Source organism: Salvelinus alpinus, chromosome 22, assembly GCF_045679555.1.
Source record: "Salvelinus alpinus chromosome 22, SLU_Salpinus.1, whole genome shotgun sequence".
In the NCBI taxonomy this organism is placed as follows: domain Eukaryota; kingdom Metazoa; phylum Chordata; class Actinopteri; order Salmoniformes; family Salmonidae; genus Salvelinus; species Salvelinus alpinus.
This window is the reverse complement of record NC_092107.1, coordinates 18737408-18790551: the sequence shown is the minus strand read 5'-3', so window position 1 is coordinate 18790551 and position 53144 is coordinate 18737408. Positions and strand designations below refer to the sequence as shown.

Genomic DNA, 53144 nt, shown 5'->3' with positions numbered 1-53144 from the left:
ATGTCGATGCCTGCGTGAAGGCCACATGTGTTCTCCACAACTACCTGCGGAGGTCATTCCAGGATCCGCTCCGGAGATGGGCACGCCAAATGGTCACCTTCCTGATGTCACCAGGGCAGGTGCCAACAACGCCCCCAGACAGGCACTTCAGGTGAGGGAGAAGCTGACCACCTACTTCTCATCGCCAGCAGGTGAAGTCCCATGGCAGTATGCCGTGGAGTGAAACGGCTCTTTTAAGAGCCCCATAACACGAAGGTTATTTTAAGAACCATCCACCGTTGTCCATAAAATTGCATTTTTCCCCCCAGATTACTTTATGTATCATTGTCTCTCTTCATTTGGAAGCTATATTTAAGTGACATTTGGGAGTAAAGACCACACCTTAAACTACATATTTTTTTATAAAAGCTTTGCAATAGCCTTTTTGACTTTCAATGATGCGCTATCTCTAATGAACCATTGAAAAGTACCAACAGAAAAGTACAAAGATCTTTTATAGCCAAGATACACCCCTCTCAATTTACACTGACGAACCACAGTTCTTAGGAACTGTTCACAAAGGTTAAGATTTGTATGAAAGATATCTATAAAACATAGCAGACAACTACTGCTGTGTCAACAGTTTTCATTGTAAAGACCCGTGTCTGGCCCTCTTACTCCAAAAGGGAACCTTCTCTCCCTGGTACGGCATAGAACAGAACCATTAGCTCATGTTCTCTGGAATGCTCTTTAGGTTTTATCACCCAAAGACATCGTAAATCTCCTCTGTCAGTGTTATCTCATAGAGGCCCATCCTCAGTAGAACACACACACACACAATAGTTAACAGAATATTCTATTCTGTCGATAGAAACAACCATTATAATGCAATACAAGCATTATAACATAATCTTGCAATTTTCCACGACATTACCCAGACCTCTTATTCTCTTTCTCTGCCCTTCTCTCTCTCTCTGATACCTGTCCCTGAGTCCTCTCCACTTCCTCCTAAAATCTTATTCTACATAGACATGAACATGATAAGCCAAACCATCACCTAGCATAACTATAGTTATTAGATAGCTATCATGAACATGTCACCTACTGTACACTCAGACACACACACACACGGTTATCTGACCAAATTATCAGGGGTACAGTAGTATCTACCATTTCTATTGTTATTTATCTGACATACACACTCACACTCTTTCAAACATGATTATTTGGTAAAGTTATCAGGCGTAGTAACTAGAATAATTTATATTACTATTTCTTTCACACACCTCATTGGCTTTCACACACCTCATTGGCTAGCTACGTTAGCTAGCTAACGTTAACTAGCCACATCTACCACAAGCTCACTACTAAACTGACCTGCCAATCCTACTATCGTGGACACTTGTCTCCAAGCAGTATTTTTTGTGTGTATGTCCCTGTAGCTGTCAGCAGTTGTGTCAAAAAGACACGGTTTTGAGGATACTGCGAAAATGATTCTCTCCTCCATGTGTCCAACCGCATGCGACCATCTGCAAAAGATACCTGCATCAGTATAGTTGCCTAGCTGCGCAAAATGTTATGCAGCAGTGATGCAAAAACACAGTCGGTGTGTTCGAAGCGTTATGGTTCAAACACACCAACAGCTTTAACACCAGAATTACATTAATTTCCAATGAAACGCTGCGTTTGCCTTGCAGCATTGCGTTGCAGGGGCAGTTGCAGTGCGTTCGGTGTGGTGCATACATTGGATTTATCGAACATATGTGTCAAACTGTATGCGTAAACGGCTTGACAGAAATGGTAGCAGAAGGTGAATGTTGAACTTTTGTTGCGTACATAACATATCCAGATGATGCAGAGTATTATTTGCGCAAACACTGTCGGTGTGTTGGAAACGTTATGCTAACAACAACATTGATACTTGTAAAAATGTAAATTCTGAAAACGCTTACCTGTACATATGTTTGTCCTGTACAACTGGGGTGCTGAAATTCTAACGTTTAATAAAAACTTGTATCAAATACATCCGCAAGACGAATGGGTTTGTACCAATTGGGAAAGGGGGATACCTAAATCCAACTTCCTCTGCAACGCAATGCTGCAAGGCAAACGCAGCGTTTCATTGGAAATGAATGTAATTCTGATGTACCAAAATGCAAAATCACTGTCGGTGTGTGAAGCGTAAGAGAACGGAATCTCAGCTCAGCTACTTATTTGTATTGTAGGCCTACATCGTGTCTGGCAAACTGCAGAGGAGATGCGTATTGTGCAATTCCACGAACAACAACCTGGGGAGAGACTTTGTCTTTGTCCACGTTTGCTCCTTCAACCCGTGCACCCCCAGTCACCGACGGTCCGATCTGTAAAGTCACATTCTAACTAGCCAGACGGGGAAAATGTGTTTTTAACAGTCATCCAATTCGGAATTCCAAGTCGGAAACTCGGGCATCTTTCTGGCTCCGACTGAAGATAACCGTTATGACTTGACCTCAGTTATTCCCGAGTTCCCAGTTATCTTGAAAGCACCATTGATCTCAGTTTATGTATTATAGTGTAGCGACCCGCACAGACAGCGTATGTGTGATAACGTAATCTCAGCTCAGCTACTTAGCCTACTATACTGTTTGTATTGTAGGCCTACATCGTGTCTGGCAAATTGAAGATTAGATGCGTATTGTGCAATTCGACGAACAACAACCCGGAGAGAGGCGAGCGTCTTTGTCCATGTATGCTCCTTCAACCCATACACCTCCAGTTGCCGCCGGTCCAGTCTGTGACGTCACATTCTAAACACTGTGGTTGGTTGTGCGCTTGTAAACAAATAGGATACTGATTTCGTCCTGGGCACAAGGCAGGCAAGACACGCGGGAAAGAATAGAACTGGAAAGAGTGAACACTTTTTTTTTATGAGCGCAGTGCACACGAAGCGGCGATGCAACAGATGTGTGCAGGTTATTAGGTGGGATATTTTTGTCCTTTTATTGGAGAAAAAAATTCTAGGGGGAATGGAATGTGTTATGGCAGCCTTTTCTGTTAATAACGCCACTGTCACTAACTCCATCATAATGGTAAGAAAACTCTTATTCATTAAACATGAATAACGTGATTGTGACAATGTATTGTGATAATATTGATGGTATTTTCTTTAATGACATATTTTCATCCTTTTATTAAACCTTTATTTAACCAGGCAAGTTGATTATGAGCAAATGCTTATTTACAATGTTGGCCTGGCAAGTTGTGCATTTCTTTCAATGCATTTCTATAAATGAACATGTCTGATCAGCATTTTGCTATCAATCCAATTTAAATCAATCAAATGTATTTCTAAAGCCCTTCTTACATCAACTGATGTCACAAAGTGCTGTACAGAAACCCAGCCTAAAACCCCAAACAGCAAGCAATGCAGGTGTAGAAGCACGGTGGCTAGGAAGAACTCCCTAGAAAGGCCAGAACCTATGAAGAAACCTAGAGAGGAACCAGGCTATGAGGGGTGGCCAGTCCTCTTCTGGCTGTGCCGGGTGGAGATCATAACAGAACATGGCCAAGATGTTCAAGTGTTCATAGATGACCAGCAGGGTCAAATAATAATAATCACCGGGTGCAACAGGTCAGGACCTCAGGAGTAAATGACAGTTGGCTTTTCATAGCCGATCAGTTCTGTTCATCCCAAATTGTTCATCATAATAAGCAGCCTAGACGAGAAGATGAACTGTGATAACCCCTCTACAAATAATGGAAACGCATTATGATTGTGTCAATACTGTGGGAAATACTTTAATAGATGTTTTGCCTTTTCAAATCATGATAATGTCAACATTGATAACAATATTTGTTGATTATTAGGCAACATGACTATATCAGTGTGTGAGTTTCTCATGTAGGTTTTTTGTTTTAATTTATGGCCATAAAAAAAATGCTGGCTTAAAAAGAACCCAATTTGGGTTGTTTGGTAACCCAGGGCTGGGTAAATATTGGAAAGAGCATATGCTGTGTTATTTTGACCAAGACAGGTGGGGTGCGTGAATAACTCAACATGCTGGGTTGTTGGGATTACCCAAACATGTGTTAATTTAACCATCAATTTGGTATTTTTAATTTCATGCTGGGTTGACCTAGCAGCTGTGTTTTTTTTTATGTAACTAGGTTGTTTTCAGGAGGCGTGGCTTATTAGGGTGTGGCTTTCTGATAGATATTATTAATGAGAGTAAATGTCATTCCTTCTCACCATGTTAAGTTTAGATACTGCAAATAAAATGTTTCCTTCAAATCTTTATTATTTTCGCACATTCTTCTAGAATATTAAGATTATTTATTACATATTATAATAAGGTGGTATCTATCCCGACAATGGGATTTGTGTAGGCTTTAAGGGAACTTATACACTTCTGTAAAGCTCATTGAAGCTACAAAAATGTAAATGTTCTACCATAACATGTGATAACTATACAACAGAACAGATGAACAAGAATGACATTTACTCTTACAACAATCTGAAAGCCACACCCCTACTGAACTACATATAGTACATATCTACATGTCTCAATAACCCAGCACCAATAACCCAGCATCAACAAACCTACCTTGCTCTTTCTAAATGACAACAATCCAACTAAGTGACCCAGTGCCTCTAACCCAGCAGTTGGGTCAACCAAACAACCCAGCATTATTTTGTGTATGAACCATAGATAGAATGGCTGCCCTCATTCTTCAATAATCAATATTGAATTACTCAATTTGCATATGTAGTTAACACATACCATGTAGTTCATCAGTATCAGGCTAATTATTGCATGGCTGTTGTTTTTCTTTGCGCTCAGAGTAAGCTAAGCTTTGTCCGATTGTAACCCCGGCACACTGCATATAGATAGAAACAGATTAGGCGACTCTGCAGTAGCCTACAGTAGCCTATGCCAATATGCACTTTGCTTAAATCGTAATCTGAAAGGTGAAATGATCAGATATGTACATGTCGTATCAATTAATTGTTTTTTAAGATATCTTTATTGTATTCAAGTTTGATTGTTGTCTGGGATCTGTTCAGTGGTCAAATTACAATTATTGACATTGATTCTTGAAGAATATAACTTATAAATGCCTCTCAGGCTTAATAAAACTGTCTTGGTCTATAATAACCTAAAGTTTTTTTACTCAAGTTTTTTTTTATAAGAAGATCGTAAACAAACAATGTATAGCCTCAAATGTTTGAAACTATCATTTGGATGTCATGGACTATCATTCCTTGCATTACACAAATTGTCTTTGATTGTTATCAAAACAAGTGGTGAGGTGGCCAGTGTAACCTGCCACACTTTGTTTGCTAACTTTTTGATAATTCAATCATTTTATACCCCAAACCACCTATTTTACCTCTCTCTCCATCATCACCAGAACACCAATGGGCCTCCTGATCTGATGCTGGACCCCAGAACTGTATGTGTATCTATCGATGAGGTGGTATCCAATCATGTGAGAAGTCAACAGACTCCATTATTACATGGGCATCTCAAGAAAGTGGAGAACAGTCTAACTGAAGCCCAACGTTTTTCCTACCTGCCACGTCGACCAGCAGTTAACATTGAATTCAAAGATGTCTGCTACTCAGTTCCTGAGGGACCATGGTGGGGAAAGAAAGGTGGGTGCATTATTGATTATTATCAAACAACAGATGTAGACTAACAGTAAAATGGTTACGGGCCCTACCCAACAATGCAGAGAGAAAAATAGAAAAACAATAGAAAGATAATAACACAAGGAATAAATACACAATGAGTAATGATAACTTGGCTATATACACAGGGTACCAGTACCGAGTTGATTTGAAGGGGTACGAGGTAATCGAGGTACATATAGGTAGGGGTAAAGTGACTAGGCAACAGGATACATAATAAGCAGTAGCAGCAGCATATGTGATGAGTCAAAAGAGTGCAAATGGTAGTCAATGCAGATAGTCCGGGTAGCTATTTGGTAGCTAAGTTGCACTATGCAGAAATCCATCCGCCATTTCCTGGTTGCTAAAACTCTAATAGGTCGCCTAATTTCAGTTTATGTGACAAAATAAGCTAGTATAGTGTAGAGAATCATTGTACCATCTGAACCGCTGTGAAATATATTTCCCATAAACCAAAATATTGTTGTTTCAGTTGTTTGGAACTGGTGTACAAAATTGAAAGTAAAAGATGCAAAAACAAAACTTAAGAAAGGGAAGCATTGAAATAGTGCTCATAGAACTGATCTACTGCTTCTTAGAATGATATATCTATAATTCAAGTAGAATGATAGATCTATAATTCACATTTCTATGTGAATTTGGTCGGGTCGCCCAAAAAGTTACATATTGCCACTTTAACTATTTAGGCAGTCTTATAGCTTGGGGGTGTAGAAGTTGTTCAGGGTCCTGTTGGTTCCAGACTTTGTGTATCGGTACCACTTGCCATGCGGCAGCAGAGAGAACAGTCTATGACTTGGGTGGCTGGAGTCTTTGACAATATTTAGGGCCTAGAGGTCCTGGTATAGAGGTCCTGGATGGCAGGGAGCTCGCCCCCAGTGATGTACTGGGCCATACGCACTACCCTCTGTAGCGCGTTGCAGTCAGATGCCTAGCAGTTCTCATACCAAGAGGTGATGCAGCCAGTCAAAATGTGCAGCTTGTAACGCTCGTCATCGGTGAAAGGAAGAGTGGACCAAAGCGCAGCGCGGAAAGTGTTCATGATATTTATTACAAGAAACACTCAAACAAAAATAACAAATCCAAAAACGAAAGCGAACAGTTCCGTCAGGCACAGACACTAAACAGAAAATAACACCCCACAAAACCCAAACGGAAAATCACAACTTACATATGATCCCCAATCAGAGACAACGATAGACAGCTGCCTCTGATTGGGAACCACACTCGAGAAAAACAACAAAGAAATAGAAAACATAGATTTTCCCACGCGAGTCACACCCTGACCCAACCAAACATAGAGAATAAAAAGGATCTCTAAGGTCAGGGCGTGACACAGCTGTAGAACTTTTTGAGGATCTGAGGGCCCATGACAAATCTTTTCAGCCTCCTGAGGGGGAAGAGGTGTTGTTGTGTCTTCTTTACAACTGTGTTGGTGTGTGTTTGTGTGGGCCATGTCCTAATTGATGTGTACACCGAGGAACTTGAATCAAAACCCCCTCCACTATAGTCCTGTTGATGATGTGGATGGGGGCGTGCTCGGCCCTCCATTTTCTGTATTCCACGATCAGCTCCTTTGTCTTGCTGATGTTGAGGGAAAGGTTGTTGTCCTGGCACCACACTGCCAGGTCACTGACCTCCTCCCTATAGGCTGTCTCATTGTTGTCTGTGATCAGGCCTACTTACCACCGTCATGTTGTCAGCAAACTTAATGAGGTGTTGGAGTCGTGCACGGCCACGCAGTCGTGGGGCCCCCATGTTGAGGGTCAACATGGCGGATATATTGTTGCCTACCCTCACCACCTAGGGGCGGCCGGTCAAGAAGTCCAGGATCCAAATGCAGAGGGAGGTGTTCAGTCCCAGGGTCCTGAGCTTAGTGATGAGCTTGGAGGGCATTATGGGATTGAATGCTTAGCTGTAGTCAGTGACAACAATCTCACATAGGTGTTCCTCTTATCCAGGTGGGAGAGGGCAGTGTGGAGTGCAATAGAGATTGCGTCATCTGTTGATCTGTTGGGGCGGTATGCGAATTGGAGTGGGTCCAAGGTGTCTGGGATGATGGTGTTGATGTGAGTCATGACTAGCCTTTCAAAGCATTTCATCGCTACAGATGTGAGCGCTACTGGGCGATAGTCATTTAGATAGGTTACTTTGGCATTCTTGGGCACAGGGACTATGGTGGTCTGCTTGAAACATTACATATCGGGTCAGGTAGAGGTTGAAAATGTCCGTGAAGACACTTGCCAGCTGATCAGCGCAAACTCTCAGTATGCATCCTGGTAATCCATCTTGCCCTACGGCCTCGTGGATGTTAACCTGTTTAAGGTCTTATTCACATTGGCTACGGAGAGCGAGATCACACAGTAGTCTGGAACAGTTGATGCTGGTTCAGTGTTGCTTGCCTTGAAGCGAGCATCGAAGACATTTAGCTTGTCTGGTAGGCAGGCATCACTGGGCAGCTCGCAGCTGGGTTTCCCATTGTAATCCGTGATAGTTTGCAAGCCCTGCTACATCCTACGAGCGTCAGAGCCGGCGTAGTAAGATTTGATCTTAGTCCTGTATTGACGCTTTGCCTGTTTGATGGCTCGTCGGAGGTCGTAGCGGAATTTTGTATACGCATCCGGATTAGTGTCCCGCTCCTTGAAAATTCCAGCATCACCTTGTGGGCAGACTTGTTACCGAAAGAGACGGGGGAGTTTTTCAGGATCAAAATAAATATGAAAGGAGCAAAGCCTAGGTAAAAAGTTAGCACAAACCCTGCCTCATTCTTAGGAAAACTTAACCCTGGTATAGAGTTTAATTTTTCAGTGGGACAATTGCACAAATTTTAATACCAAAGACACACCAGAATAGCTTTCCAATGGGTGTCTGAGTGGTCCAGTCTCATTCCTGACTTAAATTTGCTTGAAATTTAGAGACAATGTTTAAATAATGCTGTCCATCAATAATTCCAGACTAAATTTACTGAGCTTGAGCAGTTTTGACAAAAACAATCAATAAATGTTGCCCTAAGAGTTGTGCAAAGTCGGTAGAATCTTATTTGAAATTATTCACAGCTGTAATGGCTGCCAAAGATGCATCCACCAAGTATTAACTGTGGGGTGTGAAGACATACGCAATCAAACATCTTAATATTACCTTTTATTCATTTGAAAAAAATTCTATATTTTCTCTTTCACTTTGAAAATCTGGAGTAGGTTGTGTAGATCGGTAGGATAAAAAAAAAAAGATATTGCCTCTTTAGATGTAATTTTAAGGCAGAAAAATATGAAGATTGTGCAAGGAGTGGGTAAACTTTTACTAGCGACTGTATATCTAGAGACATTTTTACATGGATTCGCAGAGCTGCATGATGTTACGCAATGATTGTTATGTCTAGTGGATTATCATATATAAATGTGGATTTGCATATTTGTAGGCAGAAATAGCCACTAGATTGATTTTGCAGGGATCTTATTTTAAGGTTCAATGAAGCTTGTAACATCTAGTGTTCAGATAACACATAACAAGTATCAGCTCCAGTTAGGGACCCCACATCACCTTTTAGAGGAATAAGCTGACCGACAACACTCCATCCCACTGACCATTTTAAGAATCACCAACCATTATAAAAGTTGATTTGATGTTGAGAGGGCCGGAAGGCTATTGCTTCAAAGACGTGCCATCATACAAATTACTGTAAACAAAGTAAGCTATTACTAGTTAGCCTTTGAATAGGCACATCCTTACTCCCTCCGGGTAAGTGATTGCTCTCCCACAAGAGCTGAGAGAGAGAGAGTTGTTAGCAAGGTTGCTTTGCATTTGGAATTGGGTGCTGGTGGTACTGTTTCTGGGAATCCGTGTTGACGCAACTGCACAGCTGGCTAGTAGCTCTGGCACGTAGTTACTGGAGGGGCCCTCCTCCCATCATAGCGAGGCACTGTTGTCTTCATTAGCACTCTCCTTCTGGATGTTCATTGGCATGCAGCCCTGCACCTTCTGTCTGTCTGTGCGTCTGTCCGTCTGTCTAGGTCAGAGAAACATACAGACAGCATTAAGATATACAGTGGGGAGAACAAGTATTTGATACACTGCCGATTTTGCAGGTTTTCCTACTTACAAAGCATGTAGAGGTCTGTAATTTTTATCATAGGTACACTTCAACTGTGAGAGACGGAATCTAAAACAAAAATCCAGAAAATCACATTGTATGATTTTTAAATAATTAATTTGCATTTTATTGCATGACATAAGTATTTGATCACCTACCAACCAGTAAGAATTCCGTCTCTCACAGACCTGTTAGTTTTTCTTTAAGAAGCCCTCCTGTTCTCCACTCATTACCTGTATTAACTGCACCTGTTTGAACTCGTTACCTGTATAAAAGACACCTGTCCACACACAATCAAACAGATTCCAACCTCTCCACAATGGCCAAGACCAGAGAGCTGTGTAAGGACATCAGGGATAAATTGTAGACCTGCACAAGGCTGGGATGGGCTACAGGACAATAGGCAAGCAGCTTGGTGAGAAGGCAACAACTGTTGGCGCAATTATTAGAAAATGGAAGAAGTTCAAGATGACGGTCAATCACCCTCGGTCTGGGGCTCCATGCAAGATTTCACCTCGTGGGGCATCAATGATCATGAGGAAGGTGAGGGATCAGCCCAGAACTACACGGCAGGACCTGGTCAATGACCTGAAGAGAGCTGGGACCACAGTCTCAAAGAAAACCATTAGTAACACACTACGCCGTCATGGATTAAAATCCTGCAGCGCACACAAGGTCCCCCTGCTTAAGCCAGTGCATGTCCAGGCCTGTCTGAAGTTTGCCAATGACCATCTGGATGATCCAGAGGAGGAATGGGAGAAGGTCATGTGGTCTGATGAGACAAAAATAGAGCTTTTTGGTCTAACTCCACTCGCCGTGTTTGGAGGAAGAAGAAGTATGAGTACAACCCCAAGAACACCATCCCAACCGTGAAGCATGGAGGTGGAAACATCATTCTTTGGGGATGCTTTTCTGCTAAGGGGACAGGACGACTGCACCGTATTGAGGGGAGGATGGATGGGGCCATGTATCGCGAGATCTTGGCCAACAACCTCCTTCCCTCAGTAAGAGCATTGAAGATGGGTCGTGGCTGGGTCTTCCAGCATGACAACGACACGAAGCACACAGCCATGGCAACTAAGGAGTGGCTCCATAAGAAGCATCTCAAGGTCCTGGAGTGGCCTAGCCAGTCTCCAGACCTGAACCCAATAGAAAATCTTTGGAGGGAGCTGAAAGTCCGTATTGCCCAGCGACAGCCCCGAAACCTGAAGGATCTGGAGAAGATCTGTAGGGAGGAGTGGGCCAAAATCCCTGCTGCAGTGTGTGCAAACCTAGTCAAGAACTACAGGAAACGTATCATCTCTGTAATTGCAAACAAAGGTTTCTGTACCAAATATTAAGTTCTGCTTTTCTGATGTATCAAATACTTATGTCATGCAATAAAATGCAAATTAATTACTTAAAAATCATACAATGTGATTTTCTGGATTTTTGTTTTAGATTCCGTCTCTCATAGTTGAAGTGTACCTATGATAATAATTACAGACCTCTACATGCTTTGTAAGTAGGAAAACCTGCAAAATCGGCAGTGTATCAAATACTTGTTCTCCCCACTGTAGAAGTGAAGAGAATACAAACATGTAACCTAATCTAACATGTAACCTAATCATTAAAAAGGCAGCCTACAGTAAGATGCAGTGGCGCACATGTATTCTACTTAAACAAAAAACGCATCAACAATGAGCATGAAGGAAATGTAGGTAATCTAAATTGAATTGACGTTTGATTCAGATGATGGGCACCTCATGGAATTGACCGTTGCCCCTGCCAGGCTTTAGGCCTCAGCAACATTACAGCCTGTATTGTTCCTGCTTGACCGAAATGGAAACTGGGCCATCAAGCTGTCCAGCAAATATTTGTTGTCAATACGAAAAGGAAACTGACTGCCTGTCTGTCTCTATCTCCTTCTCAAAGCCTAAAAGTGGCAGTGGCAAAATCAGATTGGACAAATATATAGTATCAGAGTTGTATGGTCGAGTTTCTCTGACTAGTCTGTGTGCTGTAGCATCATGTCTGTCATGTTTTCTCTCTCTCTCTCTCCCCTGGAGGGATTCAAGACTCTGTAGGATAATCTGTGATCTGTGCCTCTCATCCAAAAGGAATTTGCATCAGAATTGTTTGTGTAATTAATTTAAACGATAAAAGCTAATTAACCGACATTTCTGAAAATGGATATATAGTGTTCTGGAATGAAACTCTTCAATTGTCATTTCACTCTCAATATGGAAATACACTCTTTTGTACCAAATTATTCAAAAGTAGTGAATAGTCATTTGTTAAACCATCAAAGCTATATCAAAGCTATTTTTAGTGAGAGGAGGTCCTCATCCATGTCCCCTGACAGCAGGTTTTAATTCTTCATGTATCTTTCATGTAGAAAGAGATCTGGGCCCGTATTCGCAAAGCACCTCAGAGTAGGAGGGCTGATCAAGGATCAGGTTCTCACGCTTATTCATTATGATTTAAAAGGCAAAACTGACCCTAGATCAGCACTCCTACTCTGAGGTGCTTTGTGAATACGGGCCCAGATCTCTTTCTGCTAGGTTTTACACAGTGAAATGTAACAAATAACTAAATGTTTTATAAATAAATGTACAAATCAATATTTAAATTTGAAAAAATTATAATAATTAAGTACTGTAATATGAGATCTGTGTATAAAATACATTTAGATGTAATTAAATAAAACATTTAGATTTTACATTTTTGTAATTTAGCAGGTGCTCTTATCCAGAGCGACTTACAGTAAGTGCACTCATTTTAAGATAGCTAGGTGAGACTACCACATATCACAGTCAAATACACTAATTGTATCGAACATTAGGAACACCTGCTCTTCCCATGACATAGACTGACCAGGTGAATCCATGTGAAACCTATGATCCCTTATTGATGTCACCTGTTAAATCCACTTTAATCCGTGAAGATGAAGGCGAGAAGACAGGTTAAAGAAGGATTTCCAGGCCTTGAGACAATTGAGACATGGATTGTGTACGTGTGCCATTCAGAGGGTGAATGGCAAGAAAAAATATTGAAGTGCCTTTGAACGGGGTATGGTAGTAGGTTTCAGTGTGTCAAGAACTGCAACGCTGCTGGATTTTTCAAGCTCAACAGTTTCCTGTGTGTTTATCAAGAATGGTCCTCCACCCAAAGGACATCCAGCCAACTTGACACAACTGTGGAAAGCATTGGAGTCAACATGGGCCAGTATCCCTGTGGAATGCTTTTGACACCTTGTAGTCCATGCCCCAACGAATTGTGGCTGTTCTAAGGGCAAACGGGGTGCAACTCAATATTAGGAAAGTGTTCCTAATGTTTTGTACACTCTGTGTACACAGGATATGAACATTCCATTCCAGCTAAACAATGGATATACACTACCGGTCAAAAGGTTTTAGAACACCTACTCATTCAAGGGTTTTTCTTTATTTTGACTATTTTCTACATTGTAGAATAATAGTGAAGACATCAAAACCATGAAATAACACATATGGAATCATGTAGTAACCAAAAAGTATTAAACAAATCAAAATATATTTTATATTTGAGATTCGCCAAATAGCCACTCTTTGCCTTGATGACAGCTTTGCACCCGCTTGGCATTCTCTCAACCAGCTTCACCTGGAATGCTTTGGTGTGTGAGTGTGTGATTGCAGAGTGTGTGATTTCGACCTTTCTGTATAGCCTACTCTGTCATTATTTTGCCAAAGGGCAAGAACATGGGTATTTCAGTGAATGCAACCAATTCAATGAATGGTGATTAATCCTATTGTTTAGATGTGCTCATTGGGTGTAATACAAGTCTTTGCAGAATTTGGTTAGCTGCTTTGTTTTTACCAGGTTTGTTTGAAAAACATTTTTGACAATTTCTGTCCGATACCATGCAGATATGGACACCGACAACTGTGACGTTTCATGGGGTCATGCTTTGGATTCAAATAATTGAAAGGAATTGATTTTGTAAATACATGATATTTGTTTTCCTCCAACTCCCTTTCCGAGTAGGATAGATCGATGGAACTTGAATTTGTTTCTCACATGTTTGTTCAGTTCTCTTGCTGTAACATGCTGACAATTGTCACGACTCAAACCATGTTAGCCTGCTGAGCTAAAGACTAGGCATTAGCTTTAGTCTCAGACAAAAGGTTACTCATCACATGAGTATAGTGAACCCGGGTTTGGATATATTTTCACTTGTCTGTTGAAGGATGCAGCTACCATTTATAGTGGGATTCAACACCAACTAGGCATACAGTAACAGTCAAAAGTTTGGACACACCTACTCATTCAAGGATTTTTCTTAATTTTTTTACCATTTTCTACATTGTAGAATAATAGTGAAGACAGCAAAACTATGAAATAAGTGTGCAAAGCTGTCATCAAGACATCTCAAATATATTTTAATTTGTTTAATACTTTTTGGTTACTACATGATTCCATATGTGTTATTTCATAGTGTTGATGTCTTCACTATTATCAATGTAGAACATAGTCAAAATAAAGAAAAAACGTCAAATGAACAAGTTATGTGTCACGATCGTGTGGAGGAGAGACGGACCAAAACGCAGCATGAGGAAAATAAGCCATCTTCTTTTAATTAAACGAACGAAGATGAACATGAAACGAAAACACTATTACAAACAAACAAAACATGATCGTGAAGCTAAATAACGCAAGTGCACAGACAAGCAACAAACGTTAAACAAGACAACTACCCACAAAAGCCTACTGCCTATGGCTACCTTAAATATGGCTCCCAATCAGAGACAAATGAATGACAGCTGTCTCTGATTGAGACCCAATCTAGGCAGCCATAGACATAACTAGACAACCTAACAATACTCTATCCCATACACATACAACACCCATAGACTAACCAAAACACACACAACATACAATGCCCACCCCAACTCACGCCCTGACCAACCAAACAATAATCAAAATAACATAAAAATAGGTCAGGAACGTGACATTATGAACATGCCCTTCCTGAACCAGTCAATTACTGTCTATGCGCACACTGCATGGCTTACATGCTGTGTCCTCACAAGGGAGAGGTTACTAAAGTGCATCCTCTCCTCCTAGCAGGGAACACTAGGTTCCATTAAAAGAGGACAGAAAAGGTCAGAGGTATTTGTGTATCGCTCTGAAGGATTATAACAGAAAATCCAATTAAACTGGGAGCCACCGCAATCAACTGGATTAGCGTTCAGCTAGCTGTGTCCATTAGGTGAATAGCAGGTTAATATAGGCCATTCCACTCTCTTCTGCATGCTTATGGCTAGGGGATGATTTCATTTCCATTTTAATTTACAGTGTTATCATATATGATTGATTTAGAGTGAGGCAATGTTTCTCAACTCTAGTACTGAGACCTTGGCCACTGGGTTACACATTTTTGTTCTAGCCCAGCACTAACACACCGGATGTAAATAATCAAGGTCTTGAATCATGTGTGCTAGTGCTGGGCTAGAACAACAGTGTGTTCACCATTGACACAAATGGGCTGTTCAAACAGAATTATCACGTCCTGACCATAGTGCTTATGTGTTTTGCTTGTTTTAGTGTTGGTCAGGACGTGAGCTGGGTGGACATTCTATGTTGTGTGTCTAGTTTGTCCGTTTCTGTGTTCAGCCTAATATGGTTCTCAATCAGAGGCAGCTGTCAATCGTTGTCCCTGATTGAGAATCATATATAGGTGGCTTGTTTTGTGTTGGGGATTTGTGGGTGGTTGTTTCCTGTGTCAGTGTTTGTGCCACACGGGACTGTGACGGTTAGTACGTTTGTTGTTTTGGATTGTGTCTTGTCTTCGTATATATTAAATCATGGAAACTTACCACGCTGTACATTGGTCCTCCGATCCTTCTCGCCTCTCCTCGTCCAAGGAAGAGCTAGACTGCCGTTACAAGAATAGATAAACAGCTCATGTAAAAAGGGAATGAATTCTAAAACGTATAAAAATAACTTCATTTATAAAGCATATTTTATAAATTCAGCACAAAATGCTTCACAAAAAGCAGCCCAAAAAACGTTACTCCCACAGTGTGGGTTGATTTGAATCACACCATGAGCATGTTTGGGTGGGAACCCTTCTAATACCAAGCATGTTCTGCAGTCTGAAATGTGAGCATGAGGAGATTACAATGTAATAGACACCCACCCAGATGGGTGCATTCACTCAGAAAATACAAGTACACCCTTTTAACCCGAAACACAGAGGGTTTTATTCGAGGAGGAGGGAATACATGGTTTGGAGACAGATTTAAGTAGGTACTGTGTGAAGCTGAAAGACTGAAGTGCCATTGTGAGGCTGATGGAGGGTTTTATATGGTTCTGCTTTCTTTTGTACCCGGCTTTCAGGTTACAAGACCCTGCTGAAAGGGATCTCTGGGAAATTTACCAGCGGTGGCCTGGTGGCCATCATGGGTCCCTCAGGAGCTGGGAAATCTACACTGATGAATATTCTGTCCGGCTACAGGTGAGCTACAGGCCTGACACTTAACACCCAATAGGTGTAAAGGTCGCTGATAGATGAGTAGCTTACAAGAATCACGCCACACCTACAGTTCTGGGCATTAAAAAGTTGAAATTATAAAATGCCTTGCTGCAGCTTGGTGTTACCTTGCTGTGACTCTCGCAGGGTGACGCCAAGCGGCACGTTCATTCGCAATCATTTAACATTGACCCATGTCATGAAATACATTTTTGAGAACGATTACTGTATGTATTTTTGTATATATTCCATTTTTATTTGATGTGGATGTTTTCATGTTTGAACTGGTTCATGTTTGAACTGGTTCTCTTCCAATCGATGACCACTTCGGAAATAAGTGTTCATGTTGACGTTAATATCTGTTCTCTGTTGTTTCTATTTCTATTGTTCACTTCATTTTTAAACACAGATATAAATCAAGTGGATCATATGGATCAAATGCATAACCCAGGTACGGCTTTGCCCTCTGTCTGTAGGGAAACGGGGATGAAGGGGGAGATCTTGATCAATGGACAGCCTCGCGACCTGCGCTCTTTCAGGAAGGTCTCGTGCTACATCATGCAGGATGACATGCTTCTGCCTCACCTCACAGTACAGGAGGCCATGATGGTAATTGTTTTGCATTTTATTGAACCTTTATTTATCCAGGAAGTTCCATTGAGGTCAGAAGACCTGTTTTACAAAGGAGACCTGGCCAAGAGGGCAAGTTAATAGATCAAATACATTACAGTGCACACACAATGGAAATTCATGCTCCGGAAGTAAACAATAAGTTAAATGGGTGGAACGTTTAGAACGCTGCAGATAGAAATGCTATGTATTAGAGGCATCAGAATTCCTTATTCCACATGATACCTTTTCTACACAATGCATTTATATGTAACATTGTGTACTCCTAAACTTGGGCTTTCTTTACATGAATAAAATGCACCTTCTCTGCATGGTTGCTTCTGAGACATGAAAGATTGCATGCACCTGCACACGTAGGCTTTGTTTCTCTTATTTGGGACAAAGCCAAAGTGTGAACTAAATCTTCCTCTCTGTCTCCTAGGTGTCTGCTAGTCTGAAGCTCCAGGAAAAGGATGAGGGCAAGAGAGACATGGTAAGAGAGTTGTATGGGAACTGCTTCAGAATCCTCCCTCACCTTATTAATCTCCTGCATGTTTCCTGATCCTCAAACTGGAAACTAGGACCAGTTACTATTTCAGCACTGGGGTGTTGCCACTAGTGCAGTCAGTACTGGCTTTAAACAGGCTGGAATGGATGTAAAGTGATATGATGAGGGTGGCTGGGAAGGAGTATATATGTTGCTACTAACCACTGATACAGGGTCAGATATTATGCCCCTTATGCTTAAACGGATTCTTTGGGATTTTGGCAATGAAGCCCTTTATCTACTTCCCCAGAGCCAGATGAGCATTGGGATACTATTTTGATGTATCTTTGACTCCTTGCTGTCCCCAGTCCACCTGGCCATGCTGCTGCTCCAGTTTCAACTGTTCTGCCTGCGGCTATGGAATCCTGACCTGTTCACCGGACCTGCTACCTGTCCCAGACCTGCTGTTTTCAACTCTCTAGAGACAGCAGGAGCTGTAGAGATACTCTGAATGATCGGCTATGAAAAGCCAACTGACATTTACTCCTGAGGTGCTGACCTGTTGCACCCTCGACATCCACTGTGATTATTATTATTTGACCCTGCTGGTCATCTATAAACATTTGAACATCTTGGCCATGTTCTGTTATAATCTCCAACCGGCACAGCCAGAAGAGGACTGGCCACCCCTCATAGCCTGGTTCCTATCTAGGTTTCTTCCTAGGTTCTGGCCTTTCTTTGGAGTTTTTCCTAGCCACCGGCTGGGTTTCTGTACAGCACTTTGAGATATCAGCTGATGTAAGAAGGGCTTTATAAATACATTTGATTTGATTTGTCCCGTATGAAGGACGTTAGAGGTAGTTTCGCTTGTCAATGCTAACTAGCGTTAGCACAATGCGTGGAAGTCTATGAGTATATGCTAGCTAGCATGCTAGTAAATACCATAGACTTCCAGACATTGCGCTAACGCTAGTTAGCATTGGCTTGCAAAACTACCTCTAACTTCCTTCCTACTGGACACAGAGACATAAAAATAGTATCCACTAGTTCATCTGACTCTGGGCAGTAGAGAAATGGCCTCATTGCCAAAATCCCAAAGTATTCCTTTAAGGTTTGCAATAAGGGTTGGGTATCTGACCTTAGATCTGTGATTAATGTAGACGTATACGTTCAGTTGCTGAGAGGAAGGGAGGTGGTTACAGTGCTTTCGCAAAGTATTCAGACCCCTTGACTTTTTCCACATTTTATGTTAGTCTTATTCTAAAATGGCTTAAATAGTTTTTTGCCCTCATCTATCTACACACAATAGCACATAATGACAAATCAAAAACAGGTTAGATTTATTTTTTGTAAAAATAAAAGACGGAAATATCACATTTACATAAGTATTCAGACCCTTTATTCAGTACCTTGTTGAAGCACTTTTGGCAGCGATTACAGCCTCGAGTCTTCTTGGGTATGATGCTACAAGCTTTGCACACCTGTATTTTGGTAGTTTCTCCAATTCTTCTCTGCAGATCCTCTCAAGCTCTGTCAGGTTGGATGGGGAGCGTCACTGCACAGCTATTTTCAGGTCTCTCCAGAGATGTTCGATTGGGTTCATGTTCGGGCTCTGGCTGGGCCACTCAAGGACATTCAGAGACTTGTCCCGAAGCCACTCCTGCGTTGTCTTGGCTGTGTGCTGTGGTGATTTTTCTTTATTATCAAATGAGGAGACAAATGTATCACAAGTCAGAGTTCTACTTAAACTAAATCTTCATTCACTTATTAATAAGGAAAGCAGGTCACACCACACACACAAGTGAATGATTTGAGTGCTCTGCAATAACGAGGCTGGTCAACACAACACTCTTGGCTGTTGGTTTGAGAACCCCGACACAGAGAATACCAAGATCTTTTATATGGCAAAGATCAAATCCAACTTTATTTATTTAAAAAAAAAGATTTTGTTTTTTAAAAATAATTATTTATTACAAAAAACACAAGCAAGGGGTAACATTAAAGTATTAGAACATGAAGGACAAACAATACAGCATCAAGACACTATCAAACATGTATCAGTCTTTCCGCAACAGAGCCCTCCTTATGTGTGAGGGTGCGTGTGCATGATAGTGATATAAAATATGTCATAGTTTCCTTTAACATGATCACAATCTTGTGAAACCCGAACCCTCCAAGATCCCCCCACAGTTCCCCAATAGCTGTCCCTCAACCATTCGAGATCTCTCCCACAGCCACCCCGGAAGAAAAAAAAAGAATACAATTAATTCCATTCCCCACCCCCAAGAACCCCCCAATGCACCAAGAGAATGAACTAAAGAGAAAAAAGGAAAAGACAGAAGAAAACAGAAAACCGCAATGCTAAAAATATATATAAAAATAATACATTTAAAACAAAGGACATCAAGGACAACTGAAATCATAACAGTAATGCCTACTTTATATGTTTGTGTGCATGTCTGGCACTCTTACATGTATGTGTGTGTTCTTGTATGTGTTTATTTGAATGAGAGTGTGTGTATATATGCATGTGTACATACACTTGCACCTGCACCTGTATGTGACAAACTTTATTTGTCACATGCGCCGAATACAACAAGTGTAGATATTACCGTGAAATGCTTACTTACATGCCCTTAACCAACAGTGCAGTTCAATAAAGAGTTAAGAAAATATTTACCAAATTAACTAAAGTAAAAAATTATAAAAAGTAACACAATAAAATAACAATAACGAGGCTATATACAAGGGGTTCCGATATCGAGTCAATGTGCAGGGGTACAGGTTAGTCGAGGTAATTTGTACACGTATGGTAGGGGTGAAGTGACTATGCATAGATAATAAACAGCGAGTAGTAGCAGTGTACAAAACACATGGGGGGGGGTCAATGTAAATAGTCCAGTGGCCATTTGATTAATTGTTCAGCAGTCTTATGGCTTGGGGGTAGAAGCTGTTAAGGAGACTTTTGATCCTAGACTTGGCGCTCCGGTACCGCTTGCCCTACGGTAGCAGAGAAAACAGTCTATGACGGGTGACTGGAGTCTCTGACAATTTGTTGGGCTTTCCTCTGACACCGTCTAGTATATAGGTCTTGGATGGCAGGAAGCTTGGCCCCAGTGATGTACTGGGCCGACGGTCTACCCTTTGTAGCGCCTTGCGGTCAGATGCCGAGCAGTTGCCATACCAGGCGGTGTTGCAACCGGTCAGGATGCTCTCGATGGTGCAGCTGTAGAACTCTTTGAGGATCTGGGGACCCATGCCAAATCTTTTCAGTCTCTTGAGGGGGAAAAGGTGTTGTCATGCCCTCTTCATGACTGTCTTGGTGTGTTAGGACCATGATAGTTAGTTGGTGATGTGGGCACTCTCAACCCGCTCCACTACAGCCCCATCGATGTTAATGGGGGCCTGTTCGGCCTGCCTTTTCCTGTAGTCTACGATCAGCTCCTTTGTCTTGCTCACATTGAGGGAGAGGTTGTTGTCCTGGCACCACACTGCCATTCACATCAGCTACCGAGAGCATTATCACACAGTTGTCCAGAACAGCTGGTGTTCTCGTGCATGCTCCAGTGCTGCTTGGCTCGAAGCGAGCATAAAAGGCATTTAGCTCGTCTAGTAGGCTCGCATCACTGGGCAGCTTGCGTCTGGGTTTCCCTTTCTAGTCCGTAATAGTTTTCAAGCCCAGCCACATCCGACAAGCGTCAGAGCCGGTGTAGTAGGATTCAATCTTAATCCTGTATTGACTCTTTGCTTGTTCGTTGGTTCGTCTGAGGGCATTGCAGGATTTCTTATATGCGTCTGGATTAGTGTCCCGCTCCTTGAAAGACGCAGCTCTAGCCTTTAGCTCGATGCGGATGTTTCCTGTAATCCATGGCTTCTGGTTGGGATATGTACGTACAGTCACTGTGGGGACGACGTCGTTGATGCACTTATTGATGAATCCGATGACTGAGGTGGTATACACCTCAATGCCATTGGATGAATCCCGGGAACATATTCCAGTCTGTGCTAGCAAAACAGTCCTGTAGCGTTGCATCCGCGTAATCTGATCACTTCCATATTGAGCGAGTCACTGGTACTTCCTGCTTTAGTTTTTGTTTGTAAGCAGGAATCAGGAGGATAGAATTATGGTCAGATTTGCCAAATGGAGGGTGGGGGAGAGCTTTGTATGCATCTATATGTGTGGAGTAAAGGTGGTCTAGAGTTTTTCCCCCCCCTCTGGTTGCACATGTGACCTGCTGGTAGAAATGAGGTAAAACAGATTTAAGTTTGCCTGCATTAAAGTCCCCGTCCACTAGGAGCGCCACTTCTGGATGAGCATTTTATTGTTTGCTTATGGCCTTATAGAGTTGGTTGAGTGCGGTCTTAGTGCCAGCATCGGTTTGTGATGGTAAATAGATGCCTACAGATAATATAGATGAGAACTCTCTTGGTAGATAGTTTGGTCTACAGCTGATCGTAAGATACTCTACCTCAGGCGAGCAATAGCTCAAGACTTCTTTAATATTAGACATCGGGCACCAGCTGTTATTGACAAATAGACACACACCCCCACACCCACCCCTTGTCTTACCAGATGTAGCTTCTCTGTCCTGTCGGTGCATGAAAAATCACATCAGTTCTATATTATCCGTGTCGTCGACTCGGTGAAACAAAAGATATTACAGGATTTTAATGTCCCGTTGGTAGAATAATCTTGATCGTAGGTCATCGATTTTATTTTCCAATGATTGCACATTGTCCAATAGAATGGGAGTTTACTCACTTGCCTACGAATTCTCAGAAGGCAGCCCGACCTCCGTCCCCTTTTTCTCCGTCTTTTCTTTAAACAAATGACTGGGATTTGGGCCTATTCCCGAGAAAGCAGTATATCCTTTGCTTTGGACTCATCAGACTTGTTAAAGGAAACAGCTTGTTCCAGTTCGAGGTGAGTAATCGCTGTTCTGTTGTCCAGAAGTTATTTTCGGTCATAGGAGACGGTAGCAGCAACATTATGTACAAAATAAGTTATAAAATAAGTTACAAACAATGCAAAAAAACTAACAAAATAGCACAGGTGGTTAGGAGCACGTAAAACGCCAGCCATCCTCTCCGGCGCCATTCTACACCCCCTTAGTCTACATGACAAACAACAGATTTGTGGAATGGGTCACAAGGTGAGACTTGATATATGAGAAAGGAGTATCCCCCAGCCATATAGCATTTGCTATGAAGACTGTTCTTATTGCACAGAGTTTTCCCCTAAGACAAGGTTCCCCTCATCATTTTCCATACCCGAACCATCTCTCTCTGGTACCTCATAATACACAAACACCATTTCAGTCTATGAATTGCAGGCTCAGTCAGACCGGAGCCATCTTCCTCACATGAATGGAATTTGGCTCCTTAGATTTATCACCTAAGGCATCATAAATCAATTTTAATTTTAATTTTACCTTTATTTAACTAGGCAAGTCAGTAAAGAACTAATTCTTATTTTCAATGACGGTCTAGGAACAGTGGGTTAACTGCCTTGTTCAGGGGGAAAACAACATATTTTTACGTTGTCAGCTCGGGGATTCGATCTTGCAACCTTTCGGTTACTAGTCCAACACTCTAACCACTAGGCTACCTGCCGCCCAATTGCCAGAGTTAAATCTCAAAAGCTCCTCTCAGTTCACACAGACACAATAGAGTTCTAAGAACCCTATTATGTTGCATAAAATAACCATTTGATGTAATAACAGTATTATAACAATCTTGTAATTTCGGCACCATAGTGCTAAGGGTCATTGTCCTGTTGGAAGGTGAACCTTCGCCCCAGTCTGAGGTCCTGAGAGCTCTGGATCAGGTTTTCATCAAGGATCTCTCTGTACTTTGCTCTGTTCGTCTTTCCCTCGATCCTGACTAGTCTCCCAGTCCCTGCCGCTGAAAAACATCCCCACAGCATGTTGTTGCCACCACCATGCTTCACCGTAGGGATGGTGCCAGGTTTCCTTCAGACGTGACGCTTGGCATTCAGGCCAAAGAGTTCATTCTTGGTTTCATCAGAATAGATCATCTTGTTTCTCATGGTCTGAGAGTCCTTAACCTCTCTTGGGTAGGGGGCAGTATTTTCACGTCCGGATGAAAAGCGTGTCCAAAGTAAACTGCCTGTTACTCAGGCCCAGAAGCTAGGATATCCATACAATAAAACTGTTACAATTATGTCTGTGAGTATAACAGAACCGATATGGCAGGCGAAACCCCGAGGACAAACCATCCCAAATAATTTTTATTTCAGCCTACCACTGTTTTCAATGGCTGTCACTTTTATTATAAGGCGAAATCCTCCCAGATTGCAGTTCCTAGGGCTTCCACTAGATGTCAACAGTCTTTAGGAAGACTTTCATGCTGGTTTTTGGAAAAATGAGCCAAAAATTTTAGTTTTTCTAGGTGGCTCCCATTTTGGCTGTAGTGTTTCCAAGCGTGTGGAAGAGAGCGTGTTCTTTGGTATTTTTCTTCGGTAAAGACAATAACTGTAACGGCAGCCTTCCCTCTCTTCACTAGAAGAGGGGGTGGAACAGGGATCAGACCAACACGCAGCGTAGCCAGTGCTCAACATGTTTAATACGAACGATAAACGTGAACACTTAACAAATACAAAATAATAAATGTGGCAAACCGATACAGTCCTAGCTGGTGCATAGAAAACACAAAGACAGGAAACAACCACCCACAAATCCCCAACACAAAACAAGCCACCTATATATGATTCCCAATCAGGGACAACGATTGACAGCTGCCTCTGATTGAGAACCATATTAGGCCGAACACAGAAACAGACAAACTAGACACACAACATAGAATGCCCACCCAGCTCACGTCCTGACCAACACTAAAACAAGCACAACACACAAGAACTATGGTCAGAACGTGATAATAACGATTCTCCGTCTTAAATGTAATCATTTATTTACGTATTAGGGTACCTAAAGTTTGGTTATAAACGTTGTTTGACTTGTTTGGAAAAGTTTATTAGTAACGTTTGGGATTCATTTTGTATGCATTTTGATGGAGGGAAACTGGGTAGATTATTGACTGAAGCGCGCCAGCTAAACTGAGTTTTTATGGATATAAAGAAGGACATTATCGAACAAAAGGACCATTTGTGATGTAACTGGGACCTTTTCGAGTGCCAACAGAAGAAGATCATCAAAGGTAAGGCATTTATTATATCGCTATTTCTGACTTTCGTGTCGCACCTGCCTGGTTGAAATATGTTTTTCATGCTTTTGTATGCGGGGCGCTGTCCTCAGATAATCGCATGGTGTTCTTTCGCCGTAAAGCCTTTTTGAAATCTGACACAGCGGCTAAATTAACAAGAAGTTAAGCTTTATTTTGATGTATTACACTTGTGATTTTATGAAAGTTAAATATTTATAATTCTGTAGTTTGAATTTCGCGCTCTGCAATTTCACCGGATGTTGGCCAGGTGGGACGCTACCATCCCACCTGCCCATAATAAGTTTTAAGGTGCCTTTTGGCAAACTCCAAGCAGGCTGTCATGTGCCTTTTACTTAGGAGTGGCTTCCATCTGGCCACTCTACCATAAAGGCCTGATTGGTGGAGTGCTGCAAAGATGGTTGTCCTTCTGGAAGGTTCTTCAATCTCCACAGAGGAAGTCTGGAGCTCTGTCAGAGTGACCATCGGGTTCTTGGTCACCTTCCTGAACAATTGCCCTTCTCCCCCGATTGCTCAGTTTGGCCAAGCGGCCAGCTTTAGGAAGAGTCTTGGTGGTGTCATGACTGGCCTGTGAGGATCAGGTTACCATGGATGACAGTTCTACAGAGAAATCACTCACTCCCGCAGAGGGGGAGAGGTATAGATGGGGGGGTTATGACACCTCCCACCAACTGTAAATCTTATTAAGGCAGCAGACGAATCCTTTGTTCTGTTAGTGTTTGGGACTGAAATGTCTGTGTGGGCCTTATGGATAATCAAATCAAATTTATTTATATAGCCCTTCGTACATCAGCTGATATCTCAAAGTGCTGTACAGAAACCCAGCCTAAAACCCCAAACAGCAAGAAATGCAGGTGTAGAAGCACGGTGGCTAGGGAAAACTCCCTAGAAAGGCCAAAACCTAGGAAGAAACCGGATATCATAAGGTGAATGCACCAATTTGTAAGTCGCTCTGGATAAGAGCGTCTGCTAAATGACGTAAATGTAATGTAAATGAACCAGGCTATGAGGGGTGGCCAGTCCTCTTCTGGCTGTGCCGGGTGGAGATTATAACAGAACATGGCAAAGATGTTCAAATGTTCATAAATGACCAGCATGGTCAAATAATAATAATCACAGTAGTTGTCGAGGGTGCAGCACCTCAGGAGTAAATGTCAGTTGGCTTTTCATAGCCGATCATTAAGAGTATCTCTACCGCTCCTGCGGTCTCTAGAGAGACAGGTAGCACGTCCGGTGAACAGGTCAGGGTTCCATAGCCGCAGGCAGAACAGTTGAAACTGGAGCAGCAGCACGGCCAGGTGGACTGGGGACAGCAAGGAGTCATCATGTCAGGTCGTCCTGAGGCATGGTCCTAGGGCTCAGGTCCTCCGAGAGAGAGAGAGAAAGAGAGAGCATACTTAAATTCACACAGGACACCGGATAAGACAGGACAAGTACTCCAGATATAACAAACTGACCCTAGCCCCCCGACACATAAACTAATGCAGCATAAATACTGGAGGCTGAGACAGGAAGGGTCAATCTACCTCAGAACTGTAACATGCAATAAATGGACTTTAGGACATTATATTTCATCAGCCAAATTGGTGGTAACAATGATAGATGAAATATGAAAATGAATGTCGTTTTTGTTATGTTATTATAAGTTAAATGACGACGTTATAATGAAAACATTGTAACTTGAAGAGTTTTTATAATATGTACATGATTTTTACATACTGTGCGTTGTGTAGAAAATATCCATATCAAAGAGAATGTTTTTGTAAAGATGAACTATGATTTTAGTTGTCTAAACGAGATCCTGGTAAGTTTGCCTTGTATTGAGCTACGCCCCAGGGAACCCAGAGAGCATGTCATAAAGGCAGAAATGCCCCTTTGTGACCCGAGGGTATAAAACATGTAAGTTAAGAATTTACATACCAGACTAAGTTGACCGCGTGCTGCAGCCGAGGTCAACGACTAGTCGTGACCCCAAAACACAACATGAGGTAGAGGACAAAGGAACCTCTTAACAATCAAGACTACGGTTGATTACTATATCTAAGAAGGTGAATTCAAGAAGGACCAACCGGTTATTCTCTTCAAGTCATTGGTTGTCTACATGGCCCTCCTACCCAAGCTGGGAGCGTCTACACGGCTGATTAGCCTCCTCAGAAGCCCACTCTCACAGAACGAGGGCAAGGAAACAGACAACCAAGAGAAAGGACATTGTGACATCGGGTGGACAATCAGAGATTTACACCCGGGAACAAAGGAGACGCAGCCATCGAAAGAAATATCCAATGGAGACCTTCAACAAGTAAATACATTCATTATAATTCTGACCCATAAGAGCGGCAGTTCTCTCTCTCTCTCTCTCTCTCTCTCTTTCTTTAAATCTCCATTTTGTGTAACGTGTCATATTGTGTTGGTCCGCTAGAGACCTGTTGCCATTGTATGAAGTTCTAACCAATGACCTAGACTGTTTGTGTATGTGTATCTTATATTATCATCTAGCTTGTTAGTAAATAAAGTATCAACTCAATTGGTGTGGTACGGAATGATTTAGTGAGACCCGGGTTTGTGCAGATTTACGAATTATGCGACGTTCAGAATGAGACTGATTAGGAAATTAATTAATTAGTGACTGCTATGATATCGATTCTTTAAGCTAATTTGGGAAACAGTAACTCATTAAACAAACTTTTCCCATGGTGCACCAGGTTATTGAGTTAATGGTTACCTGATTCATTTAATCAAGTAATTGTAAACATAGTTAATTATTTGATGAATAGCAGTCGTCACATTAATAATACAAACGTCATGACAGTGGTTCCAAACTTTTTTCATCTAAGAATGATAGAGGCCACTGTGTTCTTATTTCGGAATTCCTTCGACCTCATGGCTTGGTTTTTGCTCTGAAATGCACTGTCAACTGTGGGACCTTATATAGACAGGTGTGTGCCTTTCCAAATCATGTCCAATCAATTGAATTTACCACAGGTGGACTCCAATCATGTTGTAGAAACATCTTAAGGATGATCAATGGAAACAGGATGCACCTGAGCTCTATTTCGAGTCTCATAGAAAAGGGTCTGAATACTTATGTAAATAAGGTATTTCTGTTTTTCATTTTTAATACATTTGCAAACATATCTAAAAACCCGTTTTCACTTTGTCATTATAGGGTATTGTGTGTAGATTGATGAGAGCAAAAAAGTATTTTAGAATAAGGCTGTAACGTAACAAAATGTGGAAAAGGGGAAGGGGTCTGAATACTTTCCCGAATGCAATGTAGGTGTTTGTAACCTTCCTGTGTTGTTTTTAAGGTGAGGGAGATCCTGACGGCCCTGGGCCTGCTTGAGTGTGCGAAAACTCGAACGTCACATCTTTCAGGAGGGCAGAGGAAAAGGCTGGCCATCGCCCTGGAGCTTGTCAACAACCCTCCCATCATGTTCTTTGATGAGCCCACCAGGTCAGAATGCCGTATTGTACATCGTATAGAACACACGCATGTGTGTCAGTGGCAAGGAAAGTCCTGATGTGACAATGGATTATAACGCCCCACGGTCTAAGCACACTCCAAAGTCCATATTTAGAGTCAATGCCTATTCTTTCACGAGATGTACAGGCAATACAACGTCGTTGTTGAGTGTAGGTGTTAGTTGTGTTCCTTTTTGTGTGGTTTTTTATTCTGTGTTGTTTGTGTTTGTGTCCCCACCAAAAGAAATCTGAAAGAAAAATTCCAAGGTTAACCTATCCTCTTTTGGAAAAGAGGATGCAATTGAATATCGTTTCTCCCAGTTGGCTTCTGATTAGGAAAGACTGAATCTCACCAGGGGCACAGATGAGACCCAAAGTCCTTAATGGCCAAAAAAGCAGCCTTTTGTCTTCCTTTGGTTTCGATTTGTACCATCTGTATGGATTTCCCTACTCCTGATGCTCACACTAACTTGTCTCTTGGCACTGTGATAAATCGAGGGTGAAAATTACCTTAGAGTAAAGTACATTTGTTGTTTTTGGTTGTCTGGGATTAGGAATATGATTTGATGTGATTTTTGAATGACTACCCCTCTGTCCCCCATACATACAACATCTGTAAGGTCCTTCAGTCAAGTATTGCATTTCAAGCACAGATTAAACTACAAAGACCAGGGGTATTTTTTGAAAGCCTAATAAAGAAGGACAGTGATTGGTAGATGGGTAACAATAACAAATCAGACATTTGAATATATATCTTTAAGCATGGTCAAGTTAATTATGCTGTGGATGGTGTAGTAACCACCCAGACGCATTAAAGATTCCGTCCTCCTTCTGAACTGAGCTGCAGGACAGAAAGGAAACTGCTTAGGGATGTAATCATGAGGCCATTGGTGATTTTAAAACAGCTACAGAGTTCAATGGCTGTGATGGGAGAAAACTGAGGATCGATCAACAACATAGTAGTGACTCTGCAATAATGACCTAAATGAGTGAGTGAAAAGAAGAATGCAAATATACAGAGTAAAAATATTCCAAAACATGAATATGTATGCAACAAGGCACAAAATTAATACTGCAAAGGGATACACTTTTTGGCCTAAAAGCAAAGCCTTATGTTTGGGGCAAACACAACACATCACTGAGTAAATGCTTCCTTATTTTCAAGCATGGTGTTGGCTAAAACATGATATGGTGATGCTTGACATTGGCACAGACAGGAGTTTAAGCTATATGGAATTGTTTTAAGAAGATCATACCAAGGATTTTTGCTACATTCTTTTATAAAAAAATGATTTGATTAAATGTTTTATTTGGCATTACTGCTATTAGCCCATACAAACGCATTGAATAACAGGTTTACTACATGGAATAACAGATAGTTCCGCAAAAAAATCTAAAGGAGGTTTGTTCTGAAGTGTCTGTCCTATATCTGAGAGATAGAAGAAAGATCAGGCAAAACATTTTTATTTTATTTTATTTTACATGTATTTAACCTCTTATTTTTGGCACTAAACAGTCTCCATATACTGTTTACTTCCATAAATGTTTTTTTTCAAGTGGTACCAGGGGACCTTCAAATGAGTCTTGTGACGCTGTGGGCGTCCTAGAGCAAAACATCCGGCATGTACAGTACCAGTCAAAAGTTTGGACACACCTACTCATTCAAGGGTTTTTCTTTACTTTTTACTATTTTCTACACTGTAGAATAATAGTGAAGACATCAAAACTATTAAATAACACGTATGGAATCATGTAGTAACCAAAAAAGTGTTAAACAAATCAAAATACGATTTTGTGAAAATACAAATTTTCGGGATGTCTCATGGTCTGACAAACACCTCTCCAGCTCTGTTACCTTTCACCGCAGATAGGGAAGTGTGACATTGGCAGATGCAGTGGATTGAGACGCATCCAATGCAAATACAATCTCTAGCTTAACCTGACAGATTTTTATAGGGATTTTTGTATTATGCTGAAACAGGGTTTGGGTCAATTTGAATTCAAGTCAACCAATTCATGAAGTAACCTGAAATTCCAATTCAATATTCGAGAAAATATTACATTTTATTTTCAATGACTTCTCAATCAATCAAGAAGGAGGAACTGTTTTTGAGAGCAGCAGCGTGCAGCGTCTCCTAAAGGGATTTATTCCTGATGTCCAATCCTCTGATGCCTTCGAAGACGGACACTTCATCTGCCTCTTTATCCTCTCTCTCAGCCGCCTCCGACTGCTTAACTGCACTGTGACACACACTCCCAATCCAAAGAATCTTCTCACCTGCTCAAAATTACTGACATGATTCATATCAGTGCCCAGTGATAGTACCATTAGATCACAAACAAGAACGTGTGCAGAACAAACAATGTCAACTTAAGTAGCTAATGTTAGTCATTGTAAAAGCCCCCTTTGTGCCTACTCCGAGCAATTGTTGATTGCAGGCTCCTTGAAACAGATGTAGAAAAAAGATGAGGGGTAACCAAACACTGGCCATGGAAAGGACTGTACAGGATTCTGTACCAACTCACATTAGTTGTCGGTAACGTTTCCCCCCAAGAAACAGTTCTTCAAGAAAGACATGGACAAGAGGGACTGTTTGTTGCTATGTCATTAACGTGCCAAATAGTGCAAGTTTATGCAATGTTCTTCTCCCAGTTCACTTCACTTGTTTGCTTCTCCTCCACATTGATGATCTAAGATGTTACTTGAGGTGTGCAAAAGCCAATCTATTCTTTGCTTTGACATTGTCCACCATATACTAACCTTGGCCCCTATACCCTGTTTTGCAGTGGCCTGGACAGTTCCTCCTGTTTCCAGGTGTTGTCTCTGCTGAAGGCCCTGGCCCATGGTGGCCGCACCGTCATCTGCACCATCCACCAGCCCAGCGCCAAGCTCTTTGAGCTCTTCAACAAGGTCAGCCTCCAACCTGGCCTACTGTTCGCCTGAGTTCCAGATCTGTTTGAGTTGTCTTACCAACTCCTACGCCACTGGCATGACAACATAAACAGATCTGGGATTCAAGCAAGCCTACTGCATGGGAATCTATGAAAGGCACAATGAAACCACAGGATCACAGTTGGAAATGTATGGAGTAGCTACACATGTGGCGCAATACTTATGGTCCCTAAATGGATGGTCTGCTAAATGAATGTACTGTGTCCTGATTGCTTTGTGCCCCTGTGTTTCCCTCTCTAGCTGTACGTCCTTAGCCAGGGCCAGTGTATCTACAGAGGGAAAGTACCTAACCTGGTCCCTTACCTTAGAGAGCTGGGGCTCAACTGCCCAACATACCACAATCCTGCAGACTTTGGTGAGAAACTCTTACCAGTTTAATGAGAAACAAGTCAAATGTGTTGTCATCATTGTTGTTATCACCTTATTTCAGTGTATTCAGGAATCTGCCTTATTTTCTTAGAATAACTGTCCCAGAAGTTATTTTTAGCATACTTTGGTATAAAGCGTTCTACTAACTATTCTATCTATTAGTTCATCCGAAAATACATTTTCTCAGAATAACTTTACAGATGGTTCGTGCTTCTACACCTGCATTGCTTGCTGTTTGGGGTTTTAAGCTGGGTTTCTGTACAGCATTTCGTGACATCAGCAGATGTAAGAAGGGCTTTATAAATAAATTCGATTGATTGAGTGATTGGTTCCTCATGCAGTATTCACTGGGGTTTCTGTGACATGCGTACCTCTCTCTCCATTTGATCCCAGTGATGGAGGTGGCGTCTGGGGAGTACGGAGATCAGACGGCTCGTCTGGTGAAAGCCGTGCAGGAGGGGAAATGTGAGCAGGTCTACAAGACAGACATGAACGATGGACCCCTCAAACCCTCCCTGTGGCACAAATCTTCTGAGGAGGTAAAAGGGGGATTAGTGTATTACTACAGCTCTCAATGGGTTGAAATGAAGAATCTCATTGAAGTGATATTTTCAGAGTCTCTCTCGCTCTCACTCTCACTCTCACTCAGGACTCCCCTTCCGGTGAGGGCTGCCACAGTTTCTCGGCCAGTTGTCTGACTCAGTTCTGCATCCTGTTCAAAAGGACGTTTCAATGCATCATTAGAGATACAGTAAGACATACTGCCCCCCACTGATTTGATTTTGTACTGCAACAGCTTCCGCCTCACTTTAAAAATAACCAAATGTTACATCATGAACCCCAAAACACTTTAATAAAATTCAAAGCATATGAAAAAAAAAAATGAAAAAAAATACATCTATTCATACCACACTCTGCTCATCCTCGACTATTACATCCACTCCATTTTCCCTTCTCATCTCATCTCCTCCGCCCTCCTCCTTTCTCTTCCTCTCAATCAAATGCATTTTATAAAGGCCTTTTTACATCAGCAGTTGTCACAAAGGGCTTTACAGATACCCAGCATGAAACCCCAAAGAGCAAGCAATGCAGATGCAGAAGCACAATGGATAGGAAAATATATAAACAAAATGTTTTTTCTCCTCTTCTCCTCCTGTTCTGGTCCTACAGGTGCTGACTCACCTAAGAATCACCTCTCACATTGGGATTGGGATTCTGATTGGCCTGCTCTACCTGGGCATCGGCAACGACGCCAAGAAAGTGCTCAGCAACTCCGGCTTCCTCTTCTTCTCCATGCTCTTCCTCATGTTTGCTGCCCTAATGCCTACCGTTCTGACGTGTGAGCATTTCCAGCTCTTCTGAACGACAGACATCTGCATGCGTTGATTTAGTGCATGAATTCACAACAGTCACACGCCATCGCATACAGTATGTTAGGAGTGGACTGTGCCGAGATGTACAGTACCTTGCACTGTTTCTGATTTCCGAAATGAGATTACTATGCGCCTGTTTTCTCCATCTCTCCAATGCAGTCCCTTTGGAGATGGGAGTGTTCCTAAGAGAGCACTTGAACTACTGGTACAGTCTGAAGGCTTACTATCTGGCCAAGACTATGGCGGACCTCCCCTTCCAGGTAATAACAATGTCACAAAGAACTCCGGAGGGTCATTTTTAGTAGTGTGTTGTGTCCCAAAAAGTCTGTAAATTGGTAAAAAAAACATTACGATTCTATCATTTACTGAAAAGAGCAAAGGTATTGTATCTATAGAAACCTGTTATAGGAGCTCAAAGGGGCTTTAGCGTCGAGGTCAAAAAGTAATTCTGTTTCAGATTTTAGACAAATCCCACAATAACATTACATACGGAGGCTTTTGGGGGCGGCAGGTAGCCTCGTGGTTAGAGCGTTGAGCCAGTAACCGGAAAGTTACTGGATCGAATCCCGAGCTGACAAGGTAAAAATCTGTCGTTCTGCACCGGAACAAGGTAGTTTTTATTTATTTATTTTTATTTCACCTTTATTTAACCAGGTAGGCAAGTTGAGAACAAGTTCTCATTTACAATTGCGACCTGGCCAAGTTAACCCACTGTTCCCCGGTAGGCCGTCATTGTAAATAAGAATTTGTTCTGAACTGGCTTGCCTAGTTAAATAAAGGTTAAATACATTTCTTTATAGTTTACGCTTCACCAGACATCCCCTGTGCTCTAAATTAAAAGTTACAGAAAGGTTTACTGCATGTTTTCATTTATTGTATTGAATTACATCTAATTTGGCTTTTTTCAACAATTCAAAATTATTATTTCAAGGCACAAAAAGCTTGGCTTTGTGTTTTAGTTTTATGCTTCCATTGTGAGGTACTGTTGGCTGAACATGAGGAATGTGAGGTGGCCGTATCACAATTGTAGACAGCAACAGCTTCTCCTGCTGTTGTGCCCTTCAGCAAGGTACTTAACCACCTACACGACCCTGGGGGTGCTGCACTGACACTGTCCTTCCAATCTGTCAATGTGTAGTTGGGCGTGTATGCAACTGTGCATGCATGTGTTGGTGGTCGAGAAAAAAAAGCTGACAAGACAATTTCTGTGTCCACAAATACACAATCAAGTATTTTTCTTATTTTGCTTCACAGATAGTGTTTCCAGTCGCCTACTGCAGCATCGTCTACTGGATGACGTCCCAGCCGCCTGACGCCGTGCGTTTCATCCTTTTCTTGGCACTGGGAGTCCTCACCTCTCTTGTGGCCCAGTCTCTGGGCCTGCTGATAGGAGCGGCTTCCACCTCGCTACAGGCATGTCCTCCATTCTCTCAAAACTAACATGGGATAACTGCTATACCTTAAGCGGGCGGGTGTTAAGAAGCGCGGTTTGACGGGTCATGTTTCAGGGGACGAATGACTCAACCTTCACCTCCCAAGTCCGTTGGGGAGTTGCAGCGATGAAAAAAGATCGAAATTGGGGAGAAAAAAGGGGGTCAAATAAAAAAATATATACATATTTTGTCCTTGGGGCTGGTTTAAGCATAGTGCCGCCCCTGTACCACATACTGTATGCCCCTGGAGGCAGCTTTTTGATCCCCTGTTCCACCACTCACACTCTCCGCTGTATCCCTCTCACCTGTCCCCATCTACATTTCTAATTTGAATCTGTATATACAACTTTTTTTTAATTAATTAAACAAATCTTTATATATTTTGTACTATATTTCATATTTACACAGTACCAACCTATAATATATGCATATAATTATGTTTCTCAGGGTGGTACCCAATTGTATTCTAAGCAGACGATTAACCGCAATATGTACATGTAAGATGGTTACAGTGAGTCACGTGCTGCCTCTGATTTTGCGCTTGTCCATATCTCAGGTTGCCACGTTTGTAGGTCCGGTGACTGCCATACCCGTACTGCTTTTCTCTGGCTTCTTTGTCAGTTTTGACACAATTCCGTGGTATCTTCAGTGGATGTCATACATTTCATATGTCAGGTAACTCGTTTTTCAGATACTTTTCAGACTTACAAGGGCCCTGATTTTGTCCTGACCATGTGACCTGCCCCTAATACTGAGAAAGTACCATGTGTTTGGCACTTGAACAGTAGGGGGAAGTGGGTTATGTTGAGCCAAAGGGTTAATTGAGCCACTCCTTGTTTCTAGGAAACCATACACAAAATGAATAATGTGACCCAATATTTAGGAAGATATCATGGAGTCTGTGAAGGAAGAAACCATATGGAAAAAGTGGTAAGCAAGTTAGGCCCCAAACAAATGTCACATAGTCAAATTAATGTATTGTTTGTATCTAAACCAAAGTAGATAGCTTTACGATTGTTTTATACCTCAGTTAGGGTCTATTAAAGCTACAATATGAGGTCCTAAACCTAGCATGAAAGTGCATCCTTATAACTGTGTGTGCTAATATAGTCAAAATGTTTGCTTTGGGGTACGTTGAGCCAATGGCCATGGGGTAAATTGAGCCAATGGCCACCATACCCAATACAAATGATTACATACAAAAAATCTGTTTAATGCATCGTATTTTTGCAATGTGCCATGCATATGAATTCAACAGAGTGCATTTTATTGTTAAAGAGCATCATGCCCCTCGTATACAAATGTAAAACAAGCAGGAGTCTAGTCCCAATTGAGGGTCTTGAGAGAGCAGCCAAGGAAGTGAGAGAAGTGGGATGAAAAAATAGACTGATAGACTGAATGGCACTAAAGAGTTACATTGACAAAAAAAGAAAATGAAAATGTGTGTGAAAGAGAGGCTATGATAGAGGAGGAGAGGCACAGAAGGTCTTATCTGATGACATGGAGTCTGAGCTTGCTAAACGTATCGAGAATCTCACGAACGAGTTCCATGGCCTTGGAAGCCTCAAATTCAGAGAACTTGCCTACGAATTGGCACATCGAAACAACATCCCTGGCTCGGACAACTGGTCAAGAAATGGAAGGGTATAGAATGGAACTGAGAGATGTATATCTGAATGTAGGCATACATTTAAGATATACAACATACCACATTCAACTTTGACCTACCGGCACCCACAGTCACATGAAACCATTACCCACTTACTACAAGGCGGCTCAACTTACCCTGACCCTTACTTACCCCATACCTGGACAAACTATGTTTTCAAAACTGTTATGTTTACATGAAGTATGATTATTTACAGGGATACACAACATCCCGAAATATATGTCGATATCTTTCTTAGAAATAATTATACATTTACATTGACGTAGGGATGCTGAATGTAAAAAAATGGCTCAACTTACCCCACTCTCTCCTACTGTTAATCCTCTTCTACAGCACCATAAAACAGTTCCTATTATTTTGTAGGTATGGCTTTGAAGGTGTCATCCTCTCCATCTACGGGCTGGACCGGAAGGACCTCCACTGCGACAAGGATGAAACATGTCACTTCCAGAAGTCGGAGGCCATCTTGAAAGAGCTTGACGTGGAAGATGCCAAACTGTACCTTGACTTCATAGTGCTCGGCATGTTCTTTGTGACCCTCCGCCTCCTTGCGTACTTTGTGCTGCGCTATAAGATCAGTGCAGAGAGGTAAACTGGGGAGTGGGGGTAGGAGGAAGAAGGCCCAGATCGCTTGCAAGCTGGAATGCTGCTTCTAGAAACCTCCAGGCAGTGGCCCAGAGATACACCATGCACACCAAACTTTTGGCCAAAGACTACAGAATATCGACAACTGTTGTGTGAGAGTGTGCATGCAGTATGAATCTACTTAGCTTAAACAAACAAATATGGCAGAGAGGAGCTCAGTGCCTAAGGCCATGGGGTGATTCCCAATATTACAAGAACGTTCTTGTTTAAAAACCAAAACCATTGGCTTATTGAAGGCAAGGCTCCTGTCACAGTAGGAATCTAGATGTAATCGCCTTGTGCAAGGGAACCAACTGTAAGTAATGTAAGAGTTTGTTGTTGATAGGCTCTTGTCTAGTCTGTAGTTCCAGACTGGTTTGTGTGACCACTGTGTGAAACCAAATAAATGAAATGGCTTGGTGGAAGGACAATGGGAAGACAGGGCCACACTTAAACAGGAGCTGGTTTCCTCCAATGTGTGTTTTATTATATAGGACTGCCAGATCAAATTGGTCTCTAATCTGGGACCCTCGGTCAATAAAGGGAAAGGCACAATATTGCTTGTTGCTAATGTGGGATAAAGCAATCACATACATTCCAAGCATGTGAGAGACTATACAGTACCGATACATCCTGTCGTTTATCCTGGGTGAGTTTCACAGTCAGTCATGTGAAATAGAATTGAGAATGAAGAGCATTTTACACTGGTTCATGTTCTGTCACACAATCAAATCATAAGAGACATGGCAGCCTAGGTTGGGGCTTGTTTTATCTGTCAACCATACCAAAGGGATATAGTGCTACCAGATTTCTGTAAGAGACTGGGGGCTCTATTTTATCAAACTTAATGCAATGGTAAGTCTTAGTGCTGTTGGTAGGGCTATAGGTCCAGGGGTGTTTTTTTGCTATTTTCACTGCAGAAATTATGGGCGCAGTAGCTGGCAGTTGTGTGAAAGGGCTGGATTTTGATGAATAAATAAGTTGGGAGGCTTGTCCCCTCACTGGCCAAACAGAACGTGATCATGGCTAAATATGTGGGTGCTTCTAGTTGTGTATTTACGGTCTTTCATGTTTTAAGTTGTCATCAAAGCCAATTTGTATGTTAGTCCGCTATAGCCTATAGTTTGTTAAATAGCCTACAGAAACAAAATAACAACATGTAGGCATATTCCATTCCTTTGCTAAATACATTGAACATGTTTGCAGTCCATATTGTTCTAAGTAATTGCATCGCTTCAATATGGAAATACACTACCGTTCAAAAGTTTGGGTCACTGAGAAATGTCCTTGTTTTTGAAAGAAAAGCAAATTTTTTGTCCATTAAAATAACATCAAATTGATCAGAAATACAGTGTAGACATTGTTAATGTTGTAAATGACTATTGTAGCTGGAAACGGCAGATTATTTATGGAATATTTACATAGACGTAGAGGCCCATTATCAGCAACCATCACTCCTGTGTTCCAATGGCATGTTGTGTTAGCTAATCCCAAGTTTATAATTTTAAAAGGCTAATTGATCATTAGAAAACCCTTTTGCAATTATGTTAGCACAGCTGAAAACTGTTGTGCTAATTAAAGAAGCAATAAAACTGTCCTTCTTTAGACTAGTTGAGTATCTGGAGCATCAGCATTTGTGGGTTCGATTACAGGCTCAAAATGGCCAGAAACAAAGACCTTTCTTCCGAAACTCGTCAGTCTATTCTTGTTCTGAGAAATGAAGGCTATTCCATGCGAGAAATTGCCAAGAAACTGAAGATCTCGTACAACACTGTATACTACTCCCTTCACAGAACAGTGCAAACTGGCTCTAACCAAAATAGAAAGATGAGTGGGAGGCCCCGGTGCACAACTGAGCAAGAAGACAAGTACATTAGAGTGTCTTGTTTGAGAAACAGATGCCTCCCAAGTCCTCAACTGGCAGCTTCATTAAATAGTAACTGCAAAACACCAGTCTCAACGTCAACCGTAAAGAGGCGACTCCGGGATGCTGGCCTTCTAGGCAGAGTTCCTCTGTCCAGTGTCTGTATTCTTTTGCCAATCTTAATCTATTTTTATTGGCCAGTCTGAGATATGGCTTTTTCTTTCCAACTCTGCCTAGAAGGCCAACATCCCGGAGTCGCCTCACCACTGTTGATGTTGAGACTGGTGTTTTGCGGGTACTATTTAATGAAGCTGCTAGTCAAAAAACAAGGACATTTCTAAGTGACCCCAAACTTTTGAAGGGTAGTATATATTGTTAAACATAGCATTCACGCTGATTTAGGGGCTAGGCCTACTGTAGATGTCATTATGGCTGAGCCATGGACATGCCAAACATTATCAATAAGCAAGATTAAATTCACTATTGATAAGGCCTAAAAAGAGAGTGAATAATTTTATTAAATAAAAAATCTTGTTTTAAGTAGGCTATGTCTAAATACAGTTATGCACCATAATTGCTCCCTGTGGGCATATAATATTAAGTCACAGAAGCAGGACAAAGATCCAATATAAAGAGAATGTACACTCACCTTTTATACTGCTCCCAAATATGTTTTATAAAGATAATGGAACCATCTTACATATCGCATTCACATTTCTCCAGAAAAAGCCGACGGCTCCTAAATTCCATTGCATGCGAGCTGAACATTCTCATCGTAAAGCCAGGCCGGTGAATCATTCTATTAAGTTTGGTTTTTAATCAAATTAAATGTCGAAACAAGCAATCTGTTTTTTGAAACAACTGTATTTCTAAATAGCTTGGGGTCAGAAGCATGATATAATAAAATGGACAGGATAAAAAAGACACTCCGGATTGCTGTTGAACCAGCCTTCGTTATAGCTTTATAGGCCTAGGTTAAAGGGAAATTTCTTTTTTTTCCAACTTCATATTCATCATTTCCAGCAGCACAACCAACATCAACATACAGTATGTGAAAATGGCACGTTTCTATGTTTTGTAGTAAAAAAATATAAAGATAAGTGTTTCCAATGACATCATCAACCAATTAGTAGACAATTCGTAGGCAATGCCTACTCAAAATGTGTCAAAATCACACGATGCACACTGATGATGTCATTGGAAACACATATCTTCCTCTATCTTGTTTACTATAAAACATAGAAATGCACCATTTTCACAAATGTTGATGTTGGGGTGGTGTTTGAGATGATGAATATGAAGTAGAACATTTTTGAAGTTTACCTTTAAGGGTTGCCTACAGGAGGGCTTGGTTTTTAATCATACTGTATGAAATGGAAAACAAGCAATTGTTACAGGAAAATAGGTTCTAAAGGGTCACCAGCATCATCTCATCTCTTGTTTCATGCATATGGACACATGTAGCCTACATGGAGGGGTTTTACGCACGTCCAAAACAGGAGATGGCTAAAATAATGTAGGCCTACACACTAGGTAAAAAGTAGATGTCCGCTCACTGTTTCGCTGCTCCCAAACTTTAATTTTTAATAAAGCTTTGGTGATGAAGATTTATTTCAAAGCAGTCTCACGAGCCAAACCCTATATTGACAGGCTTGGCTACTTGGCGAACACATTGTGTAGGACAAAAAAACAACCTTCATTGAGGGGAGGCTATATGCACGGTTTTTGAGTTATTTTATGTTTATTAATATAATTACCTGCACAAAATTCATATCTCCTCTCTTGTTCCATGAGCATAATGGCACTGTGCGTCACGGCTGGATAGTTTGCGCTTCCGCTCACAAAATCCATGCCATTACTAACCACGTTAGATCTAAGACCTGTTTTTCGTTGGTCTTAAATCTCCCAATATGCCCTGCATGAAATTGTCACTTTTTTGTGCTTGTTTTCAAGGGCACACCTCAAATATTGCCACGGCGCAAGCGAGCTAATATTAGACCGGTAAATTGCTGGAAAACGTCAGAGCGGCAGTTTTACTTGCTGAAATAGTGGGTTTGGCACTTCATCCTCTGTAGCTCCAGCCGAAAATAGAGCCCTGAGCTTCTTCTCTTGTAATTGATCTGCTCCCTGTGAAAAGGAAAGGATATGACCTCATGGCAGCTTGTCCATATACATGGCTTTTATTGGTTTACCATAGTGAGAGGAATATGCACTGGCCACGTGTATACCTCAAGAATATTGGAATGAATAGCAAATTCATTAAAGGGATAGTTACAAAATTACATTGGTTTTCCTACTCTGTAAGTAGTCTATGGACAAGTTAAGACAGCAATCCATGTTTTGGTTTTGTTTACCTGGCCGCTAACCTTTTAGCATTTCTGGCACAAATCCAAAATGTCATTAGGGTGAACTATCCCTTTAGGTTGTGAAATTAAAACGATGTACAGGTTGCATAATATGACAGCAGAACTGCTTGAAAACTAATTAAACTGCTCAATCTCTTTTGTGGTTTACTTATAATGCATGCAAATATACTTTTATATATTTTTATTAAACATCACTATTTCATACTGCCTTTGACTACCTACATGTATATTCTCATCATCCATTAGGATCTTCAGACAACAGGGTTGGGGTCAATTCGGATTGAAGTCGGTGAAATTAATATTACATTGGAATTCCTGTTTACTTCCCGAATTGACTGACTTCAATTCGAATTGACCCCAACCCTGACAGACAAGCACTCTGCTGGACATAGTCATGGTTACAACACAACATCCATATGCATTTAAACATATGGAACTAGCTGCACATTGGAACTAATGACGTCATTATAATTTGAGAACCTGTCATTGATCAATTGCACTTCAATATTGATTATCAATCCATTATTCAATTCCATAATTACTTCAAATCAAGAATCATGTACATTTTCAGGAAAGTGTTGGCCTACATAGTAAACTCAGCAAAAAAAGAAACGTTCCTTTTTCAGGACCCTGTCTTTCAAAGACATTTCGTAAAAATCAAAATAACTTCACAGATCTTCATTGTAAAGGCTTTAAACACTGTTTCCCATGCTTGTTCAATGAACCATAAACAATTAATGAACATGCATCTGTGGAACGGTCGTTAAGACACTAACAGCTTACAGACGGTAGGCAATTAAGGTCACAGTTATGACAACTTAGGAACTAAAGAGGCCTTTCAACTGACTCTGAAAAACACCAAAAGAAAGGTGCCCAGGGTCCCTGCTCATCTGCATGAACATGCCTTAGGCATGCTGCAAGAAGGCATGAGGACTGCAGATGTGACCAGGGCAATAAATTGCAATGTCCGTACTGTGAGACGCCTAAGACAGCGCTACAGGGAGACAGGACGGACAGCTGATCGTCCAAGCAAGGGCAGACCACGTGTAACAACACCTGCACAGGATCGGTACATCCGAACATCACACCTGCGGAACAGGTACTGGATGGCAAAAACAACTGCCCGAGTTACACCAGGAACGCACAATCCCTCCATCAGTGCTCAGATTGTCCGCAATAGGCTGAGAGAGGCTGGACTCAGGGCTTGTAGGACTGTTGTAAGGCAGGTCCTCACCAGACATCACCGGCAACAATGTCGCCTATGTGCACAAACCCACCGTCGCTGGACCAGACAGGACTGGCAAAATGTGCTCTTCACTGACGAGTCGGGGTTTTGTCTCACCAGGGGTGATGGTCAGATTCGCGTTTATATTAAAAGGAATGAGCGTTACACCAAGGCCTGTACTCTGGAGCGGGATCGATTTGGAGGTGGAGGGTCTGTCATGGTCTGGGGCGGTGTGTCACAGCATCATCGGACTGAGCTCGTTGTCATTGCAGACAATCTAAACGCTCTGCGTTACAGGGAAGGCATCCTCCTCCCTCATGTGGTACCCTTCCTGCAGGCTCATCCTAAAATGACCCTCCAGCATGACAATGCCACCAGCCATAATGCTCGTTCTGTGCGTGATTTCCTGCAAGACAGGAATGTCAGTGTTCTGCCATGGCCAGCGAAGAGCCCGGATCTCAATCCCATTGAGCACGTCTGGGACCTGTTGGATCGGAGGGTGAGGTCTAGGGCTATTCCCCCCAGAAATGTCCGGGAACTTGCAGGTGCATTGGTGGAAGAGCAAGAACTGGCAAATCTGGTGCAGTCCATGAGGAGGAGATGCACTGCAGTACTTAATGCAGCTGCTGGCCACACCAGACACTGACTGTTACTTTTGATTTTGATCCTCCTTTGTTCAGGGACACATTATTCCATTTCTGTTAGTCACATGTCTTTGGAACTTGTTCAGTTTACTTCTCAGTTGTTGAATCTTGTTATGTTCATACAAATATTTACACATGTTAAGTTTACTGGAAATAAAAGCAGTTGACATTGAGAGGACGTTTCTTTTTTTGCTGAGTTTATAAATTATGTTTTTTTTAAACTTTAAAACAACTTTACACACTTTACATAATTTGATACTGCAAATGTCAATGCAAAACTTTTGTTAAACATTAGAATATGCTCTTGTAGATCCGTATGTTTTTGTCATGACTTGTCATGCAATATTTCACACACAGAGGTTTAAACTATAATAAAACACTGCAGAGGAAATGTTTCATGTTACATTATTTCAATGTTTTAATGGCAGTATTATGAACATGTTTTCAGTACATAGGATATATTATTAAATATGTTAATTAAGCTTGCTGGGGATGAGGAGGCTTTAAAATATTTGTAATGTTTAGACAAACCTCACTCTGACATTCTGAACAGCTTTTTATCAAGAATGTGGGGCATTAGTGGTTAGAGCGTTGGACTAGTAACCGAAAGGTTGCAAGATCGAATCCCTGAGCTGACAAGGTGAAAATCTGTCGTCCTGCCCCTGAACAAGGTAGTTAACCCACTGCTCCTAGGCCGTCATTGTAAATAAGAATTTGTTTTTAACTGACTTGCCAAGTTAAATAAAGGATAAATAAAAACATGTAAAATAAATTGTTGTCCCTATACCGGGAAGATTGAGCTAATGTGCACTAATGTGATTAGCATGATGTTGTAAGTAACATAACTTTCCAGGACATAGACATGTCTTATATGGGCAGAAAGCTTAAATTATTGTTAATCTAACTGCACTGTCCAATTTACAGTAGTTATTACAGTGAAAAAATACCATGCTATTGTTTGAGGAGAGCGCACAACAACAAAAACTTTTATCACGGCAACTGGTTTGATACGTTCACCTCTGAAGGTAAATAATGTACTTACATTCAGTAATCTTGCTCTGATTTGTCATCCTGAGGGTCCCAGAGATAAAATGTAGCATAGTTTTGTTTGATAAATCCATTTTTATATTCAAATGTAGGAACTGGATTCTACAGTTTGAACCCCTGCTGTCTCTGGCTCCACACCCACCCCGCCCAGCCATCTAGATGTGTGAAAGTTAGTGTAATGTTAGCTAAATTAGCTAATAATATGAAGAGATCACACATTCATGCAGCTGTGGAGGTGTCACATTGTCTTTATCCATACCATAGCTGTGGATATGCCTTTTCCTTGAGAGCTCTGCCCTCTTTGCCAGGTCTCCCTTGATTTATTTTAGATTTTTGACCTGGTAAAATAAGATAAAGATTGTGTGCACTCTCACTAGATACAATTGTGTGGTTCAAAATGGACATATACAGTATATCATCAGCAATTCTCAATCAGATGAGATACACAGCTAATCCAATTTGAATTTAATTAATAAATGTGGGCAGTATGTCAGGACCCGGTGCGAGAAACAGTCACTAATAATAGGCAGAACCCAGAAGATGAGGCAGACACAGCAGTACTAGAGATGGTGGTTTAATAAAAAATTGATATCTTCCAACAATAAAAAGAAAATCCACAAAGTGATAAGAACCGCAAGGGAAAAAACAAACCTCAAAAGACTAATCCAAAAAAACACAAGAACAAAACCAGAGAACCTCTGGAAAATCCAACAAGAGAAATATCTATATAAAACAAGGCTTGGGCTGGGGCTGGGGCTGGGGCTGGGTGCTAACTTACAAACACTGAGCAAGGAACTAAGGAACACACAGGGTTTAAATACTAACAAGGGAATGACTTACAGGTGCAAACAATAATTGGAGCAAGAAAAACAAAAGGTACAAAAAAGGTGCAAGGGGGACATCTAGTGAACAAAACCTAAACAGTCCTGGCCAAAACCTGACAGAGTAATTATTGTTAATATTCCAATTCTCTAATTCCTCCATTCCCAAACCTGTCCCCAGCAGAAAAGAACAGAAAAAAGTGTTGGCTTAAGGTACAACTTCCTATTGAGGAAATAAGATAACTCAAGGTCATATTTAGAGTTACTGACATGAATAGAAGCATATGCAAGCAATCAAATTTATTTTATAAAGCCCCTTTTACATTAGCAGTTGTCACAAAGTGATTATACAGATACCCAGCCTAAAACACCAAAACACCAGAACAAGCAATGCAGAGGCAGAAGCACAATGGCTAAGAAAAACTCCCTAGACAGGCAGGAACCTAGGAAGAAACCTAGAGAGGAGCCAGGCTCTGAGGGGTGGCCAGTCTTCTTCTGGCTGTGCTGGTGGAGATTATAAAAGAATACAGCCATTTAGGCCAGATCGTTCTTCAAGATGTTTAAACATTCATAAATGACCAGCAATGTCAAATAATAATCACAGTGGTTATAGAGGGTGCAATAGTTCAGCAGATCAGGAGTAAATGCCAGTTGGCTCTTCATAGCCGAGCATTTAGAGGTTGAGACAGCAGGTCCGGTAGAGAGAGACAGTCAAACAGCAGGTCCGGGACAAGGTAGCCTGTCCGGTGAGCCCTGAGCAGGTCAGGGTTCCATAGCCACAGGCAGAAACAGCAAGGACTGGTTCAGCAGCATGACCAAATGGACTGGGGAGAGGGATAGCCAAGAGTCATCAGGCCAGGTAGTCCTGAGGCAAGGTCCTAGGTCTCAGGTCCTGCTGCCTTTATTCAACTTGAGTGATGACTAAGCCCTAGAGGTTTTGTAACGTCACATGATTTAGCCTACTTGTCAATCAAGATCTGAATGTTTGAAATTATTTTTACTGTACACTGTTGATAGTATTTTTTTACAAAGCTAATCACTGAATGGCTTACTAAAAAAATAACACAGATCACACACACCACAGATTGCGAGGGCAAGTACAATGAGCAGTTGGGAAAATTAAGTCTGCTGCGTGGTTGCCCAATAGACACACACACACACAAAATGTAGGTTAGTGTGTGGTCAAGGCTTTGTCATTAAAATAATATTGTGCCTATTTTTCTGATCTGCCAACCAGGCTTGGTGGGTGACAGGTAACGGTGTTTCCACCAAGCTGGTCCAGGCCTGGATTGGCACACTGGAACTTCCAGAGGCTTTTTGACCTGAAGCAGTGTGATGTGATTCAGGTATTCACACACACACGTATACACACTCAATCACTCTCTCTGTTTTGTTCTATAATTATTTTAACTTAAGAAAATGTTGCCTCTCTCTTTAAGATCTGACACCCCTGTTAGCTCAACCACAGCCCTCACAGCTGCAGTCGTCTGCCCCTGCACCTGCATCCACAAGCGGCTCCTGGCATTATACCTAAAGCGGACATTGCCATTGGCTGCGCGGAAATCTCATGCAGCCCTGTTTACAAGTTTGAACACTGGAATGTGAGATGTAATCTACACCTCGATTAGTCTGATAGAAAGACCCATTATTTTGTTGAATTTATTTTGAATTTGTGCGTCATTATTTCTATATAACCTACACTTTCTAATTCTGAACTTGTAACGGGAGGAGGACAGGTGTGGCTTTGTGACAATGATCAAAAGCAGCTGCTTACCAATTTGACAGATCCAACGCAGTTACACCTCAGACACTGCCAAAACATCAGCTATGCGGGTGTCGGCTATTGGCGGTTAAACGCTTGATCTGATTGAATCTAAGCTTTACACTCATTCAGACTGTTTAGTTGTATGATTATTGTCAGCTAAGAAAATTGTGCCTCTCTTTTAGATCTACCACCGCCAGCAGTTTATTTTTTATTTTCATTAAAATGTAACCTTTATTTAACTAGGCAAGCCAGTTAAGAACAAATTCTTATTTACAATGACGGCCTACCCCGGCCAAACCCGGATGATGCTGGGCCAATTGTGCGCCGCCCTATGGGACTCCCAATCACAGCCGGATGTGATTTAGCCTGCATTCGAACCAGGGACTGTAGTGACGCCTCTTGACCTGAGATGCAGTGCCTTAGACTGCTGTGCCACTGGGGAGCTGTAGTCACAGCAGTACTCTGCTGTGGTATTTAATTTATTCGGCTGCACCAGTTCCTACTACACTGGCCGTGAAGGGAGAAACTTTTGAGGATTCCCAGATGGATACAGGTAATTCAGAATTATATTACATATGTTCACTCACTCACACCAACAGAATATGCACACAAAAACATGTTGTGGATCTATATATTTACTGTCACTTTGTGCATCTCTTACAGATCTGCCATGCCCTACATGTCACGGATCCCTCTGGAACATTCATTACGCACACCTGTCCCCTTATTCCCACTGATTTGTACTTGTATAAGTGTGCCCTTTGGTTTCCACTGGACTGTCGATTATTGTTACAATGTCCGTTGGTGCGTGTGAGTACCTGTGCTGTGTGTTTTGGCTTTCGTGCCATTGTGGATTGCGCAGATGATTACGGATCTCGTCCCGTGTGTTAATCATTGTATGCGTGTGTTATTTATTCGAGGTACTTTTGTTTTGGGTTTCTTCCCTGTGTTTTGTTAAGTGTTTGTTTGGTCTTTGTCCCCGTGCCTTTACACGGCACGCTGTAATTTGGGCTTATAAAAAACACTATTACGCATTCCTGCGCCTGTCTCCCGAATCATTCATGCCAACGTGACACTACACCACTGCCTGACAACCTCACCCAGAAGTGCATACACTTGGCCTATCAATACTGACAAAGCAGAGATGGGTGGCTGACAAGGAAAAATAAAACACAACATGCACACACACACATTATCCCCAATGTAAATACCTTGTAATTACTTATTTTATGTATACTCCAATTTATTTTAAGATTGGAGATATCTACACCTACATATCTGTCACACCCTGATCTGTTTCACCTGTTCTTGTTATCTCCACCCCATCCAGTTGTCGCTTGTTTCCCCCAGTGTTTTTATCCCTGTGTTTCCTGTCTCTCTGTGCCAGTTCATCTTGTATGTTCCAAATCAACCAGTGGTTTTTCCTGTTCTCCTGCCTTTGCTATTCTCCTTTTTCTAGTCCTCCGGGTTTTGACCCTTGCCTGTTTCTGGACTCTGTACCCGCCTGCCTAACCATTCTGCCTGCCTTGACCTTGAGCCTGTCTGCCACTCTGTACCTCCTGGACTCTGCACTGGTTTTGACCTTTTGCCTGTCCACGACCATTCTCTTGCCTACTCCTATTTGGATTATTAAACATCTTAAACTCCAACCATCTGCCTCCTGTGTCTGCATCTGGCTCTCGCCTTGTGTCATGATACATATCCATTATCAATATCTACAGTGGGGAGAACAAGTATTTGATACACTGACGATTTTGCAGGTTTTCCTACTTACAAAGCATGTAGAGGTCTGTAATTTTTATCATAGGTACACTTCAACTGTGAGAGAAGGAATCTAAAACAAAAATCCAGAAAATCACATTGTATGATTTTTAAGTAATTGATTTGCATTTTATTGCATGACATAAGTATTTGATACATCAGAAAAGCAGAACTGAATATTTGGTACAGAAACCTTAGTTTGCAATTACAGAGATCATACGTTTCCTGTAGTTCTTGACCAGGTTTGCACACACTGCAGCAGGGATTTTGGCCCACTCCTCCATACAGACCTTCTCCAGATCCTTCAGGTTTCGGGGCTGTCGCTGGGCAATACGGACTTTCGGCTCCCTCCAAAGATTTTCTATTGGGTTCAGGTCTGGAGACTGGCTAGGCCACTCCAGGACCTTGAGATGCTTCTTACGGAGCCACTCCTTAGTTGCCCTGGCTGTGTGTTTCGGGTCGTTGTCATGCTGGAAGACCCAACCACGACCCATCTTCAATGCTCTTACTGAGGGAAGGAGGTTGTTGGTCAAGATCTCGCGATACATGGCCCCATCCATCCTCCCCTCAATACGGTGCAGTCGTCCTGTCCCCTTTGCAGAAAAGCATCCCCAAAGAATGATGTTTCCACCTCCATGCTTCACGGTTGGGATGGTGTTCTTGGGGTTGTACTCATCCTTCTATTCCTCCAAACACGGCGAGTGGAGTTTAGAGCAAAAAGCTCTATTTTTGTCTCATCAGACCACATGACCTTCTCCCATTCCTCCTCTGGATCATCCAGATGGTCATTGGCAAACTTCAGACGGGCCTGGACATGCGCTGGCTTGAGCAGGGGGACCTTGCGTGCGCTGCAGGATTTTAATCCATGACGGCGTAGTGTGTTACTAATGGTTTTCTTTGAGACTGTGGTCCCAGCTCTCTTCAGGTCATTGACCAGGTCCTGCCGTGTAGTTCTGGGCTGATCCCTCACATTCCTCATGATCATTGATGCCCCACGAGGTGAGATCTTGCATGGAGCCCCAGACCGAGGGTGATTGACCGTCATCTTGAACTTCTTCCATTTTCTAATAATTGTGCCAACAGTTGTTGCCTTCTCACCAAGCTGCTTGCCTATTGTCCTGTAGCCCATCCCAGCCTTGTACAGGTCTACAATTTATCCCTGATGTCCTTACACAGCTCTCTGGTCTTGGCCATTGTGGAGAGGTTGGAGTCTGTTTGATTGAGTGTGTGGACAGGTGTCTTTTATACAGGTAACGAGTTCAAACAGGTGCAGTTAATACAGGTAATGAGTGGAGAACAGGAGGGCTTCTTAAAGAAAAACTAACAGGTCTGTGAGAGCCGGAATTCTTACTGGTTGGTAGGTGATCAAATACTTATGTCATGCAATAAAATGCAAATTAATTACTTAAAAATCATACAATGTGATTTTCTGGATTTTTGTTTTAGATTCCGTCTCTCACAGTTGAAGTGTACCTATGATAAAAATGACAGACCTCTACATGCTTTGTAAGTAGGAAAACCTGCAAAATCGGCAGTGTATCAAATACTTGTTCTCCCCACTGTACATAAATACTCTAAATATCTATCAAATCAAAGTATGATTGGTAATATTGTAAAATAGTATTGCTTAATGTGTACCGTTTGAAGAAATTCTGTGTGCTTTTTTCTGAGTTGAAAAATGCCTCCTTCTCACACATTCTTTATTTTATGTATGCTCCATTTTATTTGAGGATTGTGTGCAATAAAGTACATTTACAGTTAAAGCAACAGTTTGGTTTATTGGATATTTCTCTAATTAAAATTAATGACCAAAGGGAAGTCGACAGACCTGCAACCCTCTGTGAGTGTGTGCAGGTTTTGTCATCTTGTAACGTTCGTCGTTACAATCAGAGGCAGTTCGTCGTTAAGGCGCAGCGTGTTTTGGGTTCATCATACTTTATTTAAATGTGAACCAGCGAAAAAAAACAATAAACAACACAACGAACGAAAAGCTTCGTCGTGCAAAATACATGCAACCAAACAAAGACAAGATCCCACAACTGAAAGTGGGAAAAAGGGCTGCCTAAGTATGATCCCCAATCAGAGACAGCTGCCTCTGATTGGGAACCATACTAGGCCAACAAAGAAAAAGAAAACATAGATATACAAAAACTAGAGTACCCACCCTAGTCACACCCTGACTTAACCAAAATATAGAGAATAAACAGGGATCTCTAAGGTCAGGGTGTGACACATCTGGAGCTGAAACAGGGCCCCAACAGCCCTCACATATGTACAGGGTTCCCAGGAGTGGCAAGCAAATATATTTATTGTCCTGCAAAAGTATTTATATTATTTAATGTACCAAAGTCATTCCCTGGCTACCCATCCACATTGCTCCGCCCAAACTGACATTTGTTCTCCACAGACGTTCGGAAAGTATTCAGACCCCCTAACCTTTTCCACATTTTGTGAAGTAACATCCTTATTCTAAAATGAAATACAAATACTCTGCAATCTACAAACAATACCCCACAATGACAGAGCAAAAATAGGTTTTTACACATTTTTGCAAATAAAAAACAGAAATACCTTATTTACATAAATAAAATAAAATGTCATTTGTCATATGCGCTTAATACAACAGGTGATTACTTACATGGGGATGCTTACTTACAAGCCCCTAATCAACAATGCAGTTCAATAAATAGAGTTAAGAAAATATTGACTAAATAAACTAAAGTAAAAATGAAAGAAAAAGTAACAATAACTAGGCTATATACAGGTGGTACTATTCAGACCCTTTTCTATGAGACTCGAAATTGACCTCAGGTGCATCCTGTTTCCATTGATCATTCTTGAGATGTTTCTACAACTTGATTGGAGTCCACCTGTGGTAAATTCAATTGATTGGCCATGATTTGGAAAGGCACACACCTGTCTATATAAGAGGTCGACCGATTAATCGGAATGGCCAATTAATTAGGGCCTATTTTTCTTAACAATCGGTAATCTGCATTTTTGGACACCGATTGTGGCCGATTACGCTGCACTCCACGAGGAGACTGCGTGGCAGGCTGACTACCTGTTACGCGAGTGCAGCAAGGAGCCAAGGTAAGTTGCTAGCTAGCGTTAAACTTATCTTATAAAAAACAATCAATCTTAACATAATCACTAGTTAACTACACATGGTTGATGATATTACTAGTTTATCTAGCTTGTCCTGCGTTGCATATAATCGATGCGGTGCCTGTTAATTTCTCATCGAATCACAGCCTACTTTCGCCAAACGGGTGATAATTTAACAAGTGCATTTGGGAAAAAGCACTGTCGTTGCACCAATGTGTACCTAACCATAAACATCAATGCCTTTCTTTAAAATCAATACACAAGTATATATTTTTAAACCTGCATATTTAGTTAATATTGCCTGCTAACATGAATATCTTTTAACTTGGGAAATTGTGCCACTTCTCTTGCGTTCCGTGCAAGCATAGTCAGCGTATATGCAGCAATTTGGACCGCCTGGCTCATTTCTTCCTAACAAAGACCGTAATTAATTTGCCAGAATTGTACATAATTATAACATAACATTGAAGGTTGTGCAATGTAACAGCAATATTTAGACTTAGGGATGCAACCCGTTCTTTCAGTGAAATACGGAACGGTTGCGTATTTCACTGAAAGAATAAACGTTTTGTTTTCGAAATTATAGTTTCCGGATTTGAACATATTAATGACCTAAGGCTCGTATTTCTGTGTGTTATTATGTTATAGTCTATGATTTGATATTTGATAGAGCAGTCTGACTGAGCGGTGGTAGGCAGCAGCAGGCTCGTAAGTATTCATTCAAACAGCACTTTCGTGCATTTGCCAGCAGCTCTTCGCTGTGCTTCAAGCATTGAGCTGTTTATGACTTCAAGCCTATCAACTCCCGAGATTAGGCTGGTGTAACCGATATGAAATGTCTAGCTAGTTAGCGGGGTGCGCGCTAATAGCATTTCAATCGGTGACGTAACTCGCTCTGAGACCTTGAAGTAGTTGTTCCCCTTGCTCTGGAGAGATGGGTAAGGATGCTTCGAGGGTGGCTGTTGTCGATGTGTCCCTGGTTTGAGCCCTGGTAGGGGCAAGTACAGGGACGGAAGCTATACTGTTACACTGGCAATACTATTGTGCTTATAAGAACATCCAATAGTCAAAGGTGTATATGAAATACAAATGGTATAGAGAGAAATAAGTCCTATAATTGTCACGATTGTTGTAATGATGAGACCAAGGCGCAGCGTGCATAGAGTTCCACATAATTTTAATAAAGAGAAACTCACTAAAACAAAACAACAAAAGCACAAACGAAACGTGAAGCTACTGGAGTGCAAAAAGGCAACTTACTGTAGACAAGATCCCACAACTCAAACGAGGAAAATGGCTACCTAAATATGATCCCCAATCAGAGACAACGATAAACAGCTGTCTCTGATTGGGAACCATATCAGGCCAACATAGACATACAAAACACTTAGACATTCAACACCCCTAGACATACAAAACCCTAGACATACAAAAACCCTAGACATACAAAACTAGCGTACCCACCCTAGTCACACCCTGACCTAACCAAAATATATAGAAAACAGAGATATCTAAGGAGAGGAGGCACAGGACGTACTGGACTGTGGAAGCGCACTGGAGGCCTGATGCGTGGTGCCGGCACTGGTGGTACCGGGCTGAGGACACGTACCTCAGGGCGAGTGCGGGGAAGAGGCACAGGCCGTACTGGACTGTGGAAGCGCACTGGAGGCCTGATGCGTGGTGCCGGCACTGGTGGTACCGGGCTGATGACACGCACCTCAGGGCGAGTGCGGAGAGGAGGCACAGGACGTACTGGACTGTGGAAGCGCACTGGAGGCCTGATGCGTGGTGCCGGCACTGGTGGTACCGGGCTGATGACACGCACCTCAGGGCGAGTGCGGAGAGGAGGCACAGGACGTACTGGACTGTGGAGGCGCACTGGAGACCTGATGCGTGGGACCGGTATAGGTGGCACCGGGCTGATGACACGCACCTCAGGGCGAGTGCGGAGAGGAGGCACAGGACGTACTGGACTGTGGAGGCGCACTGGAAACCTGATGCGTGGGACCGATACAGGTGACACCAGGCTGATGACACGCACCTCAGCACGCCCGCTCTGCAGCGCTCTCAATGCCAGCACCTCTCTCCGGAATCTTGCATCGAACTCCTCACTCAACTCCCTGACTGGCTCCTT

At 41.8% G+C, this 53144-nt stretch overlaps 1 protein-coding gene across 1 annotated transcript; it reads left to right on the top strand.

Moving 5' to 3' along the window:
* The first annotated feature begins 2772 nt into the window (after positions 1 to 2772).
* LOC139549179 (ATP-binding cassette sub-family G member 1-like) lies at positions 2773 to 38359 on the top strand. Its single transcript, XM_071359358.1, has 15 exons — positions 2773 to 3047; positions 5371 to 5614; positions 16098 to 16215; positions 16707 to 16839; positions 17282 to 17332; positions 27835 to 27980; positions 30776 to 30899; positions 31182 to 31296; positions 31704 to 31849; positions 31960 to 32061; positions 32481 to 32649; positions 32843 to 32943; positions 33938 to 34096; positions 34673 to 34791; positions 36149 to 38359. Exons 1-15 carry the CDS (start codon positions 2886 to 2888, stop codon positions 36375 to 36377), a joined length of 2118 nt encoding a protein of 705 aa, XP_071215459.1. The 5' UTR covers positions 2773 to 2885; the 3' UTR covers positions 36378 to 38359.
* Positions 38360 to 53144: the final 14785 nt, after the last annotated feature.

Excerpts from the sequence above, each read along its gene's own strand:
- LOC139549179 (XM_071359358.1), top strand. The coding sequence starts at position 2,886 with ATGAGCGCAGTGCACACGAAGCGGCGATGCAACAGATGTGTGCAGGTT. Across the intron at positions 5,615-16,097 it reads ACCATGGTGGGGAAAGAAAG|GTTACAAGACCCTGCTGAAA; the intron begins GTGGGTGCATTA and ends CCCGGCTTTCAG. Across the intron at positions 32,650-32,842 it reads AATGCCTACCGTTCTGACGT|TCCCTTTGGAGATGGGAGTG; the intron begins GTGAGCATTTCC and ends TCTCCAATGCAG.